This window comes from Dendrobates tinctorius, unplaced genomic scaffold (assembly GCF_039654945.1).
Source record: "Dendrobates tinctorius isolate UK_male_01 unplaced genomic scaffold, ASM3965494v1 ptg000377l, whole genome shotgun sequence".
Lineage (NCBI taxonomy): Eukaryota > Metazoa > Chordata > Amphibia > Anura > Dendrobatidae > Dendrobates > Dendrobates tinctorius.
In genome coordinates, this window is record NW_027362043.1 from 3,890,640 (window position 1) to 3,962,728 (window position 72,089).

Consider the following 72,089-nt stretch of genomic DNA (forward strand, 5'->3'; position numbering starts at 1 on the left):
TTGCACAGTCATAACTCCTATAAGGAGGCAAAGACGCAGACTCATTCTCACTAAATACATCATAAAAGTCCGCCTAATAGTCAGGAACATCATGCGACTGAGGAGAGGTGGAAAAAAACGGAGCCTCACTAAGGGCACACCGACAACCCCAACTCACCACAGACACAGATTTCCAGTCCAAAACTGGATTATGAATTTGCAACCAGGGAAACCCCAGAACAATGGTATCATGCAAATTATGCAACACCAAAAATCTGCAATTTTCTTGATGGTTTGGGGCGACCCGCATTACCACCTGGTTCCAAAACTGAGGTTTATTTTTCGCCAAAGGAGTAGCATCAATCCCCCTCAAAGGGATAGGCGTCCGCAGAGGTGTCATAGGAAATCCACAACGTTTAGCAAAATCCAAGTCCATCAGGTTCAGGGCTGCTCCCGAATCCACAAAAGCCTTGGCGGAAAATGTGGACAGGGGGCAGATCAGAGTAATTGCCAGAAGAAACTTAGGTTGAACACCACCCACAGAAAACGTGTGTGCAAAACGTTTCTCTCGTTTAGGACAGACAGAAATAATATGCGAGGCATCTCCACAAAAAAAACACAGCTTATTACGCTTTCTGAACTCCTGACGTTGCTCCCTGGACAAAACTCTATCACATTGCATAGGTTCAGACACTTGTTCAACAGGTGGCCACACCTCTCGTGCAGTCCTGCGTTCACGTAAACGCCGATCAACCTGAATGGCTAATGACATAGAATCGTCAAGACCAGAGGGAACAGGAAATCCCACCATAGTATCTTTTACGGCTTCTGACAATCCCTTCCGAAAGAGAGCTGCCAAGGCATTATCATTCCAGGCAGTAAGGACCGCCCACTTTCGGAATTTTTGACAGTACAATTCTGCAGAATCTCGACCCTGGCGGCTCAATGCCAACAGGGTCTTTTCAGCCTGATCAATAGCAATAGGTTCGTCATACAACAACCCCAAGGCTTGAAAAAATGCGTTCACATTAGTCAGACTAGGATCATCAGGTTTCAAAGAAAACGCCCAATCCTGGGGATCGCCACACAGCAAAGAGATGACAATTTTAACCTGCTGCGCGGAGCTCCGTGACGAGTTAGGCTTCAAGGCAAAAAATAATTTACAATTATTTTTGAAATTCAAAAATTTAGACCCATCCCCAAAAAACACATCAGGAGTAGGGATCTTTGGTTCAGCAGCATGTGAATGAGCAAGGTAGGTGGAAATTCCCCGCACTTCCGCAGCGAGCTGCTCCACACGATCAGACAATTGCTTTATCTCCATTGAGAGAAAAAAAAATTCCCCCTACGGCCTCAGAGATATAGAGGAAAAAATATACACACTTTTTTTTTATTCTTTCCTGCTATTGAGTACCCTAGGATCTGCGTAAGGAGCTCCCTGACGAGTTAGGCTTCAAGGCAAAAAATAATTTACAATTATTTTTGAAATTCAAAAATTTAGACCCATCCCCAAAAAACACATCAGAAGTAGGGATCTTTGTTTCAGCAGCATGTGATTTAGCAAGGTAGGCGGAAATTCCCCGCACTTCCGCAGTGAGCTGCTCCACACGATCAGACAATTGCTTTATCTCCATTGAGAGAAAAAAAAATTCCCCCTACGGCCTCAGAGATATAGAGGAAAAAATATACACACTTTTTTTTATTCTTTCCTGCTATTGAGTACCCTAGGATCTGCGTAAGGAGCTCCCTGACGAGTTAGGCTTCAAGGCAAAAAATAATTTACAATTATTTTTGAAATTCAAAAATTTAGACCCATCCCCAAAAAACACATCAGGAGTAGGGATCTTTGGTTCAGCAGCATGTGAATGAGCAAGGTAGGCGGAAATTCCCCGCACTTCCGCAGCGAGCTGCTCCACACGATCAGACAATTGCTTTATCTCCATTGAGAGAAAAAAAAATTCCCCCTACGGCCTCAGAGATATAGAGGAAAAAATATACACACTTTTTTTTTTTAATTCCTTCCTGCTATTGAGTACCCTAGGATCTGCGTAAGGCTGGTGATTCTGTTATGAATGAGTCACCGTCGGAGGCAAAAACAGAAATGCTAGCTAAGTCCAGAAAACCAGAGAAGTTGGCAGCTATCGGATTGCAGACCCCTGAACCTATCAACAACAACTAGCAGTAGCCGTGTGGGGTTCCTACGATGCCCTAGACCCCTCGATCACAGCCGGAGAACTGCCTAGCCTAAAGACAGAAAGGGAAATCTAAACTGCCCCAGAGCAGACCCCAAAGCAATAGGCAGCCCCCAACATAAAATGACGGTGAAGCAAGAAGAAAAAACACTAACACAGATAGAAAGATAGACTGAGCAAATGATGAGCCCCAAGCTAACTAGATAGGACAGGATAGGAAAGCTGCTGTCTGCAATCCGCGAAAAACCCTATAAAAATAAGAGCCAACTGACTGACAGGGAAAAAGGCCCTGAAGACGCTAGGCTTCAAAAAGACTATGTCAGTACTCAGGTATTTTCTGAAGACAGAGCAAACAGACAAAAAAGGAATTCAGCTCACCCCAGCAGGGAATGGCAGAATCCAGAAAAGCAAGACAAACTAAAACCAAAACACAAATGCAAAAAGGCAAAGCAGAAAACTTAGCTTTTGAGGAGCTGGAATCAGACTGATCTCCTAGAATTCCAAAGAGAAATCACCAGCGAGGCAGAAGGGCGTCGGCTGCCTTATATCCAGTCAGAGATCCCCGTCGCCCAGTCGTCCTCTCCCAGCTCAGGTGCTTGGTAATCAGCCTCACTACCTTCCTTCACCAGAAGAGGGAGCTCATCAGACCTCAATGGTGAAGGGGAAAATGAACTCATAACACATGGTCTTACGCTGACACTACATATGTAAGTTTAGCTCATGGTAAATGTCAACTCCATATATATAGAGATCATGTGCTTTGAGAGACATATATAATTCTTGGCTTACTCTAGGAGTCGCTCTCTCCTTCACTACCATCAGAGGGGACATCTGTGCTCGGCCACTACGTTGAATGGACAGCTGGTATGTAACTTAATCACCATGTGTGACTTCAAGAGAAGCTACGTACTACAAGACAGACGCCTTTTCCATTCAGAGTTCAGAGTTCCAGGGAAGAAGGATACAAGCTTAGCTATGAACAAATGGACAATTTCTTTATAATCATTTAACCTATTTTTATATTTTTCTGTAATAATCTTTTCTTTGATGAAAGAATCCAAATAAACCACTACATTTTTTATAAGAACACTAGCTGAAGAGCCCGGCGCTGCCCGGGCATAGTAACTAACTGTGGTTAGTTATAGCAAATTATAATTATCCTCCATCCCATAGTCCCGTGCCCATATACCCATCATACACATCCACGATCCCATAGGCCCGTGCCCATATACCAATCATACATATCCTCCATCCCATAGTCGAGTGCCCATATACCCATCATACATCCTTCATCTCATAGTCCCATGCCCATATACCCATCATACATATCCTCCATTCCATAGTCGAGTGCCCATATACCCATCATACATCATTCATCTCATAGTCCCTTGCCTATATACCCATCATACATATCCGCCATCCCATAGTGCCGTGCCCATATACCCGTCATGCATATCCTCCATCCCAGTCGAGTGTCCATATACCCATCATACATCCTTCATCTCATAGTCCCATGCCCATATACCCATCATACATATCCTCCATCCCATAGTCCCGTGCCTATATACCCATCATACATATCTTCCATCCCATAGTCCCGTGCCCATATACCCATCATACATATCCGCCATTCCATAGTCCCATGCCCATATACCTGTCATACATATTCTCCATCCCATAGTCCCGTGCCCATATACCCATCATACATATCCGCCATCCCATAGTCCCGTGCCCATATACCCGTCATGCATATCCTCCATCCCATAGTCCAGTGCCCATATCCTCCATCCCATAGTCCAGTGCCCATATACCCATCACACATCCTCCATCCCATAGTCAACCATTATGACATCATAATGAGCGGCGGCAGGGCTTGCAACCTATGATGACATCAGCGCCGCCATGGCAACCATTGTGACATCATAAAGAGGGGCGGGGCTTGATACGCACACACTGCTTCCCCATTATGCAAATAGGGGCATTATGACATCACAATGAGGGGAGGGGCATGACGCGCACACACTTTTTCCCCAGTATATAGATAGGGGCAAAATTGTTTGGTGAATTGGAACGTGCGGGGTTAAAATTTCGCCTCACAACATAGCTTAGGACCTTCTCGGGGTCCAGACGTGCGACTGTGCCAAATTTTGTGGCTGTAACTGCGACGGTGCGGATGCCTATCCCGGACATACACACATACACACACACACACACATACATACACACTTTGAGCTTTATATATTAGATTGTCATATTTTAGAGTATCACATCTGGTAACAAGTCCTGAATAATATACAAGAATATGCATTTTTAACATTGGAGAGCCAGCCATATCTGAATTTTTGTACTTTTTTTGCGGATTTCCCTCAACTTGCCCAAGGGGGAATGAGCTTTGCTAACGTCAGATGTGCAAATGATCAGGAACTCTACTACTATGGACAAGTCACAAGAATCAGACAGAATCTAGAAGTGAGGACTAAGAATTGCCAGATGGATTGAAAAGTACTACAATATAGACGTGTGAAGACAAGAGCCCAGCGTTGTCCATCAAAGGAACTACAAGCTGAGATATTTCAAGGTAAGAAACATGGAAGTCATTACTTCTTTTTCTAAGCAAAGTAAACTGAAATTTATGTCTGTAGACAAGCCTAATTTAAATGTTTTATGGCTCAGCTTATATGCAGAATGTGAAATGGAAAATCTAAAGTTAGCTTCTAAGTTGGTGTCCTTTAATAGAGAAAGAGAGAAATTGAAAAATATTTTACAAATGATTGATGTATTTCACAAGTTGGTGACAGAGAAAGCCAAAAATGATTGTGTAAAGGGAAAAAAGTGATGCTCCCGAGATTCACTGTAATGTGGAGAAGCAGTTACAAGATGAAAGGCAAGTGACTGTAGCAGCCATTCAAGGTGACCTTGCAGACATGGAACAAGATGGAGAAGTAGGAGGAGACTTCAGAACTGACGTAGATGCCGTACAAGGGAAAGACGTACCACTAAAAATAGACCACTCAGAGGCCCAACTCCAAATTAAAGTTAGGAAAAATTTGTTAAAATTATGCTAAATCATTCCTGCATATGATAACAAAATCCATGTTTGTAGAAACTCTGAGGTTTTTGAAAGCGTTATTGATAAGTTTGATTTGACTAATGACGAGAAAATCCAGTTGTTTAAAATGTGGATTCCTGTCACCTTTTCCAGGTGGTTATCTTTGAGGCTATCTGGTGAAACACATGTGAACTTAAGCGATAAAGACAGATTAAAAATTCTGATTTTTTTTGTGCATCAAATGAAAATGATCCAGATATTGATATTCTTCAAGAATTAAGGATTGGTCGGAAAGAATGTACTTTTACATTCATGTCCATATTTGATCGTTTGTATAGAACGCTCTTTGAAAATGTCAAAATACAGTCCCTGATAAAGAGTTTTGTGAACAAATTTGGGTTTCTAAATCCTGTATCTCGTGTTATTGCGTTACAAAAAGATTCTTTATTTGAATGTGTGCAATCCCTTGATTTTGCTAGAAAACATGAGACTCGTGAAAGGAAGATAAGTCATGCTAACTTTGTAAAATCTTCTCAGAAGCCAGTATTAAACTGCCCTAAACTGAGTTATCCCCGTAATCAAATCTATGAAGAACGAAGAAACTCACATATTTGCTTTAAGCCTTATGAAATGATGAGTTCTGACCTTCTTTCTGTAAAAAGGCAGAATCTGACGGACAGAAGCAGGTGGTGAGTGAGATCATTGGCTTTAAACTGAACACTCTGCTCTGAGAATCCGTTAGCTGCAAAATGGCAAGAATTTTTCAGGACATTTTTTACAGAGAAATAAGATTGGGTTTAGGAATTGGCTAAAAAAAAATGTAATTATATGTTGTGTAAAAGTGTTATACAATGTATTAGTCAGTTATATGTAATTATTTTCTAGAGTATAATTCTGTAGTTCTATAGTTTTGTAGATACATATTCATACAGTATATATAGAATGTTTGTATAAGTAGAGATTGTAGAACTGTATTCTGTAGTGAAAATTAAAATTTACTCCAGTATAGGATATTGTAATTGTTTTGTTTCTGGATGAATATGATATTAACCTTATTTTTTATTTTTCCTTAGAATTTTAATTTCAAAGCAGGACTTAATCGGGAAAAATTCTCTTACATGGATTTATGTATTTATTTACACAGGAAGTTGTAATAATTGCATGATTTCATATGTTTAACGCTTAAAAGGAAATAACTAACTGCATCTTAAATGTGTTCTGTGTGTATGTATTTACTGCATGGCTTGACATGAAGTTACAGCAGGTGAAATTTGAACCTTGTTCTAATAATAGGGATTCCATACTTGTTTCAGTTTTTGTAACTTAGCCTATAGCCTTAGTGAAATGAATTTTTGAGGGGTCTCAGCTTTTGCAAATCAAATGAATATTTTTCTAGGCCTAAATCTATATTTTTTCTAGGCCTAGGTCAAGTATAGCTATACAACATATATTTATGTTATATGTATGTCAGGAACACCGCATTGAACTTGCTCACTGAGCCAGTGCCGGTGTCCTGAGTAAAGCGAACTGTGCTCAAAGATACCTGTGGAGCGGGCAGCAGCTGAGTAGATGCGTACTTCAGAACAGCAGGACTTGAAGCACGTGACTGCTGGGGACGTGGCCTAAACTCCACAGAGCAAGAGAACTCCTAGCAGGGTAACTGCTAGAGAAAGTTACCAAGGGGCATAGACAGGGAGGATAGTCAGGACGTAGCCAATGAGTCATACACAGAGATAGCTGCAAGGTACAAGAGAGGCGAGCAGAGAGTAGTCAGATCACAGGCAATGAATCATACACAGAGAGGGTAGCACAGTACAGAATCAACAGGCAAACTCACAACGGGGAACAGAACCGGGTCAGAACCATATAAACAAGCTGTAACAACGAACAGGCACAGGCACACAGAGGTCACCACACTCGGACAAAGGCAAAAGTATAACTGACAGGGATTGGAGCTTCCCAGGGGTTTAAGAAGCTCTCTCAGAACCAAAAAGAGGCCACAATTATTAACCCCTGGTGTGCAGGTCCAAACCTGCACTGAGCTCCAGACATTAACCCCTGACGTGCAGCTCAAAAACCTGCGCTGGGATCATGACAGTACCCCCCTCTCAAAGGGGGGCCTCTGGACCCCCAGGCTTCCCCAGGTACTTGGCATGGAAAGCCAGAACCAGGTGATCTGCATATAAAGAGCGAGCAGGGACCCATGAGCGCTTCTCTGGTCCATATCCTTTCCAGTGGACCAGGTACTGCAAAGAGCGGCGCACCCGCCGAGACTCCACAATATGTCTGACCTCATACTCCAATTGACCCTCCACCAGCACTGGAGGAACAACAGGCTCGGAGTCCTCTTTGACAGATCCTACGGATTTCAACAGAGATTTATGGAACACATTGGATATTTTTAAGGAGGTGGGGAGACGCAACATACATGCCACTGGGTTGACTATCTCCATAATCTTGTAAGGACCAATGAACTTTGGTCCCAACTTAAGGGCCTGTCACACTAAGCGATATCGCTAGCAATATCGCTATAACGTCACTGGTTTTTGTGACGTTATAGTGATATCACTAGCGATATCGCTATGTCTGATACTTACCTCCGACTGCTCCCCCGCTGGTTATCGCTGATCGCGTGAGAACGTCCTGGGCCGTTTCTCGTCGTCAGCTTCCTGCTGTGACGACGAGCGACGCGTGGACGCGGGCGGGAGGACGTCTTCATCGCCTCGTCTGACACGTAAGTAGCGACCCCCGACCCCTGCAATGTCGCTGGTGAGATCTGCCTATGTGGCAGCTCACTAGCGACCACTTAGCGATGTACCAGCGATCCTGACCGTGTCATATCGCTGGTCGGGATCGCTGGTACATCGCTAAGTGTGACAGTACCTTTAGCTGATGGTACCTTTAAGTTGATGTTACGTGTGGAAAGCCAAACCTTCTCTCCCACCTGAAACATGTCTCCCGAGGCTCTCTTTTTGTCAGCAAAATATTTGTACCTCCCCTGGGCCCGAGGGATATTACGCTGGACTTCAGCCCAGAGGTTTTTTAACCATTGAACGGACCCCTCTACCCCTGGACAACCGGAATCCACCCGTGAAAACTCCCCAAAATGCGGATTAAACCCATAGTTAATCAGGAATGGGGACATGTTGGTGGACTGACTCACCCGGTTGTAAAAAACGAATTCCGCCAATGGTAACGCATCACACCAATCCTCCTGTCTGGCGGAGGTCAGACACCTGAGAATTTGTTCCAGGGATTGATTGGTTCGTTCTGTCTGACCATTACTCTCTGGGTGATATGCCGATGAGAAGGAGAGTGAGATACCCAATTTCATACAGAACGCCCTCCAAAATTTGGCCACAAACTGCACACCTCTGTCAGACACAACATTCAGGGGTACCCCATGCAATCGGACCACATGCTGCACAAACAACCTTGACAATGTTTCTGCTGAGGGTAATGCTGCCAAGGGAATGAAATGGGCCTGTTTAGAAAACCTATCCACCACCACCCAGCTCACGGTGTTGCCCCTGGAAGGTGGAAGGCCGGTAATAAAATCCATGGAAAGATGAGTCCATGTCCTATCAGGAACCGGTAAAGGTATGAGTTCCCCAGCCGGCCGGTTATGCAAGCTTTTGGAACGGGAACACACTCCACAAGCAGAAAGAAATTTCTTGACATCGGACCATAGTGAAGGCCACCAAAAACCCCTGGCTACTGCCTCTCTAGTGGCCATGATACCTGGATGAGCACTCAGCCTAGACTCATGAAACTCCTGCCGAAGTCTAGGCCGAAATAAATCTGGAACAAACAATTTATCCCCTGACCTGGTTGCCAGAACTAGGGCCTGAGCCCTTAGAATTTCTTGTTCCAACTCAAATGAGACCCCTGCCACTACCACCCCTGGGGGAAGAATGGAGGATGGCTGCTCGGGGGGAGACACCGGGTCAAAAATTCTGGACAGGGCATCCGCTTTAACATTTTTGGACCCCGGCCGAAAAGTAATGGAGAACTGAAATCGTGAAAAAAAAAGTGACCAACGGGCTTGTCTAGGAGTAAGCCTCTTAGCAGATTCAAGGTATGCCAAATTTTTGTGATCAGTGACAACCGTGATAGGGTGAACCGCCCCTTCCAAAAAGTGCCTCCATTCCTCAAACGCCAGCTTGACCGCAAGAAGTTCTCTATTGCCTACATCATAGTTTCTCTCAGCTGAAGAGAACTTCTAGGAGAAGAATGCACAGGGTCTGAGATTGGTAAGAGTGGCCGGACCCTGGGACAGCACTGCCCCCACCCCTACTTCAGAAGCATCCACCTCCACAATGAATGGTTTGGACAGGTCTGGTTGGACCAATACCGGGGCGGACATGAAACATTTCTTAATAGCTGAGAAGGACTCCTTAGCGAATACAGACCAATTTTTTACATCAGTGCCCTTCTGGGTAAGATCCGTGAGTGGTTTAACCACTTGTGAGAAAGCTTTAATGAATCTCTGATAATAGTTCGCAAATCCTAAGACGCGCTGGAGCCCCTTGAGATCTCGAGGCTGAACCCAGTCAGCGATCGCCAGCACCTTCTTGGGATCCATACGAATCCCCTCACAGGACACAATCAACCCCCAAAAAGACAGTTCCTGTACAAAAAAACAAACATTTTTCCAATTTAGCAAACAACTGGTTCTCCCTGAGTCTCTGGAGAACTGTCTGTAGATGTTCCAAGTGAGATTGGCTGTTCGGGGAATACACCAAAATGTCATCCAAATAAATAATAACAAAACGGCCTATCAGGTCAGAAAACACCACATTGATGAAATTCTGGAAAATAGCGGGTGCATTCCTTCTGATGTGAGGAACGCAGTTTTCCACTCGTCCCCTTCCCGAACCCTTATCAGATTGTAGGCCCCCGGAGATCTAACTTGGAGAACCATTGGGCCCCAGCTAACTGGTTACATAAGTCTGGGATAAGGGGAAGCGGGTAAGTGTTCCTAACCGTTATCTTGTTCAGTTCCCGAAAGTCGATGCACGGCCGCAAACCACCATCTTTCTTCTTCACAAAGAAGAATCCTGCTGCCACAGGTGACACAGAAGGCCTGATATGCCCTTTGCGGAGACTCTCAGCTATGTACTCCTTCATGGCTTGGCGCTCAGGCCCAGACAAATTGAACAATCGAGCCATAGGTAACTTGGCTCCGAGTACTAAATCAATGGCACAATTGTAGGGTCTATGTGGTGGCAGCACCTCAGCCTCACTTTCGGAAAAAACGTCTTCGAAATCCTTCAGGTACTCTGGAATACCTTCCAGACCGACAGACGACACAGATATGGATTTAACAGCGTTAACAAGGTGTTCAAGGTTACCACATTTATCCTTGCATCCCCATTGAGTGATCTCCCCTGTAACCCAATCAATGGTAGGATTATGGCGTTGAAGCCAAGGCATCCCCAGTACCAGTCATGCAGGCAAGTTATCTAGCACAAGACAACTCAGTTTTTCCACATGAGTGGAACCCACTTTTAGAGAAAAAAGTTCAGACCTGCAACAGATACCGTCCTGGGTAAGAGGGGATGAGTCAATTGTCACAAGTTTAACAGGATCCTGAAGCCTGACTGTCCCTATCTTATTAAGAGTCATAATTTTGGCATCAATCAGGTTCACAGCAGAACCACAGTCAACAAAAGCAGTAGTCTGAACCAGACCATTACCAAGTTCCAGTTCCACCTGCAGCACCATTTTTGCAAGTGAGGAAAATTGTACCTGAAGGTCTGGGTAGCCTCCTCGACTATTACCCAGACCTAGTCGTTTCCTGCCAGCTTGGAGGATGACGGACAGGAGGGGCAGTCCTTCTTCCAGTGTCCAGATTCCCCACAATAGAAGCACAACTGCTTCTCTTGGCGGCGTCTTCTTTCCTTTTCCTCACTGGTGACAGCGCTCACCTCCATAGCCACAGGAAGAGTCCGGGTCTCATCTCCACTGAAGAATAATGGTGTTTCCAGTTGCATAACGCCTCTAGCCCGTAGTCTGCGATCCATGCGTACCGCTTGGGTCATGGCATCCTCCAGGGAGTCAGGTGGAGGATGGAGTTCCAAGGCATCCTTCAGACATTCACACAGGCCTCTACGGAACAGCCCCCGAAGGGCGGCATCACTCCAAGAAATCTCGGCTGTCCAACGTCTGAATTCAGTACAGAACCACTCGGCCGAGTGCTCCCCCTGACAGACACTCATCACCTTGTCCTCAGCCAAATGCACTCTATCAGGCTCATCATAAATAAGCCCTAAGGATTCAAAAAACGCATCCACAGACATTCTCTCCGGGGCAGAAGAGGAAAGCGAAAATGCCCAGGCATGTGGGGACCCCCAAAGCAGGGACATAACCACCCCCACCCTCTGTTTCTCTTCCCCAGAGGAGCGGGGTCTCAAAGAGAAAAAGAGCTTACAGCCCTCCGTAAATGCTCTGAATTCATCTTTGTTACCAGAAAACGTATCTGGCAATTTAACCGGGGATTTGGGTGGGACTAAAATGACATCTCTATTCCCCACCTGCTGAAAGCCTGCGGAAAGCACCCCCTGAACTGAGTCCTCAACCCACCGTTGGTATTGGGCCAGAGCTTGGTGTTCCAAACTAAGTTTGTGCAGCGACTGAGTCAAGCATTTCACCTGCTCAGATAAAGCACACATTGGGTCCATGCTGCAGAAGTGAGGAGAGAAAAAAAAATTCAGGGTCCGTTATAATGTCAGGAACACCGCACTGAACTTGCTCACTGAGCCAGTGCACATGTCCTGAGTAAAGCGAACTGTGCTCAAAGATACCAGTGGAGCGGGCAGCAGCCGAGTAGGTGCGTACTTCAGAACAGCAGGACCTGAAGCACGTGACTGCTGGGGGCGTGGCCTAATCTCCACAGAGCTAGGAGCTGCGAGATAACTCCTAGCAGGGTAACTGCGAGACAAAGTTACCAAGGGGCATAGACAGGGAGGATAGTCAGGACGTAGCCAATGAGTCATACACAGAGATAGCTGCAAGGTACAAGAGAGGCGAGCAGAGAGTAGTCAGATCACAGGCAATGAGTCATACACAGAGAGGGTAGCGCAGTACAGAATCAACAGGCAAACTCACAACGGGGAACACAACCGGGTCAGAACCATATAAACAAGCTATAACAACGAACAGGCACAGGCACACAGAGGTCACCACACTCAGCCAAAGGCAAAAGTATAACTGACAGGGTTTGGAGCTTCCCAGGGGTTTAAGAAGCTCTCCCAGAACCAAAGAGAGGCCTCAGTCATTAACCCCAGGTGTGCAGGTCAAAACTTGCACTGAGCTCCAGACATTAACCCCTGACGTGCAGCTCAAAAACCTGCGCTGGGATCATGACAATGTATTCGGGGAATATTCAAAGAAATATTAAGATAATAAATTTAATAGCTTACAATGCGCATTGATAATCTATAATAATAAATGCCCTAAGCAGCTTCCGGTTGTAACAACTTCCGTCCAGTTGTAACCGGTGACGTCACCGCTCACCTCTTTCCATGTTAACCCTCAACACACACACTCCTCACCTTTCACCATCTCCACTCACGTCCACTCACTCTTTCACTCCACATACGACCCTTTCTCTCATTCCGTCTGTCATACTCACGCCGTCATTGCCGCTGATCCACGATCCCCATCATCTTCTTCCGCCGGCGCCATCCTGGATCCAGACGTCCTCCACGCCGGCGACATGTTCTTGCGGCGACGCCATTTTGGATCGGCGAAATCCCGCGATAGTCAAGATGGCGTCGCCGCAAGAACATGTCGCCGGCGTGGAGGACGTCGGGATCCAAAATGGCGTCGGCGAAATCTCGCGAGATTTCGCCGACGCCATTTTGGATCCCGACGGCATCCACACCGGCGACATGTTCCTGCGGCGACGCTATTTTGGATCGGCGCGATACTCAAGATGGCGTCGCCGCAAGAACATGTCGCCGGCGAGGACGACGTCGGGATCCAAAATGGCGTCGGCGAAAACTCGCGAGATTTTGCCGACGCCATTTTGGATCCCAACGTCGTCCACGCCAGCGACATGTTCTTCCGGCGACGCCATCTTGAGTATCGCGTGATTTCACGATACTCAAGATGGCGTCGCCGCAAGAACATGTCGCCGGCGTGGACAACGTCTGGATCCAGGATGGCGCCGGCGGAAGAAGATGTCGGGGATCGTGGAGCAGCGGCGATGACGGCGTGAGTATGAGAGACAGTATGAGAGACGGAGTGAGAGAAGGGGTCGTATGTGGAGTGAAAGAGTGAGTGGAGATGGTGAAAGGTGAGAGGAGTTATGTAATCACACCTTCGTATGTGGAAACTGTGATGTGAACTTATATGTGACACAGTCTGAGTGACATATGACAGATGCGTTTATGAGCAGCTGCTAAGGAGTAATGTGATATGTTTGATCTATGAAAGAGGCCTCAGGATTCTGTATGCAAGGAGAAAAAACAAAAACCTTTATCTTTAGGAGAAATATGCAGATCAGTTAAATTATTAGAATATTAAGATATATAATGAAATATTATCTACACAACATATTTTTCTATATTTCTTTAGTAATTATTTCTTGATTAAGTTAATTGTGGATTAGTGCAATCGCACATCAAAATGGTTTATGAAGAAAGTCTATATTTAAATTAATTTTTCCAAAGGATAATCTTATGATATTCAAATTAATTTTAATGGTTACACATCTTCAGACAAATATATGGTATGAAGCAAGTATAAAATTTACACAATTTATAAATTAATTATTTTTCATTTTGGTTTTGATAAATGAATTATTTCATGAAACAATGTTTTTTGGTATTAAGGGGGAAATGTGTTTTTGATCCTGATTACATCACATTTGATTAATACCTCTTCTTCACACATTTTAATAAAGAAGAAATATAAATAAGGTACAATGGTATAAGTATTGAGTATAATAACATTAAGTATTATAAAGAGTCATTTCTTTACATTAAGAAGAATATTACATGCAAAGTTGCATAATTTGAATATTTTGGTAACACAAGTTTATGACAAATATGAAATAATCCTGATCATGGAAATATTAAGGGTATATGTTACTGAAGACATAACTACTCTGCCTTTGTTATCAACATAAAGCCTTATTTTTATTTTTATTCTTATTATTTTTTATTTTCAATTTTTATTATTCTATTTTTATTTTTAATTCTTAAATTTTTATTTTTTCTCTCAATCAAGAAAAGAAAGAAAAGAAAAAAACATCAATATTTAATAAAGTAATGTCTAGTATGAGAATATTGCTTCATTAAATATAGCGATGATATAGTTCCATTATAAAGGAAAAATGTTTCAATTCTGAGTTATATGCAACAATTCTTTCATCCATTCATTCATTCATTCACTCACTCATATTCTTATTTTGGTTCATGGCTATACATTCTTACATATTATTGGTATAAAAAATATATTCTATTAATAAAGTTTCACTAATAAAGATGAAAACACTTGTTACATAAAACACATTGACACCTATGGGTTGAAAAAGGTAATTACATCTATGGCATAAAAAAAAATGTTCTATCACAAGAAGAATATGGTTAATAATGTATTATCACTTAATATTGTTTTATTATTCCAAACATTGAAATCCATATATAGTACAAATTCTGATAATAATTATATGGATATTACTGATTGCTATGGTACGCTGTGATAATATAGGTTAGGAAAATTACCAGATTTGGTATAGAATAGGGAATGAAGACTTCAAGCAAGATACTGGAATTACATTAATAAAGACTTTTCATATTTCTAAATTCAATTGATTCTTACCAGTTGGAAGAATAAAAACGCGATCCAGAAGTCCCAGAAGGTAACAAAGCTATGATTTCTGAGTAATAGACAGTGTCAATTACAAGTGCAGTATCCACCACTGACAGTCACAAGTGCAGTATCCACCACTGACAGTCACAAGTGCAGTATCCACCACTGACAGTCACAAGTGCAGTATCCACCACTGTCAGTCACAAGTGCAGTATCCACCACTGACAGTCACAAGTGCAGTATCCACCACTGACAGCCACAAGTGCAGTATCCACCACTGACAGTCACAAGTGCAGTATCCACCACTGACAGTCACAAGTGCAGTATCCACCACTGACAGTCACAAGTGCAGTATCCACCACTGTCAGTCACAAGTGCAGTATCCACCACTGACAGCCACAAGTGCAGTATCCACCACTGACAGTCACAAGTGCAGTATCCACCACTGACAGTCACAAGTGCAGTATCCACCACTGACAGTCACAAGTGCAGTATCCACCACTGACAGTCACAAGTGCAGTATCCACCACTGACAGTCACAAGTGCAGTATCCACCACTGACAGTCACAAGTGCAGTATCCACCACTGACAGTCACAAGTGCAATATCCACCACTGACAGTCACAAGTGCAGTATCCACCACCGACAGTCACAAGTGCAGTATCCACCACTGACAGTCACAAGTGCAGTATTCACCACTGACAGTCACAAGTGCAGTATCCACCACTGTCAATCACAAGTGCAGTATCCACCACTGACAGTCACAAGTGCAGTATCCACCACTGTCAGTCACAAGTGCAGTATCCACCATTGTCAGTCACAAGTGCAGTATCCACCACCGACAGCCACAAGTGCAGTATCCACCACTGACAGTCACAAGTGCAGTATCCACCACTGACAGTCACAAGTGCAGTATCCACCACTGACAGTCACAAGTGCAGTATCCACCACTGTCAGTCACAAGTGCAGTATCCACCACTGACAGCCACAAGTGCAGTATCCACCACTGACAGTCACAAGTGCAGTATCCACCACTGACAGTCACAAGTGCAGTATCCACCACTGACAGTCACAAGTGCAGTATCCACCACTGACAGTCACAAGTGCAGTATCCACCACTGACAGTCACAAGTGCAGTATCCACCACTGTCAGTCACAAGTGCAGTATCCACCACTGACAGCCACAAGTGCAGTATCCACCACTGACAGTCACAAGTGCAGTATCCACCACTGACAGTCACAAGTGCAGTATCCACCACTGACAGTCACAAGTGCAGTATCCACCACTGACAGTCACAAGTGCAGTATCCACCACTGACAGTCACAAGTGCAGTATCCACCACTGACAGTCACAAGTGCAGTATCCACCACTGACAGTCACAAGTGCAATATCCACCACTGACAGTCACAAGTGCAGTATCCACCACCGACAGTCACAAGTGCAGTATCCACCACTGACAGTCACAAGTGCAGTATTCACCACTGACAGTCACAAGTGCAGTATCCACCACTGTCAATCACAAGTGCAGTATCCACCACTGACAGTCACAAGTGCAGTATCCACCACTGTCAGTCACAAGTGCAGTATCCACCATTGTCAGTCACAAGTGCAGTATCCACCACTGACAGCCACAAGTGCAGTATCCACCACTGACAGTCACAAGTGCAGTATCCACCACTGACAGTCACAAGTGCAGTATCCACCACTGACAGTCACAAGTGCAGTATCCACCACTGACAGTCACAAGTGCAGTATCCACCACTGACAGTCACAAGTGCAGTATCCACCACTGACAGTCACAAGTGCAGTATCCACCACTGACAGTCACAAGTGCAATATCCACCACTGACAGTCACAAGTGCAGTATCCACCACTGACAGTCACAAGTGCAGTATCCACCACTGACAGTCACAAGTGCAGTATCCACCACTGACAGCCACAAGTGCAGTATCCACCACTGACAGTCACAAGTGCAGTATCCACCACCGACAGTCACAAGTGCAGTATCCACCACTGACAGTCACAAGTGCAGTATCCACCACTGACAGTCACAAGTGCAGTATCCACCACCGACAGTCACAAGTGCAGTATCCACCACTGACAGTCACAAGTGCAGTATCCACCACTGACAGTCACAAGTGCAGTATCCACCACTGACAGTCACAATTAAAGTATCTAACCTGTCAACTAGACTAGAGGACGATGATCCTATGATGCTGAGATGAACTGTGTTTTCATGCTCTAATCAAATTCCAGTGGTTTCCAATCACCTGCAAAGCTTCAATGAAAAGCTGGTGAACAATGAAGGTAATTGTCAGGAAGCTACAAACCCTGACATGAGTCCTGTGCATTAGGACTAAGGACTGGTGCTATGTTTAGCAAGGAAGAGTCATTTTAACCCTTGCTTTGCTGACCAAAGACGTCACACCTGTTCTAAAACCAGTGCCGATGGAGGATTCCAGTTCTAGAGGGAGAACAAATAATGAATTTTGAGGGTGGGGGAGTAAATGATGTATTGATTGTGGGGTAGAGCAGGTGATAAAGAATAGAGGGTGGGAGAGAAAGACATGACAATGAATTGGGGCGGGAGAGGCATGTAAATATAATGAATCGGGGGTTAGGGCTAGAGCGGGAGGTACATAGGTACAATTTTTTTGCCAAATATCTCATTTTGAATACAGTTAGATATTATGTGCATATGCACTTTATGTTATGCGTTCTAACCTTAAGCAGCGCTGGCTTCTTTTCTTTTTTTGTGTGTTGGTATGTGGCTGACCACCACTTTTGCCGTGCGCGCTGGGTTATGTTCGCCATTTTTTCTGTGTTCACTGTGATGGATCTAGGCTGCTGTGCACACACACAGCAGCCACGCCCTGCCCCAAGCTTTATTTAATTGTGCACCTGTGACTGAACCTGCATTGCCCTTCATCTATGTTTGCTGGTCGGGCAATGTGTGGAGGCTAAGCCTGATATGTCTGCATTCAGACCTGGTTGGCCTTCATCCGCACTTGCCTTTTCTGGCTTCATGGGAGCGATCCAGAAATGCTCAGGTACGGATTGCACTTAAAGTGGTCTTGCTTTTAATGTATCTAGGAGGCCGTAATGGCACAGTGTTTATTAAAAACGTAGAGTAGGACCCCCCACATGAGATTGCCTTGGCGCGGCGGGGTGGCTCAATTGAATTGATCAATTTTTTTGACAAATATCTCATTTTGAATACAGTTAGATATTATGTGCATATGCACTTTATGTTATGCGTTCTAACCTTAAGCAGCGCTGGCTTCTTTTCTTTTTTTGTTCATAGTGGGGGGCGTTGAGGATGAAGTGACTGGTAATGAATTGGGGGAAAGAGTACAGATGCTAATTAATTTATATATTAAATGGGGAAAGTGGTTATTTATAATTAGTGGGTGCACAGTCGTGGCTTATAACATATTTGGAATGGTGGGTTGCATAATAACCAATTATATATTGATTGAGGGTGCACCTCTGTATTCAGATGTATAGTGTAGAAGAAAGGGAAAAAATGGGGAATGTGCGCTGGAAGTGGTGCTCTAGGTAACTGTGTTATTTTATGCAGAAAAGAGTCCTGGCTGGAAGAAGTGATGGTGGTCTGTGCTGGATAAAAAAGAAAAGCAAAGATGAAGGACTTCAGCTAGAGACGTCACTGGTGAGTCAGTGTGTTAGCTGTACACTGATACTAGACACTGTATACAGAGCTCCTGTGTATAATGTCACTAGCAGTGGTGATCACTATATTACCTGTACACTGACACTTTATACAGAGCTCCTGTGTATAATGTCACTGGTGATCACTGTATTACCTGTACACTGACACTATACACTGTATACTATATACAGCGGTCCTGTGCATAATGTCACTGGTGATCGCTGTATTACCTATACACTGACACTATAAACAGAGCTCCTGTGTATAATATCACTGGTGATCACTGTATTACCTGTACACTGACACTATATACAGAGCTCCTGTGTATAATGTAACCAGTGATCACTGTATTACCTGTACACTGACAGTAAATACAGAGCTTCTGTATACAATGGCACTTAGTATTGTGTTTTTTTTAAATTAATGATCAGTGTTGTAGTATTCAGTCACTATGTGGTGGTAATATGTGGTCTGGTCATGGTGTGGCGCTAATTGTTCCTTGTATGTGGTATTATTCAGTCATTATGTGATGGTAATATGTGGTCTGGCCAAGGTGTGACGATATTTGTCCCTTGTATGTGGTATTAATGGTTGTTTAAAAAATATGTAAATGTATGTGACTCATTTCCTTAACCCCTTAACGACCGCTGATACACCTTTTAACCGTGGTAATTAACCCCTTCCCGACCCATGACGCCTACGTAGGCATCATGAAAAGCCAAGCCTAAATGACCCATGACGCCTATGTAGGCGTCATGGTATAAATCACCCTCCTGCGGGTCGGGTGACCGGGGTCACTGAAAGGTCACCCGACTTGCATACACAGGAGGCTTTGTGCTTCACCACAGGGGCGTGGCTTAGCCCCCACATGGCTACGATCGCTCTGATTGGCTGTTAAAAGTGAAACTGCCAATCAGTGCGATAGTAATATTTCATCAATGAAATTTGATTAAATATTACAATCCAACCATGGCCAATGCTGCAGTAGCATCGGACATGGCTGGAGACCCTAACCTGACCCCCCCCCACACTGGCTGGCGGGGGCGATCGGCCCCCGTCACGGACTGAAGGCAGCGATCGGACACTGCCATCATGATCTGCTTCCCCTCCCCTTCCTCCGCTCCCCCCACAGTCCGATCCCCCCTTCACCCTCCCCGGTACCTGCTATGACCCTCTGGCTGTCCCGGTGCCCTGCCGTCCCTCCTGCATGGGCTTCACCATCTTGAAAATGGCGGGCACATGCGCAGTACGATTGTAATATTTCATCAATGACACAACCCTGACCCCCCACACCAGCTGGTGGCAGCGATTGGACGCTGCTGTCACGATCTGCCCCCCCTCCCCTCCCCTCCACATATGGAGTATCAGCGAACTCAGGACAAATTGCACAAAAACTTTTGTGGTCCATTTTCTCCCGTTACCCTTAGGAAAATAAAAAATAGCAGGCTAAAAAATCATTTTGGAGGAAAAAAAATTATTTTTAATTTTCACGGCTCTACGTTATAAACTTCTGTGAAGCACTTCAAGGTTCAAAGTTCTTACCACACATCTAGATAAGTTCCTTAAGGGGTCTAGTTTCCAAAATGGGGTCACTTGTTGGGGGTTTCCACTGTTTAGAAACATCAGGGGCTCTGCAAACGCAACCTGGCATCCGATCTCAATTCCAGCCAATTCTGCGTTGAAAAAGTCAAACGGTGCTTCTTCCCTTGCGAGCTCTGCCGTGCGCTAAAAAAGTGGTTTACCCCCACATATGGGGTATCGGCATATTCAGGAGAAATTGCACAACACATTTTGTGGTTCATTTTCTCTTTTAACTCTGGTGAAAATAAAAATAATTGGTTCCGAAGTACATTTTTTGCAAAAAAAAGTTAAATGTTAATTTTTTCCTTCCACGTTACTTCTTGAATGTGGTTTTGAGCACCTTGAGGGGTCTAGTTTTTAGAACGGTGTCACTTTTGGGTATTTTCTGCCATGTACACCCCTCAAAATGACTTTAAATATGATGTGGTCCCTAAAAAAATGGTTTTGTAAATTTTGTTGTAAAAATTAGAAATCGCTGGTCAACTTTTAACCCTTATAACTTCCTAACAAAAAAAAATTTTGCTTCCAAAATTGTGCTGATGTAAAGTAGACATGTGGGAAATGTTATTTATTAAGAAATTTGTGTGACACATCTCTCTCATTTAAGGGCATAAAAATGTAAACTTTTAAAATTGCAAAATTTTCAAAATTTTCACCATATTTCCGTTTTTTTCCATAAATAAACACAAGACATATCGAAGAAATTTTACCACTAACATGAAGGACAATATGTCACGAGAAAACAGTCTCAGAATCAGCGGGATCCATCAAAGCGTTCCAGAGTTATTACCTCATAAAGTGACAGTGGTCAGAATTGTAAAAATTGGCCTGTCATTAAGCTGCATACTGGCTCTGTCACTAAGGGGTTAAAGAAAAATACATAAATATATATTTATTTTTAATAGTTTAGAGTAGAGTAGAGCCTGGCCAAAAGAGTCTACCCTGTCGTGGTATCAGTTTAAAAATTATTTTGGCCATAACAAAAGATGCTGGTTATGAATGTGATCTGGTGTTTGATGGGAACTGTTAATATCTGATCGGTGATGATGTGGTTGTGAAGTTGAGTTTTTCCAAGAGTAGGCGGTGGAACGGTGGAGGCGGAGCTGGTGTGGAACCTGGGCGGAGTCTCAAGGGAACCTGAAAATTTTGCCAGTATGGGGCCCCGAAATTCCTAGTGAAAGCCCTGGTCTGTCTTATTATCTGCAGACTGCAACTTGCTGAGATTTCAGTGTGCTCACGCAGGCGTTGTGATGACATTATGGTCTCATGCCGCTCTTCAGACCAGAAGAGAAAATGGAGGCTGCAGTGCCGGGAATCAGGATGAGGTGAGTATAAACTTCGTTATTTTTAATATGGAGAGCTGGGGCCATTCTACCATATATGTGGGAGAACTGGGGCGATTATACTATATATATGGGGATAAATGGGGCCGACATACTATATATGGGGATAACTGGGGCTGTCATACTATATATGGGGAGAACTGGGGCCATCATACCATATATGTGAGAACTGGGACCATCATAATATATATGGGCAACTGGGGCCATCGCACTATATTTATGGTGGGACCTGGAGCCACTGCATTATATATGCTATATACTGTATATACCATATCTCTATAGTAAGCTCGGTTCTTCTCCCATATCTCTGTAGTAAGCTCTGTTCTGCTCCCATATCTGTGGAGTATTCTTCGTTCTGATCCATATCTCTGTAGTAAGCTCGGTTCTGCTCCCTTATCTTTGAAATAAGCTTAGTTCTGCTCCCATATCTTAGTAGTAAGCTTGATTCTGCTCCCTTATCTCCGCAGTAAGCTTGGTCATGCTCCCTTTTCTCTGTAGTAAGCTCGGTTCTGCTCCCATATCTCTGGAGTAAGCTCCATTCTGCTCCCAAATCTCTGGAGTAAGCTCCGTTCTGCTCCCAAATCTTTGGAGTAAGCTCTGTTCTGCTCCCATTTCTCTGGAGTAAGCTCTGTTCTACTCCCATATTTCTGTAGTAAGCTGTGTTCTGCTCCCATATCTCTGGAGTAAGCTCCATTTTGCTCCCATATCTCTGGAGTAAGCTCTCTTCTGCTCTCATATTTCTTTAGTTAGTAAACTAAGTTCTGCTCCCATATTTCAGGAGTAAGCTCAGTTCTGCTCCCATATCTCTGAAGTAAGCTCAGTTCTACTCCCATATCTCTGGAGTGAGCTCGGTTTTGCTCCCATAGATCTGTAGTAAGCTCGGTTCTGCTCCCATATCTCTGGAGTAAGCTCGGTTCTGCTCCCATATCTCTGGAGTAAACTCCATTCTGCTCCCAAATCTCTGGAGTAAGCTCCATTCTGCTCCCAAATCTTTGGAGTAAGCTCTGTTCTGCTCCCATTTCTCTGGAGTAAGCTCTGTTCTACTCCCATATATTCCCTTACTACAGAAGTAGTAAGCTGTGTTCTGCTCCCATATCTCTGGAGTAAACTCTCTTCTGCTCTCATATTTCTTTAGTAAACTAAGTTCTGCTCCCATATTTCAGGAGTAAGCTCAGTTCTGCTCCCATATCTCTGAAGTAAGCTTGGTTCTGCTCCCATATCTCTGGAGTGAGCTCGGTTTTGCTCCCATAGCTCTGTAGTAAGCTCGGTTCTGCTCCCATATCTCTGGAGTAAGCTCGGTTCTGCTCCCATACTGTATCTCTGAAGTAAGCTCGGTTCTGCTCCCATATCTCTGAAGTAAGCTCGATTCTGCTCCCATATCTCTGGAGTAAGCTTGGTTCTGCTCCCATATCTATGCAGCAAGCTCCTTACTGTTCCCATATCTACATACCAGCCTGTTTTTAAAGTCTGTTATCTCTGCTGCTTTAATGCAATGGCCAGGGATAAGCAGGGAAAATGAGGGCCACCACAACTCGAGCGCCACAGCCTTGTGATTGCCCCCAGGCTGAAAAGTGCCAGCCAGCCCCTGCTTGTGAACACAATTAGACCAAGCTGACAATAATAGGTAGTAAGCAGATATGTAGGTGACAAAACCTGGTTTACATACAATGAAAATGTCAGAGTATAAGTACAAAAGGCACATAAAAAAATATGTTGACAGGCAAAATAATCAATTTTCAAGTCCAAAAAAGACCCATGGCATAATGAGCAAATAAGAAAGCTATCATATATTTATATACAGCATGTAAGCTAACCACCTAGAAACAGTCCACAGTCAGATGAACATGTGCGCCTAAAAAATAGTGTACTAAATGTACTGATATATGGACCTGAAAGATATATGGTGGCAACCTATTTAGAGACACATGTGCGCCAAAGGAATGGTATCCAGAGAAGTATAATGACCTGAATAAAAAGGGGAAAGAGAGGAGAAAAAAAAACCCTTAATGGCACAGAAAAACAAATAGAATGAAACCAGGCTAGATCAGTCGCACATGAAGCGATAATACCTCATCGATAAGCATGTAAGGGGTTAAACCTGAGGTCAGCATATCGGTGTAATGTGGGAGCTACCCCTAGCGTATCGCCACCAGGGAGCGTGGCTTCCTTAGGGGAGAAGTGGACTAGTCTGTCCAAATAGCGTGCTTTAAATATAGGGTGTAATTAGAGTTTAATAGCTCACATCTTTTGCCCAGCGGCCAATGAGGCGGCGTCCGGAAGTGGCAGCCGCGCATGTGCGGCTACTTAACAACAAGACACCGCAACCGCGGGACTTGAAAATTGATCATTTTGCCTGTCAACATATTTTTTTATGTGCCTTTTGTACTTATACTGTGACATTTTCTTTGTATTTAAACCAGGTTTTGTCACCTACATATCTGCTTACTACCTATTATTGTCAATTGTGTTCACAAGGGTCCTTATATGGACCTCATGTGGTTTCATGTGGGCCTTTTTCAGGCTTTTTGTTTTTATCTGCTGTTTGTAAAATAAGTGTGTTTTTCTATAATAAACTTTATATTAGGTATTGATTGCTTTGATTGTTCATCATCATGGGTGATCGTGACTTTCATACACACTGCTTTTTCTCTTTTGGTGCAAGTCAAACATTGGCCGCTGCGTGCTTGTGGCTCTAAAACCGACGTGCCTACAGATTTATAGGGCCAGCGGTCGGATCAGCGGGCGAGCAGTCAGATGACAAGGCCTCAGCGGCCCACGCCCCACTATGAATGAACACATCATGGCCCAGCGGGAAAATGCCCAGTGGGGCAGATTATCAATCCGGGCCTGATCAACATTATAAGATCCTAATACCCTCCATATAGGAGGGAGGATCACAAAAAAGGAGCATTAAAGGTTCAAATGAAAAAAGGCAAAAATCGGACTCCAGAGCAGACTTCAAGAATCGCAACAATCCAAAGGATGATTTACTTATTATTATTTATTTATAAAGCACCATTGCTTCCATGGTGCTGTACATGAGAAGGGGTTACATACAAATTACAGATATCACTTACAGTAAACAAACTAACAATCACAGACTGATATAGAGGGGAGAGGACCCTGCCCTTTCGGGCTTACATGCTACAGGATGGTGGGGAAGGAGACAGTAGGTTGGGGGGTTGCAGCAGCTCCAGTGATGGTGAGGCGGTAGCTCCAGTAGTGGTGAGGAGGCAGCGGGGATCAGTGCAGGCTGCAGACTTTGGGGTAGGGAATTCCAGAGGATGGGGGCTATTCAGGAGAGGTCTTGGAGGCGGTTGGGTGAGGAGCGAATAAGTGTGGAGGAGAGAAGGAGGTCTTGGGAGGACCGGAGATTAGGTGAGGGAAGGTATCGGGAGATTAGTTCAGAGATGTATGGAGGAGACAGGTTGTAGAAGGCCTTGTAGGTCAGTATTAGTAATTTGAATTGGATACGCTGAGGAAATGGGGGCCAGTGAAGAGATTTGCAGAGGGGAGAAGCGGAGTAGCGATGAGAGATGAATTAGGCGGCAGAGTTGAGGATGGACTGGAGAGGTGCAAGGGTGTTAGCGGGGAGGCCACAGAAAAGGATGTTGCAATAGTCGAGGCGGGAGATGATGAGGGCATGCACAAGCATTTTAGTAGATTGAGGGTTGAGGAAGGGACGGATTCTGGAAATATTTTTGAGCTGGAGGCGACAGGAGGTGGAGAGAGCTTGGATGTGCGGTTTGAAGGACTGGGCAGAGACAAGGGTTACTCTGAGGCAGCGGACCTCCGGTACGGAAGAAAGCATGATGTTGTCAATTGTTATAGAAAGGTCGGGTAAGGAAGGTCTGTGAGATGAGGGAAACATGATTAGTTCAGATTTGTCCACATTGAGTTTGAGGATGTGAGAGGAGGAGAAGAAGGAGGCTATGGCTGATAGACACTCTGGGATTCTGGAGAGCAGAGAGGTACGTCTGGGCCAGAGAGGTAGATCTGAGTATCATCAGCATAAAGGTGGTACTGGAATCCGTGGGACTTTATGAGTTGCTCCAGGCCAAGTGTGTAGATTGAGAAGACTAGGGGTCCTAGAACAGAGCCTTGGGGGACTCCAACAGAGAGGGTGGGATGAGGAGGTGGTGTGGGAGTGGGAGATGCTGAATGTGCGGTTGGAGAGGTATGAGTAGATCCAGGATAGGGCGAGGTCTTTGATGCCAAAGGAGGAGAGGATCTGTAGTAGGAGGCAGTGGTCAACTGTGTTGAAAGCAGAGGACAGGTCTAGAAGCAGGAGTATAGAGTATTGTCCGTTAGCTTTGGCTGTATGTAGGTCGTTGGTTATTTTGGTCAGGGCTGTCTCAGTGGAATGATGGGGGCGGAAGCCAGATTGCAGATTGTCAAAGAGCAAGTTAGATGAGAGGTGGGAGGAAAATTCAGTGTGGACATGCTGCTCCAGGAGTTTAGAAGTGAATGGGAGCAGCGATATTGGGCGATAGCTGGACGTGGCAGTTGGGCCGAAGGTTGGCTTTTTAAGGATAGGCGTGATTGTGGCATGTTTGAAAGCAGAAGAGAAGGTACCAGAAGTTAGTGATAGGTTGAAGAGGTGGGTTAGGGATAAGAGTGGTGGTGATGTTGGGGAGGGGTTGGGATGGGATGGGGTCAAGTGCTCAAGTGGTGAGGTGTGATTTGGAGAGAAGATGAGCAAGCTCCCCTTCAGTGATGAGATTTACAATGGGTTTAGATCACCGACAGACCCCACTGTTAGAATCGCAGAGCAAATCCATGTGTATGGAAAAGGGGCACATTGAGGACCCGGTGGGAACGGATGGTGTATTATAGACACCCCTGGATTATACCCTATGCCGATCAGTGAAGGTAGGCACCCTAGGGGGTAACTATGAGACTGCGCCCCCCACTCGACAAGGACTCTCCCTATATAGACCCTCCAGTGAGTGGGCAAACCTCATGTTCCTCTTAAGTATAGAAGAAAAAGGTGGGAAATAGAAAATAGAGAAAGGGAAAACAATGGGATTGGGGTTTTATGGAAGACAATAGAGAACCCCAGTGCCAATGTTTTTCCTTCTTCTCAGGCAGCACACGGTTGCCACACAGACACGGCTATCACTGGTGCCGGGTTTACAAATCAGGCCTAACGTGGGTAATATGGAGGCTATCAGGGCGTCACTATCCTGAACGCCACCAAACCGACACGTGTTACTGCACAGAAAAAACATGGCGGCGTGAAGCACGTACGTCACTAGCTGAAGAAAGCCGCCTATCAGAGCCCGCCCACAGACGTACATCGGGTCACGTGGGAGCACCGGCGCTAGCACTATAAAAGGCGCGCTGTTGACGTCAGCGGTCTCTTCCGCCTGTGTGTCTGCTCTGTGGCAGGCAGTCCGCTCCGGCTTTTTTCTCCCGTGAAGCGAATCACCCGTCATCCGCCACAATGGTAAGCAGCAGCCCCGTGCCTTACCGCACTGCTGTCCCACACGGCGCTAGTCACCGAGGCCTGGCCCTATTTGTGGCATGTGCCGGACGTCCCGGCCAAACAATACCCGCGGCCTATGGCTTTGTCTGCCAGCCCCGCCCGCCTGTGGCCCGGCGCTCCAGCAGCCGGCTGTGTACGCTCCTACCCGCGGGCTTCTCCCCGAGGAGACCGAGGCCGCCATGACGCTGCACTTTTCGGTCCCGCTGGGCTGTGTCCCAGGACTGGGCGCGTTTATAGGTGACCCATGACTGCGGGCCGCTGTGCACTTCACCCTACTCTCCCCGCCAGCTCCCTCCTGGGGCCGCTCCAGGGAGATGAGTCATCCGGGTGAGTGCCTGCAATCAGGAAGCGGCAGCACTGTGGACTCGGAGGGCAATCCACCTGTTCCCTGAGCAGGGCACATCTACCCAGACGCTAGGAACTGGCGCTGTGACTTGTGACCCTGCATCAAATAGCGGTAGAATGGAGCCTCCTGGTGAGCTGGGGCCAGCCTTGCCAATCCTGATGAGGGGCACTTACCCTAAACTGGAGCATCGTGCCTGGCTGCTGCACCAGGTCACAGGCTCGGAGATCTGTTATGGTGTACTGGATCCATAGGGGTGAGGGAACTATGGAACAGGTAACCCTTGAAGTAGTACATGGATGTATACAGTAGATCTTATTCCCCTCTGGACCTGTGTAGCCATCTTGTAGGTTTAAAATTGATGAAAATGACCTTTGATTTATTTTTTTTCTTCTCTGCCTTAGAGCCATAGCTTTCTCCCTCCCCCTCTCTCCATGGCTGTCATGATTTGCAAACAAATTGCTTGGATCACATATAAAAACTGCTGCCAATCTTAGGTTATGGTCACATGTGGCTTTTATGCAAGTTTTCAGCTGCATTTTTCATCGCCAGCTAAGTCTGAGGTCTCAGAAACCTCATGCGCACAGCTTTTGTCCTGTTTTGTGTAATGCCATAGTTTTTGCAGACTTTGCCTGTGGGAAGAAATGCCACAAAACACTGTAACCATGGCCTTAAGTTGCACTAATAGGTGTCTTGTCTGGGTGAATGTGCCCTTACATCTGACAGTTGAGAAGCTTTTTGACAGTTTGATCAGAGTCTTAAAGTACTGTACTCCTTATTCAGGTGAACTTCACGGTTGACCAGATTCGTAACATCATGGACAAAAAGGCAAATATCCGAAACATGTCTGTCATAGCCCATGTGGATCATGGCAAGTCAACGCTGACAGATTCACTGGTGTGTAAGGCTGGCATTATTGCCTCTGCTCGTGCTGGTGAGACTCGTTTTACTGACACTCGTAAGGATGAGCAGGAGCGGTGCATAACCATCAAATCTACGTAAGTAAATCCTATTGTCATCTAACACCACTTCAACTGTAAAAAAGTGGATTTTTAATACTCTTTAACATTTTTAGAGCAATCTCTCTGTTCTACGAGCTTTCTAACAATGACTTGGCCTTCATCAAGCAAAGCAAAGATGGCTCTGGCTTTCTTATCAACCTGATTGACTCACCTGGTCACGTTGACTTCTCCTCTGAAGTTACTGCTGCTCTTCGTGTCACCGATGGTGCTTTGGTTGTTGTAGATTGTGTTTCTGGTGAGTTTACTTCATTTAACAAACTGTTCTGATGTCTGGACACTCCTTACAGACAAGCTTTATTTTCTTCCTCTCTTCCCCCACACTAGGAGTGTGTGTGCAAACTGAGACTGTGCTTCGTCAGGCTATTGCCGAACGTATTCGCCCCGTCTTGATGATGAACAAGATGGACCGTGCGCTTTTGGAACTCCAACTAGAACCAGAGGAGCTGTTCCAGACATTCCAACGCATTGTTGAAAATGTAAATGTAATTATTTCTACATATGGTGAAGGAGAGACTGGTCCTATGGGTAACATAATGGTAAGTACTGGCAACTTTTAAGATGTTGTGCTTCAGGAACATGTCTCAAAGAACCTGAACTGTCCAAAGTAGATTCAACATCCAGTCATCTGTCTTCTTAGATTGACCCAGTCCTTGGTACTGTTGGCTTTGGCTCTGGGTTGCATGGCTGGGCATTTACCCTGAAACAGTTTGCTGAGATGTATGTAGCAAAGTTTGCCTCAAAAGGAGAAAGTCAGTTGTCGCCAGCAGATCGGGCAAAGAAAGTTGAAGACATGATGAAAAAGCTATGGGGTGACAGGTAAGGTTCTGTGAGAAACTTTTACCTTTTTAGAGACATGGAGGTTTTGTTTTTTTAAAAAGACTCTTATTGTCTTAATCAGATATTTCGATCCATCTACTGGGAAATTTAGCAAGACTGCCACCACTGCTGATGGAAAGAAGCTTCCAAGAACATTCAGTCAGCTGATTCTGGATCCAATCTTCAAAGTGAGTGTGTTTTTTTTTTTTTTTTGTTTTTTTTTTTTTTTCTCACTGTAGCTAAAGCTTTGTGCTTGCTAGCAGCACCTGTGGCACCTATTTGTGAGGGATGTATATTCAGTATGCCACCCATGTCTGTAAGTGATGAATAAATATTTCTTCACTTTGACCTGAGAATTGATGAAGAAATCTTTTGTCTGATCAGTGTGGTAGTGTGGGTTTACATTTTTAAATTATTTTTTTTTTTTTTTTTTACCAGAACTAACTCATGATTTTTTTATTTAAGGTGTTTGATGCTATCATGAACTTCAAGAAAGAAGAGACTGCAAAGCTGATTGAGAAATTGGACATCAAGCTGGACAGTGAAGACAAAGAAAAGGAGGGCAAACCTCTACTTAAGGTAAACTTCTAATGTGAGGTATATTACACTTTACTAAAAGTGTAATGATGTTTCCAGGACATTCCTCCAGAAAGCACCATGGAGGATGTCCTCCATGGTGCTGTCAAGAGGGATGTCCTGGAACCATAATTACCGGTAGGTCTAATACCTATTTTCCTTTGCACCTAGGCTGTTATGAGACGCTGGCTTCCTGCTGGTGATGCTCTTCTCCAGATGATCACCATCCATCTGCCATCACCTGTGACTGCTCAGAAGTACCGTTGTGAACTTTTGTATGAGGGACCTCCTGATGATGAAGCTGCCATGGGTATGAATCTGTCACTAAGTCAAGAATACTACAATCTGTTTGTAAAAGGGCTTTTGGTGGCTTTTGTTTTAGGTTTTTAAAAAAAAACATTGCATTTGACAGCCTTAAATCCTACCTGGGCAGCAGGCCACATCTGGCCCTCTGGCTGTTCCAGTTCAGCCTGCAGACTCAAGATGATGTGGTCCATTGGCTGCACCATCTCCACTATCTGCATCCTCTCATTTTGCCCTAGATAAATGCTATGTAATATAATAAAGTTCAGTAGTAGCAGCAGAGCCCTACTAAAAAGCAAATTGCCAAAAATCTAAGCATAAACACAAGGAACTTGAATTAAGACCATGAAACTTACTAGTTTACTGAAGGGGGGGGGGGGGGGGTGGGTTCTAAATTGTTGCTACAAAAAAAAAATTGTGTACAAACTTGTCATGCATTTGCTCTGAACAAAAACTTACTGATCAACCTAAGATATGGGTCACTGAATGAAAATGTAAGGGGTGCATTTTCACAGCATTATGCAGTGTGAGCTGGCTGCCAGTCACCCAACAAACCAGCAGGATGCTCATGTCAGGTGAAAGCTTCTGGTTTGCAAGAGGGATGGTTTTCCAGCCGAGTTGTGCTGTCAAGAACAATGACAGTCTGTGTGCTTAGAATCTGTTAAAGGGGTTGTGCAACAAGAAAGCATACACGTCACAAAGCAGAAAAGATGAAAAATAAAATGGCTTTGTAATTTACAAAGTTAAAATTGTGCTCCATTAAGTGTCATCTGAAGTGTATTCCCTGGCATAACGTGTTGCATGCTTTATCCATCATCTGAGTGACCGATCAGCTGGCCAAGCTTGCGCAGTACCTATATAAGGGGTCCAACTCTACCCCCCCCCCATGTGCACAGCATATTTTCCCTGTGCTCACCTCACACAGGTCTGATGGCACTGAGGGCAGATTCTTGAAGGCACTAAAGCATGGCATTGATTCTGCACCCCCACACTCACAGGTCTGACCTCTTGGTGAGCTTGTTCTGCTTCAGAGCTGTGTGCATGGGAAGCTTCTAAAGCAAGTCTGCTTCTCTGCTATATGCTCTTTGCGCTGTCAGACCTGTTAGGTGAGTGCAGGGAGCATATATTGAGCACACTTGAGTTGGGGACCCTTTATGATGGGTACTGTGCTAGCTTGGCCAGCTGATAACCTACTGGGAGGACAGATAAAGCTTGCCGATGTAATATCTGCTGAAGTAAACTCCCTGTAGTTAAGAGTTTTGTCTCTTAAATAAAGCTTTACTTTTAATTGTAAAGTATAAAACCATTTAATTCCTTTTTTTTTTTTTTGTTAAATGTATTTATGGTGGCGCAAGACTGTCTCCCTGTCTAAACAGGCATTACTTGGTGGCTGACTGGCAGCTGTTGTAACCCAATAAACTTTTTGTTCCAAACAGGCATTAAGAACTGTGACCCTAAAGGACCACTTATGATGTACATATCTAAAATGGTTCCCACAACTGATAAAGGTAGATTTTATGCCTTTGGACGAGTGTTCTCAGGTGTTGTGTCTACTGGCCTCAAAGTTAGAATTATGGGACCAAACTTTACCCCTGGTAAAAAAGAGGATCTCTATCTGAAGCCAATTCAGAGGTGAGTTTAATAAATACAAGATTCTAAATGTTCTCCGAATCCTAAGGCTAAGTGGCCATGTTGCAGAAATGCTGCAGAAATTTCCACAACTCCCTGCCACAGGTAAAACGCCTGCATTTTCCCACAAAACACAAGTGTTTTGTAAGCATTTTTATCTTGCAGAATGCTTGTGCTTTTCCATGTGATTTGAAGCATCGCTTGGAAAAGTGACAGGTTGGTCACACTTGTCAAGTATAGTGGATGACAAGTGTGACCACCTTTTATACTATTGAGGCTGCCTATGCAGCCTCAATAGTATAAATGTTAAAAGTAATACAAATATGGATATACTTGTTGGCCTCTGGCATTGTCTCCCCTCTCAGCCATGCTGCCAGCATCTTCCATTTCCAGGGATGCCTTGTGACAACCTCTGACCTTGCATCACGTGAGACTGCTACATCATCCGAGGTCACTCGTGTAATTCATCCCTGGGAACAGAAGATGCTGGCAGCGTGGCTGAGAGGTGGGAGGACTCCAGGGGCCAGTAATATACCAAGGGAATAAAGGAGTCTCCTCCAGACCATGGGTGCCATCCACACATGAAGCGTTCACTTTACGCATGGTGGGCATAGTCACATGCGTAAAGTGAGTCTTTCAAAACAATTCTATGGCGGTGAAAATGTCCCGCTTCCACAGAAATAATGGACATGCTGCAGATTTTACTGCTATGCATTTCCACAGTGGTAAAATCTGCAGCATGGGCACAGCAACTGTAGAATCCCATAGAATTGCTTTGGGATGCATTTTATTAGCATTAAGCGTTTCTGCTGCAGCAAGAACGCATGAATGCAACATGGGCACAAGCCTAAATGTTTGTTTTTCCTCCACCCCATAGAACTATCCTGATGATGGGACGTTATGTAGAGCCCATTGAAGATGTGCCCTGTGGCAACATTGTTGGTCTGGTTGGTGTGGACCAGTATTTGGTGAAGACTGGAACAATCACTACTTTTGAACATGCACACAACATGCGTGTTATGAAGTTCAGTGTGAGCCCTGTTGTCCGTGTTGCTGTGGAAGCAAAGAACCCTGCTGACCTTCCAAAACTTGTAGAAGGATTAAAACGTCTGGCAAAATCTGACCCTATGGTACAGGTAAGCATTAAATTGGGTGACTCTCCTATAGAACATGGTAGAAATGTTTTTCGGACTGCCCTAAACTTTACTTCTGGGTAACACTTGTCCCTTACATGCAACCTTTTTGTTTTCTTAAGTGCATCATTGAAGAGTCTGGAGAGCACATCATTGCTGGAGCTGGTGAGCTTCACTTGGAAATCTGTCTAAAAGATCTGGAAGAAGACCATGCTTGCATTCCAATCAAAGTAACCAAAACCACTGGGCTTCATATGCTATATGGCTGATTAAATCCATGCATATAGCACATCTTAATGAGTGTGTTTTTTTTTTTTTTTTTTTAGAAATCTGATCCAGTTGTGTCCTACCGTGAGACTGTCAGTGAAGGATCCAGCCAGCTTTGTTTGTCAAAGTCTCCCAACAAGCACAACCGTCTGTATATGAAGGCCCGTCCTTTCCCTGATGGTTTGGCTGAGGATATTGATAAGGGAGACGTGTCATCTCGTCAAGAGCTTAAAACAAGGGCCCGTTATCTCGCTGAAAAATATGAATGGGATGTCACTGAAGCTAGAAAGATCTGGTGCTTTGGGCCTGATGGGACTGGGCCAAATATCCTCACTGATGTCACAAAAGGAGTCCAGTACTTAAATGAAATAAAGGACAGTGTAGTGGCTGGCTTTCAGTGGGCTACAAAGGAGGTATGTTTTAATCTGAAGGCATTGAGCCTGTACCCTTTTTATAGTTAACATCCTAAATCTTATCTGTTGGGTGTATAGTTGAGAACACTCCAAAAGATGTGACTTTGTACTTTCTGTGATGCATGTAACAGCCTTTGTTCAGTAAAAAGTAAATGCTGGATAGTGTCATGTTTTCATATACATTTTGGTGCTTATTTTCAGTTTCCTAAAATGTGGACTTCTGTTCCCAGGGTGTTCTTTGTGAAGAGAACTTGAGAGGTGTACGTTTCGATGTGCATGATGTGACCCTTCATGCTGATGCTATTCACAGAGGAGGTGGACAGATCATCCCCACTGCCCGTCGCTGTCTCTATGCCTGTGCACTAACTGCACAGCCCCGCTTGATGGAACCAATTTATCTTGTAGAGATCCAGGTTGGTACACTGAACAGATGTAAATCTGCATGCACAATTTTCCTGGGGCCCCACAAAATCAACATGCAGTTACAGTTAAGACTCTGGCACAAGGCTGTGTTCAAACAAGTTTCAAACTTTGCAGATACAAAGAACTTAATTTCCATTGATTAAACTATGCTTCAGACTTTAACTCAGAAGGTGGCAGTTAAATCAATAGATCACCTTTTGCTCATAACTTTAGTTTAACATGCATGATCCTGAGACTCATAAACGCTGTTCAAACCATAAACTTTTTTTTTTCTTGTGTGTTTCTCTACCCAATTTCAAGTGTCATTTCACACTATTTGCTTGCTGAGGCATCCTGTTTTATGCAGTCTGACCTAAGATGCTGGTTATAGAAAAGCCTAAATTTTATATTAAGTCCTATTACTATGTTAACAGTGCCCAGAACAAGTGGTTGGTGGAATCTACGGTGTCTTGAACAGAAAGCGTGGACATGTGTTTGAGGAATCGCAAGTTGCTGGCACACCTATGTTTATTGTTAAAGCTTATTTGCCTGTCAATGAATCATTTGGTAAGTGTTTTACTCCATCCACCATTGACTTGTAGGCTATTTTAAATGTTTGTGCAGCTTGCATACTTATGATACTCAACTCGCTGCAGAAGATCTCCCAAAATGCTCAGGGCATTTAACTTGTACTAATGAAGTTCAGGGTGAAGGATCAGGATTTAAAGGATCACTTACTGGTCTGCTTGCTTAAGTTCTGATAAAATCACTTTTCTGCTGCAGATCTCGCAGTACTCAAAATCCTGTGCTATAGATTACCCCCACTGCACTGTCAGTTTAGCTATTGGCAGAAAGCTTCACAATTTGGCACAGTATACAGAGTTCCTCATTATGCATTGCATTATGAAACCTGCAGCCCAGTATGACATTGCTGGAATTGGGCTGTGTGCCCCTACCTCATGCTTTCAGATTAAGTGGCAAGACCTGGTTCCACACTTAAAAGTTTGTTCCTCTAGTCTAGATCAATCTGCTAGTCTAACTTGTTTTTAAGTCCGCTACTAGCTGCCCATTATGCTGATTTACTGACATACAAGTCTTTAACGTCTTCACACCAAAGCCTGTCTTTTTACCTTCCTGACCAGGCCAACTTTTACAACTCTGACCACTGTCACTTTGAGTTGAAAACTCAAACACTTCAACAGATCCCAGTGATTCAGTGTTTTCTCATGACATATTGTACTTTATGATAGTGGTAAAATTTCTTCTATGACTTGTGTTTATTTGTGGAAAAAAAAATTAGCAAATTTTGCAGTCTTCAAACTTTAAATTTTTATGGCCTTAAGTCTGGTCATATTGCACAAAATAGTTAATAAATAACTTCCCACATGTCTAATTTACATCAGCACAATTTTGGAAACATAATTTTTTTTTTTTGTTAAAAGTTGACCAGTAATTTCTCCTATTTACAACCATTTAGGGACCAACTCACACTTGGAGTGACTGAGGGGCCTATATGACATAATACCCACAAGTGACACCATTCTAAAATACACACCCTCAAAGTACTCAAAACCACATTCAAGAAGTTTAACACTTCAGGTGCTTCACAGGAACTTTTGGAATTGGAAGAAAAAATAAACATTTAATCTTTCAGAAATTTACCCCTTTAGATGTAACTTTTACTTTCACAATGATATCGGGAGAAAATGGTCCATACAATTTGTGCCATTTCTCCTGAGCATGCCGATACCCCCATATGTGGGGAAAATCTGGGGGCACAGCAAGGCTCTCTGAAGGGAAGGCGTGCCATTTCACTTTTGAATGTAAAATTTGGAATTGGGAAAGTCCCTGATGTGCCTAAACAGTGGAAGTGCCCCCACAAGTGACACCACTTTGGATACTAGACCCCTTATGGAACTTATCTAGATGATTGAACACCTTGAACCCTGCCAGATGCTAAACAAATCCATTTTTAACTACAAAAACTTTGTATTTTCACAAGCGCAAAAGGAGAAAATAGACTCAAGTTTATTGTGCAACTAGCTGAAGAGCCTGGCACTGCCCAGGCATAGTAACTGGTTAGTTATAACAAATTATAATTATCCTCTATCAAATAGGCCCGTTCCCATATACCCATCATACATATCCACTATCCCATAGGCCTATGCCCATATACCCATCACACATCCTCCATCCCATAGTCCAGTGCCCATATACCAATTATGACATCACCATGGCAACTGTTATGACTTAATCGTCACCATTGCAACCTATTAAGACATCGTCACCATGACAACCATTGTGACTGCATCTTCGCCATTGCAACCTATGATAACTGCATCACCATGGAAACCATTGACATCATGAGGGGCAGGACTTGATGCACACTTTTTCCCCATTATGTGGATAGGGGCAAAATTGTTTGGTGAACTGGAACGCATAGGGTTAAAATTTCACCTCACAACATAGCTTAGGATGCTCTCGGGGTCCAGACGTGACTGTGCAAAATTTTGTGGCTGTAGCTGCGACTGTGGGGATGCCAATCCCAGGGACACACAGCATTTTATATATTGGATTTCTCCTGAGTTCAGATACACCATATGTGGTCAAACTACTTCTAAGGCACAGTGCAAAGCCTCTGTTTACCAGTGTCCTTCTCAGAAGTGCACAAAACTGTGCAATCCTAGTCTGACACCGCTGTATCACAGGTCCTATAGCATCCACTGGGGGTTCTGTCAGTCATGTATCTCAGATATACACAAACCCTGGTGTAATCACTCAGCATAAATGTGCGCCAAGCCTTACTGCAATCTTGGGGAGGCAGAATGAAAAAAAAAAAAAAAAAATTGTAAATGGTGTTATATTTCTATACAGCATGAGGAACAGCATAAAAGGGATTCAGCGACTTTATTCTTGGAGTTAGTGCAATTACAGTGATACCAGATTTCTAGCGAGGTTTTTTGGCTGCTGTCACACAAAGATGCTTTTTATTGCAAAATCTATTTTTTTTTTTGCATCATATTTTGAGAGCTATAATTTTTTCCATGTCTTAGCCCAGTCATGTGAGGTCTTGTTTTTGGCAGAAAGTTGTTTTTTATTGGTACCATTTTCAGGCACATGACACTTTTTGATCGCTTTCTAGTCTGATTTTTGGGAGGCATAATGAACAAAAAAAAATCGAATTTTACCATTCCATGTGGGGTAAAAATGGCCTTACCAGTTTATTCTTCGGTTCCGTATGATTGCAGCAATACCCCATTTATATTTAGTGTAAAAGCACCAAACTATTTTCTAGAAAAATAATTATGCATTGCTTTATTCTGAGGGCTGCTCATATTTTGCAGGACAAGATGACTTCTTCAGCGATACCATTTTTATTTACATCCATCTTTGATCAGCAGTATGAGAAAGCATTGTTTGACTTGTTTCTCTTACAGTGTGCATTGAAGGAGGGGGGGGGGGGGGGTCAACCAGTGGGACAGTTCTATAAAGCAGGTCGCTAGATGCAGCAATAACAAATGTGTACTTTTCTTTTATTCACACATGTGTTGGAAAATTGTACTTTTTCTTCAGGGATTTCTAACTTTTACACCATTTTTAAATACTTTTACATTGTCCCAGTATTGGACATCACTAATGTTTGCTGATCTGACACTGCACAATATCAAATCAGTGAGCTGACAGGCAAGGAGGCATGCTGCCAGCACCTGCTCTCAGCAGGTGCTCACAAGCCACCTTCCCTGCAGGACCCAGAACAACTGTGTGGCCATCTTGGTGCCAGGGTCTCCAAGGAGACCATTGAGACAACATGATCGCATTGCAATGTCCTGTTGGAAGTGTGCAGGGAGCCCAATCCCAGTGCAATGCTTCTCTATGCTGCTGTCACTACTCACAGCAGCATAAGAGGGGTTAAATGCCCACAATTGGTGCATTGCAGCAATGCCCATGTGTACAATGTGTCAGCTGTCACATACAGCTGACACCCACATGCAATTGCCACAGTGAGTGTGAGGCCATGTGATCATGCCACTGTAGATATACTGCCTTGAGGGACTGCACCTCCTGCAGAGCAGTATATGTACAATGCATGTCAAAGGGGTTAAACCAACTTAAAATTTTACATTTTCAGTATGTTGTAAAGTGGCACTGTCTGGTCAAATCTGTCTTTCGTTCCATGTTAAATTCAAATTTTTCACTTGGAACAGATCTTGCAAGTATTTTGTTATCTAATTCTTTGTTCTGTTTTGTAGGCTTCACTGCTGATCTACGATCCAATACCGGTGGCCAAGCCTTCCCCCAGTGTGTGTTTGACCACTGGCAGATTCTTCCTGGTGATCCTTTTGACACCACTACAAGACCAAGCCAGGTTGTTGCAGAGACCCGTAAGCGAAAGGGTCTTAAAGAGGGCGTTCCTGCCTTGGACAACTTCCTGGACAAGTTGTGAGCTCTGAACACATTCTCTGAATCTGATGAACTTGACAACTTTGTTTCTCAGTTTGACATCTTGCTCCTCCCATTAATGCCAGGATTTTTTATGGCCAATCTTGGTGCTGTAACACTTACAAAATGGTAATAAAACTTAGTCTCCCTATCCAATTGGAATTATAGGGACTGCTTGAGCATCATTGAGAAGCCTGTACTTTCACAGCATGAATATCAGCATTGTATTGGTGCCATTAATAAAACTTATATTTGAGCAGTGTCCATTATGTATATAACTTTCACAAGCTGGATGGAGTTTAAAGATGGTTGGTTCTTACAACTTGCTATATACCTAAATGAATGAACACTTGAGGGGTTGTCCTGCAGTAGGAAAGTTAAAAATATGAAATGTAAACACTACTTGTAACTACAGTTAAAACTTGCTGACCTAGTTTGGTTCTGAAAACTCTTACTACCATACTGCCTTTTGGTCATGTTGACTTGTGTTTTTTTTTTTTTTTTTTTTTGTTTTTTTTCTGGCCAGCAGTTTGGCTTGACTCTTGGCTGTGAAGAAAGGGCTAGACTTTGCTCCTTTCCTATAAATGTAATTTCACTGACTCCTACAATCCATGTTTTTACTAATGTCCTAGATGCTGGAAACAGTCTAGATACAGTAAGAATTGTGTTCCCTTAAATTTGGAAGGCTAATGGGCAGGGGCCTACATCTAACAGGAAAAAAAAGGAGCTTACAAGGGAGGGGGGCACAGTATGGATCTTAGTGGGGTCCCTTGATTAGGAAGCCAGCAGAAATGGAGCAATGCTGCAGACCATATATATTGGCTTTGAGCAGAGTGCATTGCCTGCTGACTGTTTCCAGCTGCTGTTGGCCACCAGAGGCATACATGCAGACTGGATCTCTGGTCAGCTGATATCTCAGACCACATGTGCCGTTTCCCTGAAGCCCACAGGTTCAGGAAGATAAATGGAGCATGTGCAGATCTCTAGCGATCAGCTGGTGGCCATGTTCCTGGAGCCCACCAGAAACGCGCACACCTCCCTCTCCTGACAACACCAGGCCCACAACATTGCACCACTTAATACAGACAAAGATTGAATCCCTAGCAAAGGATGCTTATAGTAATCCAAATTATATGGTCTGAAAAGACAGTCAACTTTTATGTTTAGTTGTAAAGGGCTGTTTTATTCTATAACTGAGAACACAAAAGGTGTAAAATGAACGAAACCACAATACTTTGTGGTTCAAGACAAACCGTAAATTAAAAAAGCCAATATGGTGATGAACAAAACATGGGTGGCAGGCAAGAGCAAGATATCCCAATACTGATGAGCATTGTAGTCAAAATGAATAATGCTACTAAGCACCAACATTGGTAAAAATTGTATCCAGAGGAAAGAAAAGCCACTCGGTGTATTAGCTATACTTGTATCTCTACAAATAATGGCTACAGTGCCTGCAATGCACACTGGATAAAGTGCTGAACATCAGTGTGGAAACCATTAAATGCTACATTGAGACTGAGTGTAATAAATACCTTACCTAAGCCATGCGATGGTGCCACTTCCAATGTATGTGTTTCAGCGATGTGCCTTCATCAGGGTAATGCACGTAAGGGAAGTGGCACCATTGCATGGCTTAGCTAAAGTATTTTTTATTAGTCAATGTAGCATTTAATGGTTTCCACACCTATGTTCCACCACTTTATCCAGTGTGTAGTGCAGGCACTGTACAAACTATGGCTAGAGATATGAGTATAGCTAATAAACTTGCAACCCTGGTAAGGCCTCTTTCACACTTCAGTTTTTTGCATCAGTTATAATCCGCCAAAAAGGCGGACAAGCGGATCCGTTCTAAACTGCTGTGAATGGATGGCACAGGATCCGTTTTCAGACGGATCCTGAAAATGAAGAAATTTAAAGGAATCGCTGGCCGGGAAGGAGAGAGAATTTTTTTATTTTTGTCCGGCACCCAGAAAGAATTTCGGGTTAAATGAGTGTCTGGAGGATCCGCCAGAGAAAAAAACGTTACAAGCTCCGTTCTGAAATCTTTGAGGATGGTGACGGACAGCAACTTTTGGCGGATCCTCACAAAAAACGGATGCAACGGACAGCAATCCGCCATTAATGCAAGTCAATGGGGAAAAAAAACGGATCCTCAAATAAAAATTGAGGATCCGTTTTTTTTTCAAAACCTGGCGGATTGTGATTGTAAAAAACGGAAGTGTGAAAGAGGCCTATGGGGCCATTCTGTTCAGTTATTCCCCAACCCCCCCCCAAATGCAGTGTCCACAGCTGACTGAATAACCACAAACAGGTCTCGGGGTTAACAGCTGCTTTACAGCAGAATGGGGAGAAATAACATGGCGTTATGGTAACAGTTCACGTGGGGAATCCACGGCCAATACAGTTCAGGATTGGATTCTGACTCGGAATTGAGGTTCGGGAGCTTTAAGACCCTGTATTAGGAGCAGTACTTGCAGGTAATAAGAGTTCAAAGTCTCTTGGTGGCATAAAGGCAGAAGAGGGAATATATGGCAATATGTACAGACCTGAAATCCCATTTTCATGTTCTCAGCTGGTCACGGTACGTGCAGAAATATACTTGAAGTAAATAACATTATTTGCGGGGAACCCTCAATTTCCTCATCACGCAGAGCAATAGGTTCTTCTGTACACATTTAGTGCGACGTAATGCTGGAGAAGCACTCCTTAAACTGGACAGTGGAGATCCAGGGTTAAAAAAAAAAGGTTAAGTCTTCAGCCATCTTGGCTGTAGAAGTCAGGGGAAGATCCAAGTCATTAGGCCTGGCTGTAAGGCTGTGTGCACACGCGAAATCTGCTGCAGATTCATCTGTGTGGATTGCTCTGCGGATTGGCCCTGTGGTTTATCTCCACAATGGAGGAGATGGTAAACCGCTGCAGAATCCGCAGAAAGAATTGACATGCAATTCTTTCTGCGGATTTGACACAGGAAAATTCCGCAGCATCTGCACAGCGGTTTTTAATTCCCATAGGGAATAATTACTGTATACCGCAGCAGAAACTGCTGTGGATCTGCAGGGCCAAATCCGCTGCGGATCAGCAGCAGAATCCGCAGCGTGTGCACACAGCCTAAGTCTTGAGATGAAGAGGATGAACCTCCAGGCCTGGAGGGGGTCAGGAGACCCCTCACATAAGGTCTGCTCTGGGTTACATCTTGAACCAGACTCCTCGGGGAACTTTCCAGAACCCTGTCTTGTCTCCACAGAGACTGGAGGTAGCTCTTCCCATTGAACCTTGGTGACAGGGTCACCGACCAATAGAATAACACTCAATTCTTGTGTCAGACTTCACATTGTGAGAATAATATAAATCATGAATATACAGGATTAGTGAGTAATGGATTCATTTAAACCATATAACAATAAGAGGATAACTTAGGGGTGAGTTGAGGTGTACAAAAGCTACTCACGGTCCAGGGTCCATATTCGGCATGCGCTAGCGATGTGCCGTCATTCAGTGACGGACCCTAGACGCGGGCTGCAGCTTCCGAGGGTACGTCACCGCTAGCGCAGATGAAGCATCTGAGCTAGCGGTATAGCATAACGTGATTGCGTTATGCTATAGCGTTAAGGCAGCCAGTCAACGCTATGAATTGAACGGGCTGCTTTAGCGCAGTGTGACCGCAGCCTAAGGGATCTCTGTTTGGCAGTCCCTCCCAAGAAAGCAAATGACTACTTCCCAGGTGGGGGGAGGATCTCTTCCTTCCAGCCTGGGAAAAAATGTCCTTCAGTGTCTGGATCCTCAGCATAATAAGATCAGGATTGAGGCTGGAGTTCATGACACGTCTGCTAGAGATTTGTGATAACTGCCCCACGAGATTCTCAGCCAGAACAACGGGTGTTAGAGACAGAAGTCGTGAATCTGTTAGGGTGTGTGCACACCGCAAAACCGCAGCATGTCAATTCTTTGTGAGGAATCCGCAGCGGTTTCACACCTCCATTGTAGAGGTGATAAACCGCAGGGCTAAACCACAGGTCTTTTGATCTGCAGATTTACATGCGGATTTTGCCAAATCCGCGCGGAAAAATCCGCAGACCAATCCGCAACATGTGCACATAGCCTGAGGCTATGTGCACACGCTGCGGATTTACCTGCGGGTTTTTCCGTGCAGATCCGCAGGTAAAACCGCAGGTAAAGTGACCTGCGGTTTGGCACCTGGACAATGGAATAGGTGCCAAACCGCTGCAGGATCCGCAGAAACAATTGACATGCTGCGGTTTGTAAACCGCAGCAAAACCGCGGTAAAAAAAACGCAGCGTGAGCACAGCGGTTTTTAAAGCCCATAGGGTAACATGGTACTGTACCATGTCTGCGGTACTGCTGTGGTTCCGCAGGGCCAAAAACGCTGCGGAACCGCAGCAGAATCCGCAGCGTGTGCACATAGCCTTAGAGGAGAACGTCTTGCTAGAAGTTCCTCTAGAGCTGTTGGGGAAAGGTTTTTATTCACCCCCTGTTCCTGATAAAAAAAAAAAAGCCAAACAACTCCAATAAAAGATGATAACCTAAAAAATTTGAACAAATTCTTAAAAATCCCCACATTCAAAATGGAGTTAATAAAATCTGCAGTAAAACTTCTCTTCCCTAGATGTTATATGGCAGTAGTCGATCATCTAAGGGATGCATATTATCACGTGCCAATACATTATATCAAAAAGGTGTCCAATTATAATCATATAATGACTAGAGTTGAGCAAAACGGGTCGAAAAATTTCAAAAGTCGCCGACTTTTGGCAAAGTCGGGTTTCATGAAACGAAACCCGACCCTAGGATGAGGTCGGCCACGAGGTTGGCGACTTACGCGCCAAAGTCGCGTTTCAAAAGTTTGTTTTGCGCTCTTTTTCAGCCAATCAGGATCCACGGACACAGTGGGCAACGTGATGACATAGGCACGGGTCACCACCATCTTTCAGAAGGGCATGCAAGTGATTGGCTTGCTTTGGGGGGCGTCACAGGGGGTATAAAAGGGCGTGCACGTCGACCGCCATGTTACTCATGCTTATCTCAGAATAGGGAGAGCTGCTGCTGCTGATTTTGTAGGGAGAGCGTTAGGCAGGGAAGAAGACACCAAAAACTGCTTCTGCTGCTAGCGATTTTGCCTGTACAACACACCAGTCACTGTGTGTGCAGTGCAAGGGGAGGCTATATAGTGGTGTATCAGTGGTGTTGGTTGTTGGGCTGCCTTCTAAGGCTTCCTGACATTCCTGCATTGCTGTTTACCCACTGCTCCGCAAACTGCTTTTTTAAAAGCAATCCCAATTTTTTTTTTTTGTCCTGCTGAGAAGAAAAAAAAACTGCTTCTGCTGCTAGCAATTTGGCCTGTACAACACATCAGTCACTGTGTGTGCAGTGCAAGGGGAGGCTATATAGTGGTGTATCAGTGGTGTTGGTTGTTGGGCTGCCTTCTAAGGCTTCCTGACATTCCTGCATTGCTGTTTACCCACTGCTCCGCAAACTGCTTTTTTAAAAGCAATCCCAATTTTTTGTCCTGCTGAGGTACTGAGCGTGCATTTTTTCACACCATACAGCGGTGTACGCTCCTCACACAGTACCGTGTAACGGCTGTTATCACAGCCACAGTGAAGCTATCAGTGTGTCACTCTGTGAGAATAAAACGAGGACATGTTCCGTTCTTACAGACCTGCACTCTAGGGAGATTCCTATTCTGCCCAATTCTACATACACCTTGTAGTTTGTGATACACTAGCCAATTTCTGCCTGTGACATAGCGCTGTGATATTCAGTGGGCCTCACACAATCCATAAGTGTCCAGTGTCCACAAGTGTGTGCAGAAATTCAAAATCTCCCTTATCCTGTAGTCATTTTGGTCACAGCTGTGCCATCGAGCCTGTGACAGAGCGCTCAGATATTCAGTGGGCCTCACACAATCCAAAAGTGTCCAGTGTCCACAAGTGTCTGCTGAAATTCAAAATCTCACTTATCCTCTAGTCACTTTGGTCACAGCTGTGCCATCGAGCCTGTCACATAGCGCTCAGATATTCATTGGGCCTCACACAATCCAAAAGTGTCCAGTGTCCACAAGTGTCTGCTGAAATTCAAAATCTCCCTTATCCTCTAGTCACTTTTGTCACAGCTGTGCCATCGAGCCTGTCACATAGCGCTCAGATATCAGTGGGCCTCACACAATCCAAAAGTGTCCAGTGTCCACAAGTGTCTGCAGAAATTCAAAATCTCCCTTATCCTCTCGTCACTTTTGTCACAGCTGTGCCATCGAGTCTGTCACATAGCGCTCAGATATTCATTGGGCCTCACACAATCCAAAAGTGTCCAGTGTCCACAAGTGTCTGCTGAAATTCAAAATCTCCCTTATCCTCTAGTCACTTTTGTCACAGCTGTGCCATCGAGCCTGTCACATAGCGCTCAGATATCAGTGGGTCTCACACAATCCAAAAGTGTCCAGTGTCCACAAGTGTCTGCTGAAATTCAAAATCTCCCTTATCCTCTAGTCACTTTTGTCACAGCTGTGCCATCGAGCCTGTCACATAGCGCTCAGATATCAGTGGGCCTCACACAATCCAAAAGTGTCCAGTGTCCACAAGTGTCTGCTGAAATTCAAAATCTCCCTTATCCTCTCGTCACTTTTGTCACAGCTGTGCCATCGAGCCTGTCACATAGCGCTCAGATATCAGTGGGCCTCACACAATCCAAAAGTGTCCAGTGTCCACAAGTGTCTGCAGAAATTCAAAATCTCCCTTATCCTCTCGTCACTTTTGTCACAGCTGTGCCATCGAGCCTGTCACATAGCGCTCAGATATTCATTGGGCCTCACACAATCCAAAAGTGTCCAGTGTCCACAAGTGTCTGCTGAAATTCAAAATCTCACTTATCCTCTAGTCACTTTGGTCACAGCTGTGCCATCGAGCCTGTCACATAGCGCTCAGATATTCATTGGGCCTCACACAATCCAAAAGTGTCCAGTGTCCACAAGTGTCTGCAGAAATTCAAATTCTCCCTTATCCTCTCGTCACTTTTGTCACAGCTGTGCCATCGAGCCTGTGACATAGCGCTCAGATATCAGTGGGCCTCACACAATCCAAAAGTGTCCAGTGTCCACAAGTGTCTGCAGAAATTCAAAATCTCCCTTATCCTCTCGTCACTTTTGTCACAGCTGTGCCATCGAGCCTGTCACATAGCGCTCAGATATTCATTGGGCCTCACACAATCCAAAAGTGTCCAGTGTCCACAAGTGTCTGCTGAAATTCAAAATCTCCCTTATCCTCTAGTCACTTTTGTCACAGCTGTGCCATCGAGCCTGTGACATAGCGCTCAGATATCAGTGGGCCTCACACAATCCAAAAGTGTCCAGTGTCCACAAGTGTCTGCTGAAATTCAAAATCTCCCTTATCCTCTAGTCACTTTTGTCACAGCTGTGCCATCGAGCCTGTCACATAGCGCTCAGATACAGTGGGGAAAGAAAGTATTTAGTCAGTCAGCAATAGTGCAAGTTCCACCACTTAAAAAGATGAGAGGCGTCTGTAATTTTCATCATAGGTAGACCTCAACTATGGGAGACAAACTGAGAAAAAAAAATCCAGAAAATCACATTGTCTGTTTTTTTTTCATTTTATTTGCATATTATGGTGGAAAATAAATATTTGGTCAGAAACAAGCAATCAAGATTTCTGGCTCTCACAGACCTGTAACTTCTTCTTTAAGAGTCTCCTCTTTCCTCCACTCATTACCTGTAGTAATGGCACCTGTTTAAACTTGTTATCAGTATAAAAAGACACCTGTGCACACCCTCAAACAGTCTGACTCCAAACTCCACTATGGTGAAGACCAAAGAGCTGTCAAAGGACACCAGAAACAAAATTGTAGCCCTGCACCAGGCTGGGAAGACTGAATCTGCAACAGCCAACCAGCTTGGAGTGAAGAAATCAACTGTGGGAGCAATAATTAGAAAATGGAAGACATACAAGACCACTGATAATCTCCCTCGATCTGGTGCTCCACGCAAAATCCCACCCCGTGGGGTCAGAATGATCACAAGAACGGTGAGCAAAAATCCCAGAACCACGCGGGGGGACCTAGTGAATGAACTGCAGAGAGCTGGGACCAATGTAACAAGGCCTACCATAAGTAACACACTACGCCACCATGGACTCAGATCCTGCAGTGCCAGACGTGTCCCACTGCTTAAGCCTGTACATGTCCGGGCCCGTCTGAAGTTTGCTAGAGAGCATTTGGATGATCCAGAGGAGTTTTGGGAGAATGTCCTATGGTCTGATGAAACCAAACTGGAACTGTTTGGTAGAAACACAACTTGTCGTGTTTGGAGGAAAAAGAATACCTACTGTAAAGCATGGTGGTGGAAACATCATGCTTTGGGGCTGTTTCTCTGCAAAGGGGCCAGGACGACTGATCCGGGTACATGAAAGAATGAATGGGGCCATGTATCGTGAGATTTTGAGTGCAAACCTCCTTCCATCAGCAAGGGCATTGAAGATGAAACGTGGCTGGGTCTTTCAACATGACAATGATCCAAAGCACACCGCCAGGGCAACGAAGGAGTGGCTTCGTAAGAAGCATTTCAAGGTCCTGGAGTGGCCTAGCCAGTCTCCAGATCTCAACCCTATAGAAAACCTTTGGAGGGAGTTGAAAGTCCGTGTTGCCAAGCGAAAAGCCAAAAACATCACTGCTCTAGAGGAGATCTGCATGGAGGAATGGGCCAACATACCAACAACAGTGTGTGGCAACCTTGTGAAGACTTACAGAAAACGTTTGACCTCTGTCATTGCCAACAAAGGATATATCACAAAGTATTGAGATGAAATTTTGTTTCTGACCAAATACTTATTTTCCACCATAATATGCAAATAAAATGAAAAAAAAAACAGACAATGTGATTTTCTGGATTTTTTTTCTCAGTTTGTCTCCCATAGTTGAGGTCTACCTATGATGTAAATTACAGACGCCTCTCATCTTTTTAAGTGGTGGAACTTGCACTATTGCTGACTGACTAAATACTTTTTTTCCCCACTGTATCAGTGGGCCTCACACAATCCAAAAGTGTCCAGTGTCCACAAGTGTCTGCTGAAATTCAAAATCTCCCTTATCCTCTCGTCACTTTTGTCACAGCTGTGCCATCGAGCCTGTCACATAGCGCTCAGATATCAGTGGGCCTCACACAATCCAAAAGTGTCCAGTGTCCACAAGTGTCTGCAGAAATTCAAAATCTCCCTTATCCTCTAGTCACTTTTGTCACAGCTGTGCCATCGAGCCTGTCACATAGCGCTCAGATATCAGTGGGCCTCACACAATCCAAAAGTGTCCAGTGTCCACAAATGTCTGCAGAAATTCAAAATCTCCCCTGTCCTATAGACACCTTGTACCTTGTTTTACATTACTATATAGTTTGTTGGATTTTGTCTACATTTCTACCAAAAATGAGGAAGGCTGGTGGAAGAGGCCGTGGAATTGGGCGGGGGTTGGCAGCTGGTAATGATGGTGTTGGTGGTGGATCTGATGGTAGTGGCAAGAGCAAAATAGGACCGAATGCAGGAGGTGTTGAGCCTGCGTCATCGTCTGGCTACATAAGGCCTCGAACGCTTAGTTTTCTAGGAGTTGGCAAACCGCTTTTAAAGCCAGAGCATCAGGAAAAAGTTTTGTCTTACATTGCTGACTCAGCCTCCAGCTCTATCGCCTCCTCTTCTTCAGTTGTAAAAAGTAAAAGCACTGAGTCGTCATTGGAGGCTCATGTTCATGAACCACACCTTTCCTTGTGTCCTTCACCCCAACCAAGATTGAAGGATGACGCAGGCCATACTACTGATTACTCCATGGAGCTGTTTTCACATACCATGCCTGGATTATCAAGTGAAATGGTGAATTACCCAGGCCAAGATGAATCTGACATGGAGTGCACTGATGCACAGCCGCTGATGGATGATTCTGCTGGTACATTCACTCAGAGCACTACATTGTCCTCGCAGTGTACAGAGCCAGATTCTGACCCTGATGAGACTCAGGTGCCCCTTCCCGCACACTATACCACCATACACGGTGACACAGAGGAAGGTGCACATGACATAGAAGAGGAGGTGATGGATGACCCAGTTGTTGACCCAGATTGGCATCCATTGGGGGAAGAGGGTGCTGCTTCCAATAGCTCAGATGAGGAGCATCCACAGCAGACATCGACATCGCAACAGCTGTTATCTGGCAGGCCCGGAGCACTCCAAAGACAGGTTCCAAACATCAAAAGAGTTGCTGGACAGCTTGTCCAGAGGGTCAAAAGATCACAGTGTGCTAGGCCGCAAAATGTCTGCCAAAGTAGGAAGAGTGCAGTGTGGCACTTTTTTGAACAAAATCCTCATGATCAGGCCAAGGTTATCTGTAAGAAGTGCGCAAAGACCTTTAGCCGAGGGAAAAATCTGAAAAATTTGAATACCAGTTGCATGCTTAGACATTTAACCAGCATGCACTTGCAAGCGTGGACACAACACCAAACCTCAAGTGCCACATGTGCAACTGATCACAACGAAGGTAGTCAGCAACGCTACATTGTTTCCCCCACTGTAAGCCCACCGGTTAGCACAGCAGCAAATGTTGAGGTGTCGTTGCAAGGCCACAGCAGTCAGGGAATCCCACTGTTATATCAACGAAAGACTGATTCTAGGCCATCAGAAAGAACACCAACTCCATCACCATCATCAACCCTCTCTCAGTCCGCCCTGTCCACTGCTACTTCCACCATATGCAGCTCTCAAGTCCAGCTCACCCTCCCAGACACTATGAGTAGGTCAAGAAAGTACTCAGTCTCTCATCCGCGTACACTGGGTTTGAACGCCCACATTGCCAAACTAATCTCGTTTGAGATGATGCCCTTTCAGTTGGTGGAAAGCGCAGCTTTCCGCGAACTCATGGCCTATGCAGTACCACGCTATGACCTACCCAGTCGCCACTTCTTCTCTCGCAAAGCCATCCCAGCCCTCCACCATCATGTGAAAGACCGCATTGTCCATGCACTCAAGCAGTCAGTGAGCGGAAAGGTGCACCTCACAACTGATGCATGGTCCAGTCGGCATGGCCAGGGCCGTTACATGTCCATCACTGCGCACTGGGTTAATGTGGTGGATGCAGGGTCCACAGGGGACAGCGGTGGTGGGACAGTGCTGCCTAGCCCACGGTATAGGAAACAGTTGGCTGTAGGCGTTCGACCCTCCTCCTCCTCCTCCCCCAGAAGCGAAAGCTCGTCCACAGAGCGCAGTCGTACGAGCACTCCATCTGCAGCTGCCACTGTTGCACACGAGGTGTCCCCCTATCGAGCAGCTAGTGGAAAGCGTCAGCAGGCAGTGTTGCAGATGATGTGTTTGGGCGACAGACACACCGCCGAGGTGCTGGCCGAGTACTTTCAGCGACAAACTGAGTCATGGCTGGGCAGTGTACATCTTGAGGCAGGCAAGGTAGTTAGTGAAAACGGGCGTAATTTTGTGGCAGCCATAGCCCTTTCAAAACTCAGCCACATACCTTGCTTGGCTCACACCTTGAACCTGGTGGTGCAGTGCTTCCTCAAAAATTATCCGGAGTTAACAGCCCTGCTCCAGAAGGTGCAAAGACTGTGCGCGCACATCCGCCGGTCGCCTGTACACTCCGTTCGTATGCAGAAGCTGCAGCGATTGCTCCACCTTCCCAACCACCGCCTCATTATCGACATTGCAACAAGGTGGAACTCCACCCTGCCCATGGTGGAGCGGCTGTGCGAGCAGAGGCAGGCCATAATGCATTTGTGGGAGGATACACGGCCAGGCACTTTGAGAGCAGACATGGAGTTGACCGGTGTGCAGTGGTCGAAGCTGAAAGACCTCTGTAAAGTCCTTCAGTGTTTTGAGGAATGCACACGGCTGGTAAGTGCAGACGACGCCATCCTAAGCATGAGCATCCCACTTATGCGTCTGCTCATGCAAACTTTGACGCACCTTAAGGAGCAGGCTTCTGCAGCCAATGTTGATGAGGAGGAAGAGGAGGAGGGAATCCTTGATGACATTCAGCCATTGTCTGCTCAGGGACCTCTCCTGGACGAGGTGGAGGAAGAAGAGGAGGAGGAGGAGGATGATGGGGATGATTACTTAGGGGAGGAGGATGCATCTCGTGGGGCAAGTGAAAATGTTGACGTGGCAAGGTCTGGTACAGGGTTTGTGCGTGACTGGAGGGATGTGGATTTGCCAGAAAGTGCTCCTCCAACCAGCACTCGCAGTGCATCATTGACACCGGGAACATTGGCCCACATGTCAGATTATGCCTTGCAGATCCTAAAAAGGGACCCCCGCATTGCCAAAATGATGAACGATGACGACTACTGGTTGGCCAGCATCCTGGATCCACGCTATAAAGGCAAATTACAAAACATCATGCCACAGGAGAACCTTGACCTAATATTGGCTAATAAACAAGCAACTCTGGTAAATCGGTTGCTTGAGGCATTTCCAGCACACAGCAGCGGTGATGGTTCTCACACGAGCCGTACGGGCCGGGGGCAGCTTGGCAGAGGTGTTCGTGGTGCACACAGCAGAAGTGGCGTTGTAGACAGGGGTTTCATGACAATGTTGTGGACTGATTTTTCAAGTACCGCTCACACAACTGGTAATACTGCATCGATGGAAAGTGACAGGAGACAGCAGTTGTCAACTATGGTTACAAACTACTTTTCCTCCCATATCGATGTTCTCCCACACAGGTCATTCCCCTTTGACTATTGGGCCGCTAAACTGGACACCTGGCCTGAATTGGCACAATATGCCTTACAGGAGCTCGCTTGCCCAGCTGCAAGTGTGCTATCGGAAAGAGTCTTCAGTGCAGCTGGATCAATCCTGACAGAAAAAAGGACCCGTCTGTCAACCCTAAATGTTGATGATCTAACCTTCATTAAAATGAACCACGCATGGGTTTCCAAGGATTTTGTCCCACCTTCCCCTGATGACACATAGGGTGACAGAAAAATGGCTTGCTTTGGTCCACCTCTTCCTGGGACTTGACCTATTTCACCTTTTGCATCAGCTGAATGTCCAAAATCAACATATGCCACTTTCTAAAATTCCCTAACTGTGCTGCCTCCCCCCCCCATGGCCGGGGTCACCACCTAGCGCACGACACCGTGCGAGTGCCGTTGCCGTTGACACACCGCCGTACTATGAGGGGCCCAGTGCCAGTACCGACGCCCATGAGTGGGCCCCCCTTGCTTGGGCAGGGCCCCAGCATTTGCAATCTTTACCTCTCCCTGCTCCTCCGCTGTGTAGTCTGGGCCGTCAAATCCATACTGTGCCTGACACCGTCTGAGCCTGCCTCCTGATGTATAGACATATATTTTGAATGTGTACGCTATCCATACATGTTATCCGGGGATACGGTACCCTTTCTAACCTTTGTGCAATCACGTGCAATCCATACTGGGCCTAACACCGTCTGAGCCTGCCTCCTGATGTATAGACATATATTTTGAATGTGTACGCTATCCATACATGTTATCCGGGGAAACGGTACCCTTTCTAACCTTTGTGCAATCACGTGCAATCCATACTGGGCCTAACACCGTCTGAGCCTGCCTCCTGATGTATAGACATATATTTTGAATGTGTACGCTATCCATACATGTTATCTGGGGATACGGTACCCTTTCTCACCTTTGTGCAATCACGTGTAATCCATACTGGGCGTGAGAACGGCTGGCGAGCTGTTAAGCAAGCTACAGCATCTGTGGTTTGCACACGTAAGTTTTTCATTTTTTCAGGAATGACGGTTAGGCCTAATTCCGGAACTGCGGTTGACCTGCACTTACTGGGAAATCATTTTTCGCGGGTAATAATTGTAATCAGTGATCCCCATCACTAACGTTGTTCAGCGGGTTATCTGCACCTGTAAGCGACAAACGCTGGCCTTTTCAGTGTAGCGCACATGCAGCCACGGACATGTAAGGGCATGACACACCAGTTATTGGCCAATCTCATGTGCCAGAGCCTCACGTGTCCCTCTAGTAAGCCAGACTCGGACCGCAGGGCATGACGGAGTCTCGTTCGTTAACGGAATTAAGCTTGCAATGTGTGCATCTGCTCTGTAGCTGGCATGGTTGAGGTTTCCCAGGTGGAGTCGAATTTAACCGTAGGCTCCACTCCTGGTGGTGCCCTTCTGGACATTCCTTTAAGGTTCAGCTTTGCAACCATACTGCCCACGTAAAACAAACACTTTGCCTTCATGAACGCTGTTTGGAGGGTCATGACTCGTGGGAATAACGCCGCCCAATCAGTTAACCTGCTAGAGAGATCCTTCGTTGCTCCCAAGCATGACATCACACTCCCTAGGAAGAAGGTAATGCCACTGTGGCGACCGTACTCCTGGGGGCGACACAAGTGCACTGATGCCCAGCCACTGCTCGATGAATCTGCTGGTACATTGACCCAGACCACTACATTCCCCTCGCATGCTACACGACCTGAATCTGACCCTGATGAAACTCAGGTTACCCTTCCCATATACAGTTCCATCTTACACGGTGACAAAGAGGAAGCTGCAGATGAAAGTGCAGGTTCGGCCCACCCGCCATCAGACACACCACCATACTATCAGGGGCCCTGTGCCAGTGCCGTCGCCAACGAGTGGGCCCCCCCTGCTTGCTCAGGATCACAGCACTTGCAAAGTTGAAATACTGTGCAGTGAGATGGAAGATGGGGACGACGAGGAGTCCAGACAAGTACAGGGATTCCCTAGCGAGGAGACTTATTTGATTGTTTTCAATGTTGGGACAGCAATTTTTGGGGAGCACTATACTCTGGAGAATGATAGATGGGGCCCACCATACACTGGAACATTCCAAAGGTGGACAACAGACACTGGAGCAGCATTTACAGGGCCCATTATACACTAGAGCATTAGAAATGGGGCCCATTATGTTTGGAGCATTATTTGGGCCCATAAGACAGTGGAGCTTCATCCATGGGGACCAACATATACTGTAGCATTATGTGGAGCTCATCATATACTGTTTCAAACATTATATGGGACCAATGATTCTGTATGGAGAAATAGATGGGCCTCGTCATGAGATGTAAAAAGTGAAGTATTTTTCATTGTACTATACCGCTATTTCTCTGCCGTATCGGAGCATGATGAGTTGTGGTATGTGTTAAAGGGGCGCTCTTTCGCCCAGGGCACATGAAAACCTGCAGCCAGCCCTCCCCCCCACAACTTTAGCCAAATAACCCCCATTTTTCAGTGCGTAACTTGTATTATGAAGTTAATTAAGGTTGACAAGCTTAAGTAAGAAGAATTGATGCTTTTGGCATTCAAATGGGCACTGTAGGTGTGTTTCCTGTCCTCCTCTCACTGCCGACTTTTATTCCCCATTGACTTACATTGGGTTTCGTGTTTCGGGACGACCCCGACTTTTCCCTATAATCGGACGATCTTGCTCGACCCGACTTTTGGAAAAGTCGGGTTTCACGAAACGAAACTCGACCCTAAAAAACCAAAAGTCGCTCAACTCTAATAATGACACTTTACATCAAAATATGAAATCTACAAACGTGAGGAGACTGTATTCCAGACTTTCCTAGGTAAATTTACTTATTTATGTTGCTGGCACTGTTATACATGGTCTAAAGGTTAATTGATTCCCTCTTCATGGTTGGACATTTCCTTATACGTCATTGGGTTACTTTGACCTGTTATTACCATCTATTTATACGCAATGTGACCTATTTGTTCCCTTCTTACTGTTGAATATTTCCTCAAATCTATAGGGGTACTTTGACCTGCTACTACTATCTAACTATAAATACTGTGAGTCTCGGATTTACTAGGTATCTATACTTTCCCTAACTGAGGTCAACCTCTAGGGTATTATAGGAATACATTGGATTCAGGGCATTTAAAATTGATAAGCACTAGGCACTTTATATATTTACTTGCACTGATAATTTGATGTTAACTAACTTACATCAGTTACTAATTTTGGCTATATTTCTTCCAGTCACACCCCTTACCTGGTGACCTATAGGTTTTGAGAATGGTATAGTCCCCATTACTCTTATACTGTATCTCCATCATTATTGATTGTTATTCATTTGCAGTCTGGGCCATCTCCTTGGTGAGGCACTCTGCTGTTTTATTATTCATTCATTTAGTTTTTTAATTACTAATAAAAGTTAATTTTTATTCAAATGTATCTTTTCTTTTTCCCATGTTTATTTTTATTAGGGTTTGTGGATTTCACGTGTCAATACATGCAGATTTCCAAAAATTTCTCAGGATAGCAGTGACAATAGAGGGGGTCATGAGACACTTTCAGTACAATGCCCTACCCTTTAGCCTAGCGATGGCACCTCGGGTGTTCACAAAATTAATTTCAGAGGTCACGGCCTGCCTCAGAGAATGGAATAGACTGACTGATTGTCACGATTTCATCATAGTGGGAAATTCATACGATCATTGTCAGTATCAAGTGGGCTAAATATGCAATACCTTAAGAGACTTGGGATTGCTTTTGAATCTAGATAAATGAAAATTAGACCTGCAAAGAGCACAAGTCTTAGGGCTCATCCTAGATTCCAACCATCAGGAATGTTGCCTGCCAGATCAAAAACAAGAAAAATAAGTCTGATGTCTATGGCAATGCAAAGACTGGTGATGACCCACAGAAGAGCCATGTTCCTCCTAGGCGCTCTCATCTCTTGTAATCCGACAGTGAAGTGGGCCCAGGTTTATACAAGGGAGTTACAGTGGTACATTCTAGAGAACGAGAGAGCCTTACAAGGCAATCTAGAATGCTTTCTTGTGCTGTCTCAGCAGGTGAGACACTCTCATCACTGGTGGACGGGGTTAGACTCAATCCGGGAAGGTTTGTCTTAGGTTTCCAACATTACCAGGGTGGTCACTACAGATACCAATCCCAGGGGGTGGGGAGACCATCTAGATGACCATTTAGTTTAGGGGAGTTGGTCACTGGAAGAAAGGAAGGGTTCCTCTAATATGTGAGAACTTCTGGCAGTGGAAAAGGCACTAAAGAATTTACTACCAATCCTGTGAGGCCACCACTTAAGGATACTCTTGGATAACCAGGTCACGGTTGCATACAGAAATCATCAAGGAGGTACTCATTCCAGGACCCTAATGTAAATTTCAAAGCGTATTTTTACACGGACAAAGGTGAACGTCCAGTCGTTGTCTGCCCTACATATCAAAAGGAAGGACAACACCAAGGCCGATTTCCTGAACTGCAGTCAGCTTCATCAAGGAGATGGTCCCTAAGGGTACTGTTACACTTAGCGATGCACCAGCGATCCCGACAACTATATGGATCGCTGGTGCATCGCTAAGTGGTCGCTAGTGAGCTACCAAACAGGCAGATCTCACCAGCCACATAGCAGCGGTCGGGGGTCGTTACTTACCTGTCAGATGTGGCGATCCTGACGTCCTCCCGCCCGCGTCCACGCGTCGCTCGTCGGCGCCACAGGAAGTCCAGCAGGAAGCGCCCGACGAGAAATGGTCCAGGACATTCTCGCTCGATCAGCGATAATCAGTGGGGGAGCCGGTCGGAGGTAAGTATCACATGTAGCGATATCACTAGCAATATCGCTGCTGCGTCACAAAACCTGTGACGTTACAGCGATATTGCTAGTGATATCGCTATGTGTAACGGGCCCTTAAAGGAGTCAGTTTTCAACCAGCTTGTGGCCATGTTGGATCATCCAGACATCAATCTGTTCACTATCAAGATAAACAAGAAGGTAGAAATGTTTTGTTCTCTGAACCCAAAGGAGAATCCTCACGTAGTGGACGCTTTTCTGATCAACTGGGGCTCCAGTCTGGCGTACGCTTTTCCTCCGATCTGTCTGATTCCATCAGTATTAAGGAAGAGGGATCAAGAGTGGTCCTCATAGCTCTTCTGGCCCAAGAGACGTTGGTTCTTCTGGCTCAAAAGGATGTCTGTCACAGAACCCTGGATTCTTCCAGAGATCCCAGACCCTCTATCTCAGAGGCCTATATACCATTCTCAAGTGAAAGGCTTGCATTTAACAGCCTGGAACTTGAGAGGTTGTTATTAGAAGGTAAGGGGTTCTCATCAAGTCTTGTTTCCACCCTTCTAAGTAGTAGGAAACCAATTACCACAAAAATATATGGCAGAACCTGGAGGACGTTCCTGTCATCCTCAGGATCTGCTTTGGGGGGGGGGGGTACCTCTCAAGGCGATCCTAGAGTTCCTTCAGAATGGGCTGGAAAGGGGACCTTCAGTCAGTACCCTAATGGTTCATGTATCAGCCTTAGGAGAGCTTTGCAGCTACAACCTGGCAAGGAACAGGTGGGTGGCTCGGTTCATAAACGCGTGTACTATGTCCAAACCAGTCTCAGTGCCAAGAGAACATTCTTGGGACTTAAATCTTGTGCTAGATGCCTTGACAGGACCCCCTTTTTAACCCCTAAATTTGTGTTCTATAAAACTGATATTGCACTGGCGCCCCTGCTTACCTCCCGGTGCGATCCTTGGTGCCTGTCAGGTCCGGCGCTTCCCAGAGGCCTCCGTTCCTTGTCCTGCGCTGTCTTCCTCTACTGTTGCTTCTGGGTCTCGACGTGCGGCCTACAGGTCTCCGGGCACGGCTCTGAGGGTGCCTGCACTCCCGATCTGTTAAAGAGACAGTGCGCTAATTCCTCTAAGGGTCCCAACCAACGGCCGCGTTACCCGTACTATTTTAGACACTTCTGCCCTATGGGAGGTGCCTGGGCAACAAGTGTTTTCTGTTGCTAGTATTCAGGTTCCCCGTACCTGCGTATCCATGTTCTGTCAGTGTCTCGCTAACTCCGGTTTGTCTCCTCACTAATCCCACCGTGCCTTTCCTTGCCTTCCAGGACTTCGCTAGTACCTTCTGCACCAGTCTGTTCCAGCTGTTGTCCGCTACCAGTATTGGCTGCCTATCTTCTGCCAAGCTCTACGTTAACTGCGGTTCCTGCCAGCCCGCCAGTCCTGCTGGGTCAGCTTCCACGTGTCCGGGGTCTAACTGGAGGTAGCACCTTGCGTCTTCCGGGCATTCCAATCTGGCCCTGTTTGAGGGGTATTACTATGGGTGTCTGGGGCTCGCATAGTTACGCCCCCTTTGGAGCCCCCTGGTCAGTGGTCCTGTGGTTCCACAAAAATTTCACTAAACGAATGTGCACTTCATCATCTGTGTCTCCGCTTCCGTTCATTTCAACTGATCACCCTAAAAGCCATACTGCTGGTAGCTTTAAGGTCAGCCTGTAGGGTGAGTGACTTAAGAGCTTTGTCTGTGGATCCTTCTTTCACCTTAGTTTTGGAGGATGAAGTAATCTTGAGACCTGACCCGGCCTTTTTAACTAAAGTTGTGTCAAAGTTCTATAGATCTCAAGTAATATTACCATCCTTCTATAAATCCTAAGGAAGAAAGGTTTCCCACCTTAGATGTCAGGAGATCCATTATGCAGTATTTAGCAGGTACGGAGTCATGGAGGAAGGATAGGACTCTATTCATCACCTTTCAGGGTGCCAGAAAGGGGTCAAAGGTTTCAAAAAGTACCTTGTCGATGTGGATAAAAAAACCCATCGAGATAAGCCTACACAGAGACAGGTAGAACGATGCCAGAAAACCTAAAAGTCCACTCTACGAGAGCGATCACAACGTCCCGGGCAGAAAAATTAGACGTCTCCATCGATCAGATTTGTAAGGTTGCGTATTGGTCTTCTCCTTCTACTTTTTATAGGCACTATAGGCTAGATCTATCTGCCTTCTCTGACCTCACGTTTGGGAGAAGGATTCTTGAGATTGTGAGCCCCATCGGGGACAGAGATGATAATGTGTGCAAACGCAAACTGTAAAGCGCTGCAGAGTATGTTAGCGCTGTACAAAAATAAATATTATTATTGAGGCTGTGGTCTCTCCCTAAGCAGCACTGGTTCTCTGTAATTCTCTCATTGGTGCTGTCATGGGTGACAGAAAAACACGTATATTACTTACCGGTAATGTGTTTTCTTTTTTCAGAACCCATGACAGCACTCTTATATTTCCTCCCTTTACTTAGTTGATCACCTTCTTTTGGTGTGGTTTAGGTTATTCACTTCTGAGATATATATATCTGACGTGGCGTGACGTGGCGGGATGGCTTCTACATTATTTTGATCAAAATTATGTTAGCTAAATACCCTTATTATTACTACCTTCATGCAATTTTTGCAATATATTTTTTTACTTTTTTATTCCAGGATATTTGTTTTGTGCTTTGTTTTTGGTTTTCTCTGTGTAAAGGTCATGTGTTCATATGCAATTACATTTTGCATGCACATTAATTTACTTTTTCTGCTCAGACCCAGTTTCTCATTTGTTTCATTGTGCATTCTGTGCATATAAGGGTGTGACCGCCCTGTTTCTGAGTTGGAAAATCCATCCTGTCTGGCCTATACTATTACTGGTGGTTCAGTCCCTCTGTCCTTGTTCACATTTACGTCACTTGACAAGTGGAAAGGTTTTAAATACAAGAGTTAGGACTGTCCCACAAGGGTTGCCGTGACGTGGCGGGATGGCTTCTACATTATTTTGATCAAAATTATGTTAGCTAAATACCCTTATTATTACTACCTTCATGCAATTTTTGCAATATATTTTTTTACTTTTTTATTCCAGGATATTTGTTTTGTGCTTTGTTTTTGGTTTTCTCTGTGTAAAGGTCATGTGTTCATATGCAATTACATTTTGCATGCACATTAATTTACTTTTTCTGCTCAGACCCAGTTTCTCATTTGTTTCATTGTGCATTCTGTGCATATAAGGGTGTGACCGCCCTGTTTCTGAGTTGGAAAATCCATCCTGTCTGGCCTATACTATTACTGGTGGTTCAGTCCCTCTGTCCTTGTTCACATTTACGTCACTTGACAAGTGGAAAGGTTTTAAATACAAGAGTTAGGACTGTCCCACAAGGGTTGCCGTGACGTGGCGGGATGGCTTCTACATTATTTTGATCAAAATTATGTTAGCTAAATACCCTTATTATTACTACCTTCATGCAATTTTTGCAATATATTTTTTTACTTTTTTATTCCAGGATATTTGTTTTGTGCTTTGTTTTTGGTTTTCTCTGTGTAAAGGTCATGTGTTCATATGCAATTACATTTTGCATGCACATTAATTTACTTTTTCTGCTCAGACCCAGTTTCTCATATATATATATATAAAAACATTCTCTTGTGCTCTGTAAACCTACTGATGCAGAGAGAGACGCCGCCCTTTTTATCTTGAAGGTTTCCTGTCCTCGAAGGTAGATTCCCTCACTTGTTGGTGCTGTCATGGGTTCCAAAAAAAACACATTAACGATAAGTAATTTACGTGTTTTCTGACTATAGCAAATGTGTCCTTATCACCTTATGCATTCTCAGAGAAAAACTGTCATCACCATATTTAAATGGAATCTGTCACCAGGTTTGGCCGATATGAGATATGGCCACAACCTTTCAGGGCTGATGTGCAACATTCTATAATGCTGTATATAGACCTCCAACCTGACCTGTGAGAAGAAAAATGTTTTTTATTGTCACATGCAGGGTGGTCTGGTCCAAGAGTGTAGTGTCAGTGTCAGTCTTTGGTCTTGCGCCTCCCATCTTCCAATGTCCATGCATTGTGTGGATGATGCGTTCCAGCATCATACAGTTGCCTCGGCATTGTGTGCCTGTGCAGGTGTACTTCTCTGCCCTGTTAAGGGCAGAGCAACGTACTGCAGGATACTGCAGCTCTCTAACCTTTCCTGGCATCTATAATACTTTGCTGTGCCTTCAACAGGGTAAAGAAGTAAACTTCCACAGAAGTGTGGTGCCGAGGAAACTGGATAACACAGGTATGCATCATCCACATGAACCAAGAAAAGACAGTCCAGAGCCTCCCATCTTATGATTGTCAAGAAGATGGCCACCCCTTGGTCCATACAATTTATTTTTTCTCTTACAGATCGGGTTGGGTGGCAGATATACTGCATTATAGAATTCTGTAAATCAGTCCTGAAAAGTGGTAGACATACTGTATATCGGCCAATCCTGGTGACAGGTTCACTCTAATGCCTTCAATTTATCTTTTTAGTGATGCACCGCAATTGCAGCTGGTTTTTGTGTTTGCCAAATGCTTGCAAAATTAATCAGTCCTGATTGTTCTACTTCTGGCTTTAGGTTGAAAAGAATATCTTGAAACTACACACACCTGCAATTTTGTTGCGTTAACAAAAAGGCTGTTCATTGTACAGCTTTCATCAAACTACCCAGCATTTCTGTCCATACAGTGGCAGCTGGTGGAGGAGCACATGACTAGATCCATCCTTCAGCCTTCAATGGTAAAAAAGCAAAAATAAAAACATGGAAAGTTTTTCTTACTAGTGTTGATTACTTGGTTCATTCCATAAAATGGCCTCTTATGGGCAGTTAGTGCAGCTTACAAATTTGTGCGACAATACTGAAGAAAAAGTGGAGTAGGCCATGAACCACCAAAGAATGGTATATAAAAGATGAATTTTATTAGAACATTACATTAAAAATATACTAAACTTGTTCTAATTGTTCCGTCTCAGACATTTATTTCATAATCCCTTATTCTGCTTGTTAATGTTTACAGTGTTTTCTGCCTCCATCAAGTGACCAGAGTCATAACCGCAGTGTTATTGTGTGTTTTATTTTCACTTTGCCATTTCTCTCTGTTTGCAGTGCATTCTGGTAAGGTTGCAATGCACCCTGACAGCCTTTTGCAAAGGATTATGGTTAGTTCAGCCCCATTTTCCCTCCAGTCCACCATTTTCCTTCTGCCTGCATTCAGGAAGCATCTAATTTCTCTTCTCCCCTTGTGACAGCATCGCTGGTATGTATTCATGTTTCCTGTAGCCAATTCCTGTCTCATATTAGCCTGCTTAGTTAGTTCTCCCCTGGTTGGCTATTAGTGCAGATGATGTATTATGTATATATGAATCCCTGATGAACCCAGTATTGATTGTATGCATATATGTTTTTGTTTGTAGTTTCACCATGCCAATATACCATTACGCTCAATAATGCACAGATTCAACGTACAGTCTCCTTATTGGACCACCGGTATAGCAGTTTAGCTGCCTGTATAGTTACATGAAGTCTGCTTCATTTAGTGAGGACAGAACAGTGAAACAGCCGCTATCCAGCTAGTGGGAACTTAGAGAAAGAAGAGTCTTCTATCTTGCAGGGGCCAGTAAAACAGCGGCCATCCAGCTAGTGGGAATTCAGAGAAAAGACAGCCTTCCATCCAGCATGAACTAGTGAAACTGCAGAAATCCACCTAGTGAGATTCAAGACCCCGGTGTTGTGATTGGGTCACCGAGGAGGAAAACAAGGCCAAGCTAAGCCACAGAAAACCAGAGAGGTTGGTAACTAAGCGGATTGCAGACCCCTGATCCTATCCACACAACTAGCAGTAGCTGTGGAGCGTACCTACGATGATTCTAGACGCCTCGACACAGCCGGAGGACTAAATAAGCCTAAAGCAAGAAAAGGGGAAATCTAAACTGCCCCAGAGCAGACCCCAAAGGAATAGATAGCCCCCAAACATATATTGTCGGTGAGACAAGATGAAAACACAAACGGGTAGGAAAATAGGCTGAGCAAACGATGGGGCCCACACTAACTAGAAAGGACAGGAAAGGAAAGATACTGTCTGCAATCATACCAAAAAACCCTGCAAAAATGTCCAACACTTCTGCTAGCAAAAAAAACCCTGAAGTCACTAGACTTCACCCACTATATCAGCACTCTGGCATATCCTGAAGACAGAGCAAAAAGAGGCCAATCTAATAAGGGACAAAAAGCAAACTGGCACAAACAGTAACATAAGAATGGAGATTCAGCACAGCCCCAGCCGGGGCTGGCTGACCACACAAAACTGAATAGACAAAATCAAATCAAATGTGAACAATAGCAAAGAACACTTAGCTTGAGAATGCAGGGACTGAACTGGAAACTAAGACCTCAGGAGGCAGGAAAAATCACCAGCAGGGATAGGGGGAGTTGGCTGTCTTAAATCCAGTCAGAGACTTCAGATGTCTAATCGTCATCCTTATTATCAGGTGGCATTATCAGGTTAATTAGATCAGCTTCATTACCTCCTGCAACCACCAGTGGGAGCCCGGAAAGAGAACTCATGACTCCTCTGTCAATACAACCAGCTCCACCACCCTCACCAGCAACCAGAGGCAGACCAGAAAGTGAATTCACAAGAGTACCCTCCCCTTGAGGAGGGGTCACCGAACCCTCATCCACGCCACCAGGCCGATCAGGATGGACCCGGTGAAAAGCACAAACCAATCTATCGGCATGAATGTCAGAAGCAGAGACCCAAGAATTATCCTCCTGGCCATAACCCTTCAATTTGACCAAATACTGGAGTCTCCGTCTAGCCAAACAAGAATCCAATATTTTCTCTACCTCATATTCCACATTGCCTTTAAACAATACAGGGTCAGGAGGTGCCGCCATAGAAACTACTGGCTCAACAAACCTCTTCAACAGAGATTTATGAAACATGTTATGGATCTTAAACGTCACTGGAAGAGCCAATCGAAAAGAAACAGGATTAAGAATCTCCAAATCTTATAAGGTCCAATAATTCTTGGCTTGAACTTTGGAGACGCAACCTTCATAAAGATATTCTTTGACGACAACCAAACCATATCACCCACTTTAAACCGGGGACCAATAGTCCTATGCCGGTTGGAAAACCGCTGGGCCTTTTCCTGAGAGAGGGACAACTTATCCACCACTTGGTCCCAAATCTGCTGCATTCTCTCTACCAGAGTGTCCACACCTGGGCAGGCTGAAGATTCCCCTTGCCCTGAAGAAAATCGAGGATGAAACCCAAAGTTACAGAAAAAGGGCGACATCAAAGTGGCAGAACTAGCTCTATTATTTAGCGCGAATTCGGCCAAGGGCAAAAATGAGACCCAGTCATCCTGATCAGCAGATATAAAACATCTCAAATAGGACTCTAAAGTCTGGTTTGTTCTCTCAGTCTGCCCATTGGTCTGAGGATGAAACGCAGAGGAGAAAGATAACTGAATTCCCAGATTGGAACAAAAAGCTTTCCAGAATCTGGAAAAAAACTGGACTCCTCTGTCCGACACAATGTTCTCAGGAATCCTATGCAACCGAACCACCTGTTGTAAAAGCAAGGGCACCAACTCTGAAGAAGATGGCAACTTTGGGAGAGGTACAAGATGGACCATCTTTGAAAATCTATCACAAATCACCCAGATAACAGTCATTCTCTGAGAGACAGGAATATCAGAAATAAAATCCATTGAGATATGGGTTCATTGCCTCTTGTGCCCCGCAGGGGCATCAACAACCCACTAGAACGAGAACAGGGTTTAACATAGTAACATAGTTTTGAAGGCTGAAGGAAGACCTTATGTCCATCTAGTTCAGCCTATTTTTAGTACAGCTGTTCTGTTTAGACCGAGAACAAGTCCCACAGGACTGCACAAGATTCCTGACATCACGAGATAAGGCAGGCCACCAAAAAGACCGACTCACCAAATCTCTGGTACCAAAAATACCTGGATGACCAGCCAATGCGGAGCAATGAACTTCAGACATCACTCTCTTCCTCCACTGGTCAGGAACATACAATTATCCCATAGGACAACGCTCAGGTTTGTCCTCCTGAAATTCCTCCAGGGCGCATCTCAAATCGGGTGAGATGGCGGAAAGAACTACACCCTCATTTAGAATGGTAGTAGTCTCGGTCACAATAAGAGAATCCACAAAGAAACTCCCAGAAAGGGCGTCCGCATTAACATTCTTAGTGCCCGGAAGAAAAGAGACCACAAAATTAAAACGCGTGAAAAACAAGGCCCACCTATCCTGTCTAGGATTCAAGCTTTTGGCCGATTCAAGATAAATCAAATTCTTGTGGTCGGTGAGGACCACAACTTGATGTCTAGCTCCCTCCAACCAATGTCTCCACTCTTCAAATGCCCATTTCATGGCCAACAATTCCCGATTCCCCACGTCATAGTTACGTTCAGATTGGGAGAACTTTCGAGAAAAGAAGGCACAGGGATTCATTTTAGAAGTCACCGGATCTTTTTGGGACAAAACAGCTCCTGCACCAATCTCAGAAGCATCTACCTCCACCTGAAATTGAAGTGAGACATCAGGTTGCCGTAGAACCGGAGCAGAAGTGAATCTCCGCTTAAGCTCCTGAAATGGCGAGACAGCCTCTGGAGACCAATTCAACACATCAGCGCCCTTCTTGGTCAGATCAGTCAGTGGTTTGACAATACCAGAAAAATTACCTATAAATTTACGAAAAAATTAGCAAAACCCAAAAACTTCTGGAGAGCCTTCAAAGAAGTGGGCTGAACCCAATCATAAATGGCCTGTACCTTGGCCGGGTCCATTTCAATAGTCGGCGGAGACAAAATAAATGCCAAAAATGAAATCCTCTGTACACCAAAGAGGCATTTCGATCCCTTAACATACAGGGAATTTTTCCTCAAAATCTGGAACACAGTCCGGACATGTTCCACATGAGAATCCCAATCACTGGAAAAGATCAAAATATCATCCAGATAGATGATCAAAAACTTATCCACAATGTCCCGGAAAATATCATTCATAAAGGATTGGAAGATAGAAGGGGCATTAGTGATCCCAAAAGGCATCACCAGGTACTCAAAATGTCCCTCCGGAGTATTAAACGCCGTCTTCCATTGATCCCCATGCTTGAGTAAGATTATACGCCCCCCTGAGGTCAAGCTTGGTAAACCAGCAGGCACTTTTAACTCTGGAAAATAAATAAAAAATCAGGGGTAACGGGTACTGATATTTAACCGTAATTTTGTTAAGGGAACGATAGTCAATACAAGGCCTTAATGAACCATCTTTCTTGGTCACAAAAAAAACCCCAGCACCTAAGTGTGAAGAGGATGGTCTAATATGACCCTTCTCCAACGACTCCTTGATATAAGATCGCATAGCATCATGTTCGGGTACCGATAAGTTGAAAAGCCGACCCTTGGGAAATTTACTCCCGGGCATCAACTCAATTGCACCGTCATAACTCCTATGAGGAGGCAAAGACGCAGACTTACTCTCACTAAATACATCAGAAAAATCTGCCAAATAATCAGGAATATCATGAGACTGAGGAGAGGTGGAGAAAACAGGAGTGTCACTAAGAGCACACTGACAACCCCAACTCACCACAGACACAGATTTCCAATCCAAAACTGGATTATGAGTTTGCAACCAGGGAAAACCCAGAACAATAGCATCATGCAAATTGTGAATGAAACCAATTGACCTGATTACCAGCAATACCACAAAGAAACGTAGAAAATTAAAAAGAATTATATAACAGAAATCATTTAGGGTTCCTATCTCCAACGTTTAAAAGTGGATGCTCATGGAGGAATGGTAGACCATTCGAGAGAAACTTACATACCGAACCACAAGGAAAAAACCCGAATTTTATGGTCAAGAGTACAAATATTTAAAAATAAAAAAATAAAAAATTATAAAATAAAAGAAATTTTTGAAACAATAATGAGATTTAAAATACCTTTATTATATAATAGTGGTACATATATATAAAAAAGCAATGTGTGCTCAGATTAATTAAAATATATACCTGTATAGGTTTAATAGACAACAAACACAAAGGTCCACATATGTGAGATAATGTAATTACACCTATTTAAAATACTTGTCCTGTAGAGAAGTGACAAAAAATATATAAAGAGCCAAACCAAATATGTCTAGGCTCAAACAGAGTGTCAGTATATTCAAAGCAAAACTGCAAGAGTGCAATATAAGCCAGCAATAGTGAAATGTTCATCCAAATGGTGCAAATTAAAATGCCTAGTGCAAAAAAATAGGAAAAGAAGTGCGCAAGGACAAATGAGGGTGTATACCTTTAAGGACCGCTGGTAAGCGAGCAACACAGCCCCGACGCGCGTTTCGGAATAAATCCTTCGTCAGGATTCATTCCGAAACGCGTGTCGGGGCTGTGTTGCTCGCTTACCAGCGGTCCTTAAAGGTATACACCCTCATTTGTCCTTGCGCACTTCTTTTCCTATTTTTTTGCACTCAGCATTTTAATTTGCACCATTTGGATGAACATTTCACTATTGTTGGCTTATATTGCACTCTTGCAGTTTTGCTTTGAATATACTGACACTCTGTTTGAGCCTAGACATATTTGGTTTGGCTCTTTATATATTTTTTGTCACTTCTCTACAGGACAAGTATTTTAAATAGGTGTAATTACATTATCTCACATATGTGGACCGTTGTGTATGTTGTCTATTAAACCTATACAGGTATATATTTTAATTAATCTGAGCACACATTGCTTTTTTATATATATGTACCACTATTATATAATAAAGGTATTTTAAATCTCATTATTGTTTCAAAAATTTCTTTTATTTTATTATTTTTAAATATTTGTACTCTTGACCATAAAATTCGGGTTTTTTCCTTGTGGTTCGGTATGTAAGCATCATGCAAATTGTGCAGCACCAAAAATGTACAATTTTCTTCGTGGTCTGGGGCGACCCGCATTATCTCCTGTGTCCAAAACTGAGGTTTATTCTCCGCCAAAGGAGTAGCATCAATACCCCTCAAAGGAATAGGCGTCTGCAGAGGTATCATGGTAAAACCACAATGTTTAGCAAGGTCCAAATCCATCAGATTCAAAGCTGCTCCTGAATCTACAAAAGCCTTAGCGGAAAATGTGGATAAGGAGCAGATCAGAGTAATTGCCAAAAGGAACTTAGGTTGTACACTGCCGACAGCAAATATGTGTGCAAAATGTTTCTCTCGTTTAGGGCAGAAAGAAATAGTATGAGAGGTGTCTCCACAGAAAAAACACAGCTTATTACGCCTTCTAAACTCCTGACGTTGCGCCCTAGACAAAACCCTATCACATTGCATAGGTTCAAGGAGGAGATCCCAAAAGGGAAAAAACACCAAATTCCCATGCTGCTATATTTCAACCATCAAATAGAGGAAATCCAGTAGACTGTAGAAATTGGTTCCAATATCAGTGCTTTATTTATGGTACATACAGAGACCTCTTAAATCCAGTCAGAGACTCCAGATGTCCAATCGTCGTCCTCATTATCAGGTGGCAGGTCTCTGTTAATTAGATCAGCTTCATTACCTCCTGCAACCACCAGATGGAGCCCGGAAAGAGAACTCACGACTCCTCTGTCAATACAACCAGCTCCACCACCCTCACCAGCAACCAGAGGCAGACCAGAAAGTGAATTCACCCCGGCTACACAGAGACTAATACAGCTACAGCAATCTCTGCACAGCCAAGCAATCCTCCAAGACACCATGTCCCACAAATCACACAGAACAAAATCTGTTACATCTGTCTCCTCCAAGACTATATCCATCAGCAGCGCGGTTGCCATTGCACGCGCAAATGCTGAAGCCGCCAAAATGCGGGCAAGCTTTGCTGAAGAAGAGATGCAACTTAAATTAGAGAAAGCACACCTAGAAGACCAAGAGAGAAGGTCACGCATAGAGAGAAAGAGGATCAAGAGAGAAGGGTACGCTTAGATAGAGATGAACAAGAGAAAAAGACACAGTTAGAGAAGACACATGTGGATGCCGCCTTAGAGAGCCTAGCAGTAAAAAGAGAAGCTGCTGCAGCACTAGCCGAAGCAGAATAGCTAGAAGCCGTGCACAACCCTGAGCTGCATAGCCAAAGCAGTACGTCAAGTCTGAAGTTGCCACTGCAAAATTCACCACAACGCACATCTCAATATGTTAATGAACTTCCTGATCCAAACTACAACCAAGAACATGACATCTCCAGTGAAAAGAGTGAGAGTCATCATGAGCCTCAGCTCCAGGAAAACGTGGAGTGAAGCAATTCTGCTAATGACTACCTTGCCCCTAACCAGGTAACCAACGTGAATCATCTTGCTGACATACCGCACGTTAGACCAAAGCAACATGACACCGGCTGGCGCCACCCTGAGGATGCTAACAGGTATGAACGCACCTCACATCACTGTCAGGGTGACCCATCACCAGTATACTCTGCTGACAACCGGTTCAAAACAGAATTTGCTAAGTTCTTCACACGACGTGATCTGGTAGCAAAGGGACTCATGAAATTCATTGACCAAGCTGAAAGTTACAGAGCTTGGAAAGCTTCCTTCCAAAATGTCACTAGAGACTTGGGGCTACAACACAGGGAAGAGATAGACCTCTTAGTCAAATACCTAGGAGAAGAGTCAGTCAAACACGCAGTTAGGATCAGAGATATTAATATAAACCACCCTCAAATTGGCCTCAAAGAGATCTGGAAGAGGCTGGATGAGTGTTTCGGCTCAGCAGAGGTAATAGAGAGAGCCTTGTTCAAAAGAATCAATGACTTTCCTAAAATATCTAACAAAGGTCTCCAGAAACTTAGAGAACTAGGTGACCTGCTAAAGTAAGTACTAGTTGCCAAATGTGAAGGTGACCTACAAGGACTTGCATTCCTTGACACAGCCAAAGGTGTTAACCCTATAGTCCAAAAGTTTCCCTACAATCTACAGGAGAGGTGGCTCACACATGGTTCCATGTACAAATACAAACATAGTGTTCCATTCCCTCCCTTCTCTGTTTTTGTAGACTTTATATACCAACAAGCGACAATTAGAAACGATCCCAGCTTTGACTGTGCAATGTCATATGCCACACCGTCATGAGCTGCAAATACACGCAGAACATCTGTGGCAGTGCACAACACTTATGTTTCTTCTCCAAGTTCCAATTACAGGTCTGCTGGCTGTTCCCAATCAGAGACTAAGGTGCAGGACCCTAACAAGCAGTGCCCGCTACATCAGAAGCCTCATCCTCTCCTGAAATGCAGAGCCTTCAGGGGAAAATCTATGCCAGAATGCAGAAGCTTCCTGAAAGAGAACGGTATCTGCTACAAGGGCTGCTCATCCACCACTCATCTCGCCAACGATTGTAAGGTCAGTGTAAAATACACATGATTGGAATACAAGGCTAGAAGGATACAACTTATTTGCAAGAAACAGACTTGATAAACGAGGAGGAGGTGTCGCATTGTATGTTAGAAACACGTATATCTACACAGAGATTGAAGCTTCAGAGACTGGGAGTTCTGTGGAAACTGTTTGGGTAAGAATACAAGGACAGAATAATGGAAAGGTCACCATTGTAGGCATTTACTACAGGACGCCTGTTCAAGCTGAAGATATGGATGAACTCTATGCATCAAATGGCCAAGTTCTCCAAAAAATATGACATAGTTGTCATGGGAGATTTCAACTATCCAGACATTTGTTGGAAATCTCTCTCAGGCAAAACTAACAGGTCATTGAAATTCTTATCCTCTCTTACTGACAACTTTATCTTCCAAAAGGTAGGGGAGAAGACAAGGGGAACTGCTACCTTGGATCTAATCCTTATAAACAGGGAGGAAATGGTTGAGGAGGTAAAAGTGGCTGGGACCCTAGGAGGTAGCGACCATGCTCTTTTAGAATTTTGGATAACTAGAGGAGGAAGACCTGTGAAGACTCAGACGTCAAGGTTAGATTTCAGTAAGGCAGATTTTAAGGGATTCAGAAAGAGAATTGGAGGGATCCAAGGGCTGGATATCCTTAAGGACAAAAATGTCCAGGAAGGATGGGAAATCTTGAAAAATGAAATTCTCAAAGCACAATCGATAACAATTCCGAAAAGAGGGAAGAATAGGAAGCATTTAAGGAAACCAGGATGGATGAACACAGAACTTAAGCACATGCTAAAAAGGGAAGAAATAAATGATTATAAAATGGAAAGAGGGAGGCATATCTAAAGAAGAATATAATGCTGTCTGCAGAACCTGCAGTGCATGAATCAGATTATCTAACGGTGACAATGAGTTGAGGCTTGCAAGAGACGTCAAAAGCAATAATAAAGGATTTTGGGGATATGTCAAAAGTAAAAGAAAAGTCCAAGATGCCATAGGATTTTTACAGGATGAAAATGATGAAATGGTAAGACAGGATGTTGAGAAGGCGGAACTTTTAAATTCCTATTTTGCATCTGTTTTCTCTCAGAAAGGAAATGTAACATCAACTATTCTTCCCTGTCCTATTAAGGGAATAGAAGAATCCAGGATATCTATACACAGAAATATAGTGAGGAAACACTTATATAACCTAAATGAATTCAAGTCTCCAGGTCCAGATGAATTACACCCCAGAGTATTGAAGGAGATAGCAGAAGAAATTTTTGAACCGCTCTCCATAATCTTTGAAAATTCCTGGAGAACAGGAGAAGTCCCAGAAGACTGGAGAAGAGCAAATGTTGTTCCTATCTTCAAAAAGGGGAAGAAGGTGGACCCAGACAACTATAGGCCGGTGAGTCTGACTTCTATACCAGGAAAGATCTTTGAACAAATTATTAAACAACATGTATGTCAGTACCTGGATAAGAATGAAGTGATTAAACAGAGTCAGCATGGGTTTGTAACTAATAAGTCATGTCAGACTAACTTAATTTCCTTCTATGACAGAACCACTGATTGGGTGGATCAGGGAAATGCTGTAGATATAGTATATCTTGACTTCAGCAAAGCATTTGACAAAGTATGTTACACAATCCGTATTGAAAAAATGACTAAGTATGGAATGGACAAGGCAACTGTTAGGTGGATTCATAACTGGCATAGAGATCGGACCCAAAGAGTGGTCGTAAATGGCTGTACATCCAGTTGGAAGAATGTCTCAAGTGGGGTACCACAGGGCTCTGTCCTGGGCCCTGTATTGTTCAACATCTTTATCAATGATTTAGATGAAGGAATTGAGGGTATATTGATTAAATTTGCTTATGACACAAAGCTAGGAGGGATAGCTAATACTAGAGAAGAGAGAGAGAGAAGATTCAAAAAGATATAAATAAACTGGAGCAGTGGGCAGCAACTAACAGAATGGTTTTTAACAGGGAAAATGCAAAGTACTACACCTGGGCAATAAAATGAAATAAGCATATACAGAATGGGAGGAATAGGGCTAGCAACAGCACATGTGAAAAAGACTTGGGTATACTAATAGATCACAGACTGAATATGAGTCAACAGTGTGATGCAGCAGCAAAAAAGGTAAATGCAATTCTAGGATGTATTAACAGTCCTCATCTGGAATACTGTGTCCAGTTTTGGGCGCCACATTTTAAAAAAGACATCAACAAACTGGAGCAAGTTCCGAAAAGAGCAACCAGAATGGTGACCGGTCTGCAAACCCTGTCTTATAGGAAAGGTTGCAGGATTTGGGAATGTTTAGCCTGCAAAAGAGAAGACTGAGAGGAGACTTAATAACTGTCTACAAATATCTCAATGGCTGTCACATTGCAGAAGGATCATCTTTATTCTCATTTGCACAAGGAAAGACTAGAAGCAATTGGATGAAACTGAATGGGAGGAGACACAGATTAGATATTAGAAAAAACTTTTTGACAGTTAGAGTGATCAATGAGTGGAACAGGCTGCCACGAGAGGTGGTGAGTTCTCCTTCAATAGAAGTCTTCAAACAGAGGCTGGACAGATATCT

General features: G+C 44.3%; 1 protein-coding gene and 1 non-coding gene across 2 annotated transcripts; both read left to right on the forward strand.

Moving 5' to 3' along the window:
- The first annotated feature begins 26,945 nt into the window (after window positions 1-26,945).
- Window positions 26,946-38,724, forward strand: EEF2 (eukaryotic translation elongation factor 2). Its single transcript, XM_073563023.1, has 15 exons — window positions 26,946-27,085; window positions 28,251-28,465; window positions 28,543-28,724; window positions 28,814-29,025; window positions 29,127-29,305; window positions 29,388-29,493; window positions 29,771-29,884; window positions 30,053-30,191; window positions 31,621-31,816; window positions 32,691-32,949; window positions 33,069-33,176; window positions 33,273-33,626; window positions 33,857-34,039; window positions 34,463-34,595; window positions 38,279-38,724. Exons 1-15 carry the CDS (start codon window positions 27,083-27,085, stop codon window positions 38,470-38,472), a joined length of 2,577 nt encoding a protein of 858 aa, XP_073419124.1. The 5' UTR covers window positions 26,946-27,082; the 3' UTR covers window positions 38,473-38,724.
- LOC141075896 (small nucleolar RNA SNORD37) lies at window positions 29,622-29,687 on the forward strand. Its single transcript, XR_012227354.1, has one exon. It is a non-coding gene; the product is annotated as a small nucleolar RNA SNORD37 (small nucleolar RNA).
- Window positions 38,725-72,089: the final 33,365 nt, after the last annotated feature.

Coding starts and splice junctions, on each gene's coding strand:
- EEF2 (XM_073563023.1), top strand. Junction 28,466..28,542: donor TGCATAACCATCAAATCTAC/GTAAGTAAATCC, acceptor TAACATTTTTAG/AGCAATCTCTCTGTTCTACG. Junction 33,627..33,856: donor TTCAGTGGGCTACAAAGGAG/GTATGTTTTAAT, acceptor TTCTGTTCCCAG/GGTGTTCTTTGTGAAGAGAA.